Here is a 71,402-nt window from a genome sequence, read left to right as displayed (position 1 = left end):
TAGGGACAAGCCAGTATAGTTTGTAGCTGTGCTCATCTAAAGAACTGCAGCTCTTACACTAATGGGAAGAAGCAGATAGAGATAACTGGTCACTGACCCCAATTACTTCAGTTGCACTCCCCTTCCAGCAAGAAAAGTAAGCCTTGTTTTTAACAGAATCAATACAAATGAATAGAATCTGTCTTTAATGCTGGCTTTCATTTGATTAACTTTTAGCTCTTCTTATATATTATTTGCATCGCTAAAAACTAAAACAGCAAATTGTGTTGGATGGACAGATTAAATTGCTTCTTTTTCAAAATTGACTTTGACTCACACAGAGTTCCATGTTATAAAGGCTTTGTACAGCATCACAGAAAACAATAGTTATTTAGAGGAAATAACTCCAGTCCGTTATGTAGTACTCAATGATGATACACAAGAAACAATGGCAGAGAGACTGTCCAGCAGGTATTTGCTATGAAGTACACACACACACAAATCTATACTGTTCATTGCATTATGAAATTTTGAAATCTACCAGTTTTCACTCTATCTTTTTGCTCTGCCTCTCCATCAACTTCATCCGAACATGCCTGTGGCCTGCAATAAGCAGTGGGATGAAAACATCTATAATAAACAGCAAGAAAAATAATACCTAACACCAGACTAGTGACCAGAATAGTTAAGATACTCACAATGATAAAATCTATTCCCTTGATAATAGAAGGTTTCCAAAACATATACACAAGCAAAATACCTAGTGTTACAACAGTGTGAGTAGCATAATAAATAGAAATGCAATATTTTGTTTTTCTCCCCTTTATGTTAAAAAACGTAAAAATTAGAATTATTCCAACAACAGTTCTGTACAGATATTCCATCTTCATAGATTTGCAAAATGTCGTATGTTGTTTCAAAGTCCAGGTGAAGCCACAGATCCAAAGAAATATCAGCAGAATTACAGAACTTCTAACACTTAGTAGAGTGATCAGTGAAATGCTGAGTATCCAAGAAGTGATGGTAAGCAGTTTATAGAAGAGATACACTAACATGGGAAGCACATGAAATTCATCTTCATCAGGCAGAGATTTTCGTAATGATACCTGATAATCAACCGTTGAAATGGAGATACCACAAAAAGACATAAAAATGGCAGCATCTAAACAAAACACAAGGATGAATGTTAAACCTAAATAAAAGATAGTTATTTTACATTCTAATTTCTGCAAGAACTCTTAGACAAGTTCATGCTTTTTTAACAATTTCTTTATAGCATTTTATATTTCCTCCGTGCTCCTAAACAAGTCACTTTAATGTTAAGGCTCAGTTTAGTTACCTAAATCTAGGTATCTAATGCTGTTTGGGATGCCTATGTTATCCTGCCCGGCCTCTGGCCATTGATGGTTTTACTTAAGTTGTGTGTCATATTTGCCATCTCCATACGCAGATGACTTAGAAATTCCCAACATATTGTAAATAGCCCATAAAAACTTGAGTTTCAGCAATTTAGATTGAATCTGGGGTGTCTGTCATGTAGAAATCTATAACTAAGACTTGGCTCTTCACACGGTCATATTTAAGAAGAAGTTCATCTGAACATTTTGTCTGAGTACTTATTTACTCCATGGACTGCGAAGGAACACTAAACAGCAGTGCAGGTCTCTCCATTTGGTTAGATAAATTCCAACCCTGAGTAAGTCAATGTCTTGTCAATAATGCCACTAGTTTTAGAGCTGGACATGGTACAGCTCCTGTCTTGCTTCTGAGAGTTGAACCAGTATGCTGACACATCCTTAGTCGACACATCCTTAGTTGTTTTCTGACTCTGTCCCTCCATCTATAATGTGGATGATGGCAGTGACAGCTCACAGGGCTGCTCTAAATTCGTTACTTATTTCAAGATGCACAACTGGCAGTTTTAAAAGAAACTGTAAGCAAAAGCACACAAAACAAACTGCTCTGCAAATGATATACTAATTGTATTAAATAGATTATCTTCAAGTGGTATATTGTTATGTTTCTATTAGGTATTATGACTTGTTATAATGACATCTTCCTTCTCGTGGATTTAGCAGAATGAACCATCTACTAGACAGAAATTGTATTAATAAATGCAGAGTAAATACACAGTCGAGTGTATGTTTTCCAAGGTATGTTTAACATGTTACTCAATCACATGAGTTCTCTTTTTAGGTAAGATACTCAGCTTGTAAATTAAGGAGAAAGACTCACATTGACAGAAATTATTTTTGCCGTGTTCCAGGAGGATGTAAATCTGGACAAAAAGCTGTGGTGTAGTCTCAAGAAAAGTCTTGAATACTCTGAGCATGTTAATATCAGTCACTGCATCAATTACTTGTTTTTGAATGAAGTTGGGAGGGTCTGTTTCTGATGCACCTCCACCACTGTTTTGTTTAAACGCAGCTTGGCAGCCATACTTCAAAGCAAACCAATACCTGCAAAAAGGGAGACTTGATTAGACAGCATTTTTTAAAAGTGCAACTCAGCAAAATGGTATAGCCCAGCAATGATTTTTCCCACTTCATTCTCCATTCACATTTTATCTTTGAATGCAATCCAGCACCTTCTACTAAGATAAAATTTAGTCCAATATCTGTCTGGTACCAGTGATATCGGATAATCATTTATGACCAGTGATACTAATGCAATGTAAAAACTACTAGAACAGAATGAGATTTGCCTGAATAAAGATTACAAGCTTTATTTTGCTAGGTTCTTATTTTTTTAAAGTACTGTATTTCTGAATATTCCCTTAGCATCTCTTCTCAGTTTCTCTTTGAGATACCATTCACTTTCTTTTTACCCTTTTAAGGGTATTAGTAAATATCCAGCTGTGAACATCCACATCTATATAAATATAATATAGATCCATAAGCCCCAGATGTAATATCTGATGAACTGCAAACATTCAAAAGGCTTTTTAAAAAAATCACTACAGTATTATTTTCTAAATACTTAGGAAGACTTTCATTTTAGAAAATTACTTTTGAGACACATGGATTTCCTGGGATGACAGATTCTATTAATAATCTGAGTGGTTTTACATGAACAAGCCATTTGATTTGGCAAATGAGTGTATCGGAATGACTTTTAGAACAGATCTGGTTTATTTTCAATTAAGCCTAAATGAACATTTCCTCTGAAAGAACGGTAAATGCAAAAATATACGGAATTAGTTAGTCACAACTGCTGTGCATTCTGTGTGGTAAAGAACCATTTCTGTTCAGTATGCCTCTAATGTTATGCTTAGGAATAAAAAAACCCTGGCTCTTATTCCCATTTTCAAGATCTTTGCTTCAGGCCTGGAGGTGGACATAGCACCTTAGAGGGAACAGAACACTTACGTTTTAATCAAAAACTATTTTGATAGTTACAGGAGGAACCAGCTGTTGTACATGGTAATCTTTACAGCTTGGGAAAACAGGATGGTGGCTACAACGTGGTGTAGGACCAGAACTCCAGCTGCTGGAAATCATAGTATTTCTGCTGCTCCTAATAGACTCACACACAGAGACACACAGCCCTGGTGAATTATTTGAATCATTGCACTCTTGCTTCAGAAGCCAAGAGATGTAAGCAATGCTCTTCTCTATAATAGATTAAATGGGGAAATTCAAGAAGAAGGTGTTTTCACAGCTAAAGACATTTTTCCAGTTGAACTGTTCAGCAGCAAACAAAGATCGTTTGGAACTAGTTAGCAAATGAAAGCAGGGAGAAGTATTCTCGTAACTATGCATGTAAATCCTATCTTGAAGCAAAGCAAGGCTGGCGCTCTTCTGCTGGTTACTTGACTTTAAGTGGTGCCTAACACTGGCTGGACAGACTGTAGGTGAAACTGCGTAACTCTGCATCACCACAATAGGCACATCATTGCTAGTGTGGCGGCTTAAGCTTTGCAAGGCCTCAGACTTGCCAGGCTTGCTCTCTGTGAAATTTTCTTGACCTGTCTGTGACTTTGTATTGCTTGGGTTTTCTGCAGAAAATTTGGTGATTTCTTCCAATTGACCAGGTGGTTAATTTGTTTTACTTTTGTTCATTTTTGTCTGGTACAACCATAGTTTATATAGGTAACAGTAGCAAGCAGGTATTTTGTATTGAATGAGCTATTTATGACAGATATGATGACACAGGATGGAGAGATATAGTCTTGGTATGACAGCAGAAGTCCTGAGATGTGGAGACAGAAGATACAGTACGGAAGAGTACATGCACAGGATGATAAGGGATGGTTTGACACTGGAGACTCCACGGCTATAAACAACTCACCAAAAATCAGTTAGATAAATGCAGATGTGGAGCTGGATGAAACTACTTTTAGGGGTAACAAAAAGAACAACTAAGTTGTATCTAGCACGCATAAAAGGCACGATAGATACTAAGTTTGGATGTAACATGAAGCTGCAGAGAAATAAAGCAAAAGCAAAGTCTAAAAGCGTGCTAGCAAACATATAAAATAGACCCAAAGTGGATCATAAGAGTGAAGAAGAAGAACCATCAACATAAAGATCATGTTCCTCCCAGCAAGACTCCAGACAGTGGTAACACCCATAACCCCCATGCACACCAGAATTAGACTGCTGACCTTAAGACTCAGAGGAGCAGAGGAAAGGAGAGGAAAACATGAGGAAAAGGGACATGAACTATGAAATATGAGTGTTACAGTTTTAATCATGTTATTATTACTGACGCTTGTTATGTATAGAAGTATTCTTTCTTTTCCTGTAATAAATAGATCTAGACTAATAATGATTCTTGGAATCAACTGTTACAATTTCACTTATACTAATAAGTTCTTGGCTTTAAAAGTATATAAATCCTGTGTGTTTTCCCATAAACAGGATTTTGAGCATAACAGCGTTCAGACATCACTTTCAAGCCTGTTTCTGCCTATTCAGTTCCCAAATATCTTGAGCTTACAATATTCTTCTCCAATGAACCCCTTTTGACTATAACGGGCAGGCAAGGACAGCAACAGCAGCCCTTTTTTCAAGAAAACTCACTGTGATTCAGCCAACTTTTCTAGCATTATAAACATTGCTAAAGGCCTTTCCTCTCCACAGAAGGATTTAGTCATTTGGATTATGAAGATTACATCATTCATTCAGATCTATTTTCTTGAGAAATCAAGCAGAACAGCACAGACCATCGCATGGTTATCTTACACAGTTGTACAAGTCTGCTAGTGTGCAGGCTGAGCAAGGCAAGGTCCTGTGCCTTAGCTTGCTTCCTACTTCTATTCCTTAAGGCTGCATCTGAGATGATTTCAAGATTCACGCTGGAGTGCTGCAGGTTCCCAGTTCCCTGATCATCCGCAGGATCATAGGCAATGTGGACCCCATGAAACACACAGTTGCATTTCTTTTACATAGCAAACAGGGGGCAGCAGATCATTAGACACCTGGATCTCATAGGCTCATCTCCTCCCAGTATGACATTGGAGCACAGTGCCCTTCTGCTTACAAAGAGCACTCGGAAGAATTCCTTGCTCCTCCAGGCGTTAAAAGTGTAACACCTTCACCAGCATTAAGGACAAAATCCTTTGACTACAGGGGAGACAGTGTCACAGGTTCTTCCAGAGCTACAAATGAGACAACCAGGATTTTGCAGGTCCTGGGTTAAGTGCATGCTAGAAGAATCGTGACTTATTCCCTGGTATGTTGAAGCTTTTCCACCATACAAGTGAGAATTGCAACCTGGAAGCATCAGTAGTAGGTGTGGAGTAGTTTTGTTACTACTGAGGAGCCTGAGGGGAAGATCCTTTGCTCTTCTCTTTGCAGAGGTTCATAGACTGCAGCCCTGCCAGTCAGGCCATATGTTGATTCTGTGAGCTGGCTCTAGAGCCATTATTTACTCCCAAAGGAAACTGTTTTCTACTTTTCTGTTTTTGTATATTTATCTTACTGTTCTCTGCACAATTACTCATAAGCAAAGAGCTGAACTATTTGGCAAGGCATCTATAGCTTTTCCAGTTTATGAAACAATTAGTATTCCAAAACATCTGGTTATTGCATGCAAGATGTAAACATCTGGAAAGTTTGCAATGTTTGCAAGAAAAAAACAATTGGATAGACCAATCTGTTAGCTGCCCATGGACTCATTCACCAGAGCCTGTGCTTGTCCAAGCAGCAAGAAGTGGAAACCATCTGCATAAATTTTGAGCTACAGAGCTCACAGTTGAGAAGGCAGATGATCCATCTTAAACTGAAGGTGAAATGGATATGTCATAAATACAGACAAATGCGGGGTTACCACTTACTTTTTCTCCCTCTAAACTCCTTAAAGAGGATCACTTTTTTTATTAATCCAAGATACATAAGTTACTTGGAAGCCAACAGGACAAAAAAATCACAACTTCTTTACAACTGGAATTGTCATATAAGAATAGTAAAGAATTATCAGTGTTTCTAAATATCGTATTCACTTTGATGGGGAAAAAAAGAGGGTTTCTGCCCTTGTAGTGTTGCTCGATGGAGAATACAGATGATAAGACTTCCACTGGTTATAAACACTCATTGAAACACAGCTCCACTGTCTCTCTGTTCTTAAGATACTCCTACATTTTCATCATCATTTTGTAAAAGATGACGTTTGCTCCTGGTCTCCTGTGAAATTAGGAAGGCTTTGGCTCTGACTGGGAATTCACAGAGGTGACAGCTACTTGTTTTTGTTGCTTCACAGCCCTCGCATGTCACAGGCAAGCTGCCTTGGCAGTGCTTCCATGCCACCTGCTTCCCCTCAGATTTCCAGCGAGGACTTTCCACCACAATCCCAGTACTACACTACACGTCCCATCTCATCACACTACACTGACAAAGATTTGGGTGCCATTTAGAACTTCATGCAGGTAGGTTGTGAGACACCTGGCAACAATGATTGTCCTGTCTAAATTCTAAACATGCACAGTTTGCAGCATGGTATAAATCCTTAATCAAAGGCAAATTATTCTCTGCTGCATGTTAAACTTAATTCTCTAAGTATCAAACAGCTTGAATTAAATCCATGAAACTGATGCAACTAAATCAATACTTTGGTCTGTAAATTTGTATTAAGAAAATGTGATCATTATTATGTAACCTCTAACTTACTTAAAGTAGCATTACAAACCTTCCACTTTTAATTGACTTTCTGTATCCCAATGACTTGGTGTCTTAAATATCCTTCTACTTATTTTGTCCTGTGGAACTTCTTGTTATACACATAGATTGCTAGAGGCATGTTACCAGCTTCAGTCCTCATTTTTAATCAGTTCTTGGTTTGGATGTGATTTACCAGGTGTTAAGTGTGTACCAGTATAAACAGAACATTACCTATCTTGACTCTGAATTTTTCTCCTTGTCTTTTAAAAATGTGTAATGAAACCACCCCAGGTTCAGCAAAGTACTCACATTTACTCTGATGTCTCATGCATTTAGAATTCATCTTTACAAATATGCAAAAAAAAAATTTTTCGTCTGCTCCTGTTCAAAGATTCAGGGCATCTTGAGCCAAGCTTTAAGCATCAAGAGACACAACAGCAGCTGCCAATATCACAATGGCTGCTGTCTGTATGGCGTTCTATCCTGACAGCAAAAGTTATTAATTGCTAAAATTTAGTCTTCCGGAGGCATCCTTGACTGATGCTCCAAACTGCTCCATGTCAGTGGATTCCAGAATTCATATAGTGCCCAAGGGAAATGTCCCTTTTTTCGACATTCACTGACCGTGTTATTGTCTTAATGCTGACTGTGAAGCCACAGTCTGCTCTCAATTCTACCAACATCTGTGTGACTCATTTAAATGGGTCAGGCTGAAAATAATTTTAGTCAGCAAAACTAATATATATTTTACGAACTTAATTTTGTCTCCTTTCAGACAATAACATTTCATATGAAATATGATTACAGGTCTACATTCTTTCCATTAAAAGAAACTAAAGCCTTATTAGATATAAAATAATTTTAATTTCATTTTTGCTCTATTTTTAAAATATATATGTACATAATGTATACATTATGCATATGATTTCCATATTGATTTCTTAGCATTGCAGTGTGATAACATAACCAAGTATTCCCATTGTGCTGTGCCCTGTACAAACATAATTAAGTTCCCTGTCTCAAAGATGGAGCAAAAACTGTAAAAGACACAAGAAAGGGAGGAAGGGAAGAATGAAAGGAAGAAATTAAGGAAGACAATTTGGTAAGGTGTATTCACATCTTATAATTTCAGGCATCCAAAGGACGTATTTACTGACTAGGTCCCTCTTTTCCTCTGTAGTAAATGGAGAATATAGGTTCCTGCCCCAAATAACCTTCTGCAGAAACTCACCTTAACAAGTATGACCCAACTCTCAACAAAATCTGCTTTTATCCATTGACTGTAGAGATAAAACTGAGAGACTCATTGTCTAAATTAACTGGATAAATCAGATGACTAAGGAGGAAGACAGGAGGGAGTTGTATGTGGTTACATCTGAGAAAACACACATAATAGGAAGTGTGTAATAACTGATCACCAAGATACAAGCATAGATGTCAGCCTGCTGTTATCAATTTGTACTACACAGTATGCAGTATCACACTGCTGAATATTGCGGAGTGGCTGAAACATCTTTGTAATTTATACATACCAGCTTGGAAATTTTCCAAGTGTGAGTGTCTGTATAGGCGAAAATATCTTTTGTGCAATAGAGGACAAGTGACCAAGTTGACAATACTGTCAGTTCAAAAGGCAAAATTATGTTTACTAGATAATAAGCCACTCAGAGAAGATGGGACTAATTCTGGCAAGGAGGCTTTGAAAATTATAGAAACTCATTATAAGAGCTATTCATTGGAAAGGGTATGAGTTTAGGTAAACACAACAGTTTCATGGATTACCTTAGCGTTAAGGTAATCCATTAAGATTTGCCCATAAAAGCAGCATTTTGAATAGATACAAGCACTGAGTCAGGATTGCAGCATACAGAGTTGTAAATGTTCGGAGCTTGGATCTGAATTTCGAAAGTCTGTGTTTAAAGGCGAGGTCTTAGAAATAGGGACTAATCAGCAGGAAATTCTAGGGGCAACCCGAGAGTGTAAAACCGAGGCAAAGGTGAAAACAGAATAACAGTCCTGAACAGATTACAGAGAATGAGGTCACGATAGAGAAAGGGGAAAGAGGAAAGTTTTCAGTGAGACATTAAAAGAGCAGCTTCTGCCATTCTACACCATGGTTACTGGCTTAACATTTATCACCGTTTATCAGAGAGGTGATGGCTTTAATTTCCTTTGGAAGAAGCAAACTCAGAGGGGTAGGTTTGCAAGTCACAAGGAGAAGAATGGCACTCCCAGCCACACCTGAGGATGAAAAGCCTTGGGGACAGACCAAAAGGAGAGTGCCACAGTGAGCTCTGAGACATCCCCTCTGAAAGGTGGAACCTGGTAGAGACCCTGTGGCCAGGTCTTGGTGTGTCTCCCATGAACGAACCCGTGACCATGGATGTGGTTAGTGAAAAAGAAACCATCCAGAGAAATTGAAGAGAGATTTTCTTTTTCTTCAAAATGTAGTATTTCTAAGTTTTTCTAATATCTGACACTAGAAAAATTAAACCTCTCTATAAATACTCCTCTCTGAAGTATGAAACTTCAGGATTGTAAGAGGAGGAAGAGCGGGAAGGTAAAGCTGACAGACAAAAGGAAAAATAAGAGAGAGGCAAAAGTTACTTGTGACACTTAACAGCTTCGTCATTTTCCTTAATCCATGATAACATCAGGTGAATAGAACATGTGTGTGAGGGGAATTTTTATGTTGGCATAAATATATCTTTCATTGCTGGCCATAGGATAGCATAGGAAGTTAAAGGAGGCATTTTAAATAAGTATTGTATTAAATGCATCTGATAAGTATATTCACTCACGTTTCTTGCATGTTGCACACACAAAATAATTAAAATTCAGGACTTTTTGCCAACATCTTTCACTTCGGTTTTAAAATAGAAGTAAAATCTTGGCAAAATGATATCTAGAATGATAATGATAATTTTATAGCAAAGCCACCACAGAATGATAAGCATATGGTATCTTAAAATATTCCTGGAGATGTGCCTTTCAGCAAACAAAGGTTCCTGTCACCATTACCTCAGTCTTACAGGAAGTACTGCTGCAAGTATTCTTACTAACTATTCAACCATTCATTTCTCTCCTGAATCATAGTGTTTTTTCTACACATGGCTAGACTCTCAGGTTCAAACATTACCTCTTACTTCAGCTGTCTCACCTGCTTAGTGTAATCAAATGGATACTTAACATCACTTTAAAAACTTACAATTATCAGTTACAACAGTATTACTCTGTAATTAAATATGCCCTACCAAAAGGCTGATGAATCAAATAGAGTTAGGCTGTGAATGATAAAAATTATTACAGGTAAAACGAAAGAAGACCTACATTTCCATTAAAACATGACATAATTTACCCCGGCATAAGCAGACAAAAAGCCATTTGCCTACCTGGAGCAGTAATTGTTAAGGCCAGAAGTGGTCTTGTCCCTGAAGCCGTATTTCTTAACAAACTGTCTTAAAGAAATATGATTTCTTATTTTAAAATAAATTTTTAAATGTGCTTACCTTATAAAAATTCCACACTGAAAGAGATGAACTAGAAAAATCCATTTCAGCTTCCCAGTATCAGTACCTTCCCAATCATTTTTAAACCACTCATAACTGAATAACTGAGTTATTAATGATGAAAGACCTCTAAAACTCAATATTAATATACTCCAAGAATATTGTCCTTGACAGAAATATTTACTAGCTACCCAGAAGTCCACTCCAATGTCAACTACATAAATTACAATTCCACCAACTAAAAAAATAAAATTCCACTTAGTAAATTTCATCATGCATTAGACTGTCACTGTTGTCGTTCTCTCCTCACTTCATGTAAAGGAAAGTCCGAATTAGTCTAAATGCTTTCCTACAGTGGAATCTTTTTCCTGATGACATCACCTGCTCATAGTGCTTTATACAAAAGAAAGTTGAGCTACACATTCTTATTATGGCAAAGGGACTTGCATTTTTCTGTATTCTTGATTTAAATATTAATTAACGTCACTGATACACGTCTATTCTGGAAAAGATAAAGGTAAATTGTCTTTCTAACTGGTGAAGTCATTCTTCATTATTGGTCCCTAAAAAGAAGAAGAAATACGGAAGATTAGCAGTAACAATATTTTCTTTTAAAGCATCACACACCAATTCTCATGACAATTTAAACATGCAAGTACAAAATGCAGAATGTACTGAGATATCAGCCAACAATCAGCCCAAGAGAAGCTGCACCTCTGAACCTGCTCAGGACACACACTCTCCCAACTATAGTCGCTCTCCACTTACTAAGCAGCACATATGACCTAACCACATTGCCTACTGCAAATAGAACTAATTCACAGTCCCAACTACACTTACATTGACTAAAATTGCAAGGATTCTTGTGGCCTCTTTGTGTAGTCCTTAGACACCTTTCCTCTGTAGAACTGTGGCATTTGCCAGGTGAAACAGAAAAGCTATAAGGCAGTACACTCTCTCTGATTCATTTCCATTTCTGCAAAGCTATAAACATTAAAATTACAAAGTCCCTTATTTCATTTGCTTATCTGAGAAAAAGCTGCTGGCAGCAATCCCAAAGGATAGGATACAGGACACGTCAAAGAACCAGGTTTGGGCTGGTGCCACCACCAAGCAGCAGCAAAGAATACATGAGAAACAGCTGTGCCAGGGAACCCAGGGCAGGCTGTGCGGAGGCAGGTCTCCTTTGGATTTTTGTGAATTTAGGCATGCTGACACAGAGGAATGAAATTAAACAATCGGTTAATATCCTATGACCAAGGTAATGACTATTCTTTGCTTGTGTTGACTGGCCTAGTCTACGCTGTAACCTAAGTACAACTCCAGAAAAAGAGAACTTAAGCTCTTAATTTCCTAATGAAGACAAGTGGGAACGTAACAGTGTAAAAAGGTGCTGGGTGTCTAAACATTTTTTTCTTTTCTTTTCTTTTTTTTTAATTTACGCCTTAGCTATTTCTAGCCTCTTGCTTTATCTCATACTTAGGTTTCATGCCCTGGCCCTGAAGAGGTCAGAAAGATCAGGTAATCTTACAGCTGGGATAGCTGGAATCCTTTCCCCGTTCTTTCCTATCCTCTCCAAAAAAAATACCACTAATGTCTTTCAGATCACCAATGCAATTTATATCTAATTCACAGTCAGATTCAGGGAAGTGGACTTTGGTACAAAGTCCAGCATAAACTGAACTTCGTGTTTACAAATGTTTCATATCTGAAAACCTGCGTGCGAAACAACTTAATAGTTTACTACTAGGACTCACTCAAGAAAATTCCAAAGAACACTGTATTTACTCTATATAAGAACATCATGTCATTCTGCAACTTGAGGTACCACCTTTGTCAAACTGTATGCTCTTTTTTTGTGACAAGAACATTACACATGGTTTTTAGAACAGATTTTTTAAAAAATCCAAAACCCCAAGCAGGTTCACTATTTGTTTGTTGCAGGAAACCCAACTGCAAAAGTTAAGTCTATAACTGGATACAAACAGAAATTTCTTTGGATAGGCAATTCATGGCCAAAGTAGGCAGTATATCAAGGTTCATATTTAATGAGTGGTACTGTACTAGACACTTGAGTGACAAGAAGTAGCCTCTAATTTTGTGCCTGAACTGAATAAATAGGGTAACGGAATGTGTCTCTCTTTACAGCCTCCCTATTGTTTTATGTTTGGTCACTTCGCAAAGAGGAATTATCTCATTATCATATTACCCCTAAAAAGAATGAAAGTTTTACAGGCTATGTCCAGACTCCTCTAAAACAACAGCATGAAGAGTAGCTGTGAGCCAGCTGACTTCTACTTCTGACACAGGTACTGTTCAAACTGCCGCTATGCCGGCAATCTGCAGATGTGTCAGACATTGTGGTGGTATGGGAAACCATCAGGTAAGCTGAGATAAATGAGGAGCCACACATTTTCAAGCATGTCAGCTTGCTCACAGTCTCATAATTATCTTGAACAAGGAATCTAGGCTTGAAAAAGCCTTGGACTGGCCGGTAAGAGACAGGGTTTACACTTTGCTTATGGTAACCTAAAAAAAAAAAAATCTATCAGACACTCATGAATCTGTATTCCTGAATGTCCAATGTCTTAATTCCAAGCCCAAGCACAAATGCCTGCTCACAGGTACACATGAAATCTCCTTTGAAGATCTCAGTTCTTAATATCCCCTGTATTTTATGCATGATAGCACTCCAAAGAGCACCATGGTCTCATGTACCAGGTGGGGTAAAATTAGGTGCCACAAGAGAGAGTACCTTGTATCACTCAGAATTATATTGCCCATGGTCTTATGAAACATATGAGATGTAAAATGAAAAGAGCAAGAAGAGTAAAGTGTTTGTCAGCCAACATAAATATAATCCTGCTCTGAAAACTAACATACTTCTACAGAATCATTTTGTGCTAAAGCAGAAACAATAAAATGTGATTAGCAAGGCATTCCATTCTCACAATATCTTTAAAATGCTATTACAAAATGCAGACTTACCTTAATACTGGCCATGGATAGAGAATTTTCAGTTTTAAAAAAGATTTGTATGTAGATTTGCATATTCACAGGCTTCCCATCCCTACCCTTCCAAGACCTGAAAAAAACCCAAGAAAAGTTAAAGGGCTTACTGGTATAACACAAACTGAAACTAAAATCACATGGTAACCATGTGACACAGTTAATGATTTGCTACCTGTCAAGAACGGTCATTCTTATGAATATATTATAAAAATTCTATTCTAAAAATTCTGTTTAGAAGTCCAAGTCCATATTTACTACAAAGTTTAATATATTATAAAATTCCCTTCAATAAATTAATATCACACTTTATTCCATAAAAGTAAAAAAAAAAAAAAGGTACCATTTTTCCTCTGTACATTTATATATCTGTGTATGCATGTTCAAATTTAGACTGTAGTTTGTTAGATTGTTGAGCAAAAGCCAATAGATATTTATGGAAACATATACGTGTATATGTGTGCGTTTATATGTATATATTCATTTTTATATATATGTCGTGGTTTAACCCAAACTAGCAATACAACCACAACCACTCACCCACCCGCCTCCACTTCCCACCCCACGCCCCACAAACAGGGGAGAGAATGGAAAGGGAAGGGAGAAACTTAGATTGAGATAAACACACTTTAATAAAATAACAGAATACTAATACACTACTAGTGAATATATATATAAAATAGAAATAGAATATAGAATAAAAGATACTCAAGGCAATTCCTCACAAACTCTGTTCACACTGAGCAGCCAGTCCCAGGAAGCAGCACCTGGTCCCAACAGCCAAACCCGAAGAGAAAAAAGAGGAAAAAAAGCAGAAAGGCCCAGAGGCCTCTGCAAAATGGCAAAAGGCTGAACTAAACATCCCAAACTGAACTCCTCTGGCTTGGACAAGAAGAGCGAAGAAGAATGCATGAGAGAGAAAGCACCCAAGAGAGAGACCAGCAGATCCCAACTCTCCTAAAATATGAAGCATGAAGCTAATGAGATGGAATACTCTTATTGATCAGTCTGGATGTCAGTCAAGCTCTGCCCCATCCATGTCCCCCCTTCCTCGATGCCTCACACCTGTGGGCAGAGCACTCAGAATGCCCTTGACTCTCAGACCACCGCAATTAAAAATATTAACTCTGTGCTGGGGTGTTATCTCTCGTTCTCAAACTAACTCCAAATAATGACCATGCTAGCTATGAAAAAGAAAGGTTTCTAACTGCGTGAAGAAAATCAACTCATTTTCAGTCAAACCAGCACAATATTTATTTATTTGTATACGCATTTATACATCTCAAAGATTTATGAAAAAAGAACAATCTTTTTGGCTATATTGGAAAACTGCAGTACAATGCACTTTAACATATAAACAAAAAGCTTTTCTGTGAAATGATTCGTCAAGAGACTGCATGTGTCCAGCAAGTGATTAAAATTGTTTTCCTCTGGTAAAACTACAGGTGTTTGCAAGACCCTGCTCTGGGTGAGCTATCGGCACTCAACACACAATTTTTATGTGTGTTTAAAAGAGCTGCAGGGCACAAGGGACCGGTGTTGCGATTCAGCCTCTCTGACTGTGCGGCACAGGATGATGCCTGCCCCCAGCCTGAGCTTTTCTGGCTCTCAGGACAGGAGATGCAATCCTAGCAGCGTCTTCATAGCTAACATAGTATCAGTGCCTGCCTTTTCTTGTGCTCCTTCCTGCTTCCCCTTGTAGGTTGTAAACACCACAATCCTAAGCCACTCTCAAAGTGCTTGAAATACCATTCTTTTCATGGCATCACTTGAAGGACAGAATCAATGGATCAAGTTAACTTTCTAAAGCTAAAAATGCATCTGAATCCAAAGCATTACTGCAGAAATTCTGGTTCAATTGCACATGGCTCATTCTTGCAAGACAACACATTGGGAAAACACCTTAGGACATCAGTGAGCCAATGCATTATCCATAACAGCCTTCTGAACAGAGGCAGTAGAGACCTGTCTGCCTGTGCAGAATCATCTCGATGATGATTCAAAGATAACAGGTCTACTATGTGCAGGCCAAACAAGCTCTTCATTATGCTATGAGCATCATGAATGCACTAATTAAACATGTAGTTGTATACTGCTCCACAACAAAATCCCGGTGACTTCAGAAAAGAAGCAGCTCAGCAATCACAATGACACCTGTTCTGTCCTATAAAAGATCAAATAAATACAAGCACTCTGTAAGAATATAGTTTTGTGGACAATATTTCTTTCAATGTTGGAGTAAGCTACTGTGTGCTTTTGCACCAAATTGGATGTCTGACACCAGCATAAAACTATGTAATCTTTGCTAAAAAAACCCAAAAGTGATTCATCATGGCCATCCTGTCTTGCATTCTCCTGACCTGATTGTTCCACTTGCATAAAATCCACTGGGATGGATTGGACCACTGTTTCTTCCCAACTTTCACTTCACTGGGAAGTCAATGGTTGAGACTGCAGGAGTAGCTGCAGACAAGACTATGCCAGACTGTGTGTGGATCAGACTATCTACATTTAGCAGCTTTTCCCAAGACTACCCCTCTCCATGGATCTGGGGCAGATTGGAAAAACAAATGCGCTCCATGCCTATGTTTTACCAAAGATTTCCTCTAAATCCTAAAAGGTCTCTATCGAACTTACTCAATTATTAACATCATTCTTTTATGTATGCAAAATTTTGGTCATCTATGTTTTCCCTGAATGATAAAAACACACATAATTTAGCAGCAGGGCAACAAATACATTATATACAGAGTTTCATATATAGTTTTAAATTTTTATAGCTCCACTTCAGCTTTTTTAAATTTGTAAAGGCTTTGCAAGCTATTTGTCCAAATAGTGACTAAACTCCTACAGCTTTATACAAAGGCATCTTAAATGAGCCAAGTCACAAACTCATTGCTGTGACCTTTGTTATTATTAAAAAATGACAAAAACTCTGTAGCACAGAGAGAGAGACAAGATTTGTGTATCTGATTTTTGGACTGTAAAGCAAGCAGCTCACGAGCTAAATTACTGGCTGGATGATTTATTTGTTTACTAGTTAGGATTGCCATCAAAGAAAACACTTCTCTAAATTGTGACAAAACTCCTATGGTATTTGGTACACATCCTGCTTCCAAATGGAGTAGGAAGGACCTTTTTTCTTGAGTTTGATTACAGTTAACAGAACATTGGATATTTTATCTTTGAAATAGTCAACTTATTCCAGACGTCGGAAACTGAAGTCCTCACTAGGACTAGCATAGAAATAAGCAGAATGAAACTCTGACCTGAAAAACCACAGGATTTCTGAAGATTTTTTGTATAAGTCTCTCTTTACATTTGATACTTGAGCTTTGCTATCAATGAATGGTTTTGCCATCGGTATTAATGGAAGTTACAGAATAAGATGTATGGCTTGAGAGAGTGTATTGGCTGATGACTTCCCTTTGGTGTAACAGCTTCTTCTACTTTTTCATTAATTACTCCAAAATACTTGTACAAGCTGCCAGTAGTTTCCTACCACCGCTGCTACTTGGTATCCTGCTACAGCAGAAGCCTTGGTCACCTGTCCAATGAATCCAAAATTTGAACTCACATGGAGTATTTATGCTCTGAGCAGCATTAATAGAGAGATATTTAGGAGAATCTCACAAAGACACAGAGAAGCTGAGGTGGGAAGGCACTTCTGGAGGTCTCCTGGTCCAAACCTCCTGCTCAAGCAGGAGCAGGAATGTGTCTAGATGGCTTTTGAATATCTCCAAGGATGGAGACTCCACAGTCTCTCTGGGCAACCTGTGCCAGTGCTTGGTCACCCTCACAGTGAAAAAGTATTTCCTTATGTTCAGAGGAAACCTCCTGTATTTCAGTGTGTGTCCATTGCCCCTGGTCCTGTCACTGGGCACCACTGAGAAGAACCTGGCTCTATCCTGTTTGCACCCTCCCTTCAGGTATTTATATACATTGATGAGATCCCCCCAAGCTTTCGCTTCTCCAGGCTGGACAGTCCCAGCTCTTTCAGCCTTTCCTCATGAGACAGATGCCCCAGTCCCTTCATAATCCCCCTGAATCGTCTCCTACAAACCAGCTGATCTGGCTTTCTACATTTGCTACACAATGCTGCCTCTTAATACAGGAATCTTGTGGTCTACTAACCCTCTGTGAAATCTGCTTCACTTCTTTTTGATTTGTCTCTTTACTCATCTGTGTACCAGGTAACAAGCATAAAAATACAATAAGAAAATATCTGCAAGTACCAAGAAATAGCACCAAGAATTGTATTAAAATAACATGAAAACCTAACAACCAAAAATCCTCTGAACAAGATTTCATGTGCCTATGTCTATGAAGATAGATATCTCAAGAAATTTTCTATGTACTATTCAATCGATTCTGTCTAATTATCGCAAAATTACATGCTTATGCTTAGACTTATTAGGCTATTACACAGCCACAGTGGAGAGGCATTTATCTTCAACAATCATGCTTACACTGGGGAAGAAAACCAAGTGCCAGAACTCAAAGGCTTCTTGAGCACTAAAAATGCAGAGACCATGTAGGATTTCCAAAAATACCAAACTGCGTTTATCTCATAGTTGTAGAAAATTAATCCACCATCAAATATCACATGGTATATCAGGAACAATCACTTTAGGTTTCTTAAAACTCAGCTTTTTGCTTCTTTTTTTTTTAACTAGTGGTCTAACATGTCCTGTTAAGAATATTTTTCCCCTCAAAATTTTGTCTTCATAACATAAACCAGTCAGTAAACCAAAACAACTTGAGACTGTACAGTCATATTTGCTTGTACCACAGAAGGGAGTATAATAGCAAGACTTTCACTACGTGTCTATTAACCCTTTTATTATAAGAGAAATAACAAATTTTTAAAACTGATAGGCTTGTGCAGGCAACAAAAATGATCCTAGCAGAAAAAAACCCTGAGCTTCGCTCCCCAAAGGCACCCACTTCTGCCACCTACAGACGAAACAGATTCACAGCTCCTGCTAATAGGAAATGTATTCTACTACAAAACAGTAAAAGCAGTAATAAGGATTTCCCGGGGAACAAGTCTATAGTCCCGAAACACTTTTTCATTTAGAAGACAAAAAAAGTCTTGTCATGTTAAAAGCAACTGGCACCTTACTGTTTCTGAGTTATCAATCACATGTTAGACTCCAGGTAAATAATTTCAGAAATCTTCTCTAAACTTGCAGAATTATCTTAGTAATAGGAAACCACTGAAATATAAAAGTTGTACTTGCTTAAGTAGTGCCTTTTTCTAATGACACAGCAACTAAACTTTACCTAAGGCCTGAAAATGTGTTGAATATACAACCAAACAGGTTACACGCATGCTACAAAATCACCATAATAGGGTACCTCATGATTAGGTAAGTTCAGGTCTAGTCACAGTTTCTTATAAAACAATATACAAGAAAATGATATGGGAAGAGACTGGAATATTGTATATAGGGGTGTCTTGCTTACTTTAGCAGCATTCCTGCACACAAAAAGGCTTCTTTCCTTTAACCCTTTCTATTGTATTTAGTTCAAGCTTAGATGAGCTCGAAAATTTAAAAAAAAAAAAAAAGTAATGGTTTTACATATCAAATAACTAAAGCTTTGATTTGTCAGACAGATCAAAAAAATTGGCTTGAAGGTTTACGTATAGGGATAGCCAGTATCTGTACTGTGGCACTGTCTGTGGCTTTTGTGATGCCTGGCAATTAACAGCTGCAGCAATCAAAGTCCATGCCCAGGAGCAGATTTTTTTAATTGCTGCATAATACAGGCCTGCATAACATACTGCTGGCAAGCCTCTGGTGTGTGACAAAGCAAACTGTTTGGCAGAATAAGTGCCTGCAAGGTAATGCATACTGTTTGTGGAGCTGAAGGGTTAGCTAGTGCTTCCAGTGTACTAGCTGCAGCCAAATTAGCACTGATGAAACAGCCTAGAGGCAGGCACGCTGCTGGTCCCTGGACTGTGAAGATGCAGCACTGCTGTCTGACCAGGTAGCTGCAGGGCACCATTTGTTCCTGACCTTGGAGGCCAACTAAAAATCTGTAGTCGTGAGTCAACACTAGCAAGCGCAGCATGGTTAGGCAGGTGGCAGGGCCTATGTCAGAGCTGCCTCCCTGCCTTGTGCCATCCTCTGCCGCACACTGCCCAGGAAGCCAAACGCACCAGGTGGATCTGTGGCAGACTGGGAACCTGCAAGGGGGAAAAGTTAGAGGGGGAACACCAGTTTGTCATGCCTGGCAAGATGCAGGCCTTTGTTAGTATGCTGAAATCTTCAATAGCTCATCTCCTGGCAGGTGTTGCAGGTATGACTTGCCCACACTAGAGTTTAAGCAAACCAAAAAGTTTAAACTTTGAATTTTCATGAAGTTACAAAGTCATCTTGAAGCCATGGAGTTTTGTTTTTCAGTTCCATGCTCTAATCCAAGATGTTTGTATCTAATGAGTCTTTTGGAAGTTTGCCTCTCAAGATCATGTTTGGGGATTTCTGCCCTTGCAGAAGACAGTGGAAACCTGTTCTGTTTGCCCATGCAAATCCTAGAAACAGCCCCAGATGGAATATAAGTGTTGCAACTCTATTTTTACATAGTGAAAAACCATTTAGGCAAAAAAAAGAAACAGTATTTTTTGCTTTGCATTGCTATGATCACCTTATAAATTTACATGTATTTGTTACAAGTAATACATAGAGTCTTATGCAGGCATAAAACAATTAGATAATATTTGAAATTCTAATATTAGTGAAGTTGCCCACAGTAATATCACCTGCTTTAATTTCAGGTTAAATTATCTTTATTCTTCATATACAGCTACTTTAGGGAGAGGATAAATCTGCTGTAATTTCTCTACCAATGCCAGATGAAATGCAATTCATCAGGGTTTTCAGAGAGGACACTGCTAAGCCAAACAGGTGAATTTCAGCACCTTGCAGGGTCTAGAATGAATGCTGTTTGCAAACACAGTATTATTACTTGGATGACAGTGACAGAATTTCACAGAATCACAGAACAGCTGAGGTGGGAAGGGACCTCTGGAGGGCATCTGGTGCAACCCCCCTGCTCCAGCAGGGTCACCTGCAGCCAGCTGCCCAGGACCATGTCCAGATGGCTTTTGAATATGTCCGAGGATGGACACTCTGCCACCTCCCTGGATAAACCTGTGCCAGTGCTTGGTCACTCTCACAAGGAAAAAGTGTTTCCTGATGTTCAGGGGGAACATCCTGTGTTTCGGTTTGTGTCCATTGCTTCTGCTCCTGGTACTGGGCACTGTGATAGGACCAGAGGCAATGGCCTGTGACAGAGCCTGGCACAATCCTTTATGCATCCTCCTTTCAAATATTTATATACATTGATGAGATCCCTCTGAGCATTCTTTTTTCCAGGCTGGACAATCTCAGTTCTCTCAGCCTTTCTTCATAGAAGAGATGCTCCAGTCCTTTCATCACCTTAGGGGCCATTTGCTGGACTCTCTCCAGTATCTCCCCAATTTTCTTAAAAATGCTGAATCCTACATAGCTCCTATATGCCATATGGAAGGATATATAGCTCCTATATACGCTGTGAGCATGTTCTCAGATGGTTGACAGCCAGCTGAATATGAGCCAGCAGTGTGCCTCGGTGGCCAACAGCATCCTGGCTTGTATCAGGAATAGTGTGGCCAGCAGGACCAGAGGAGTGATCGTCCCCCTGTACTCGGCACTGGTGAGGCCTCACCTTGAATACTGTGTTCAGTTTTGGGCCCCTCACCATAAAGACATTGAAGTACTCGAGTGAGTGTAGAGGTGGGTGAGGAAGCTGGTGAGGGGTCTGGAGCACGAGTCTGATGAGGAGCAGCTGAGGGAACTGGGGCTGTTCAGCCTGGAGAAAAGGAGGCTGAGGGGAGACCTGATCGCTGTCTGCAACTACCTGAAAGGAGGTTGTAGCATGGAGGGTGTTGGTCTCTTCTCCCAGGTAGCAAGTGATAGGACAAGGCGAAATGGCCTCGTGTTGCACCAGGGGAGGTTTGGATTGGATATTAGGATAAATTTCTTCACGGAAAGCGTTGTCAGGCATTGGAATAGGCTGCCCAGGGAAGTGGTGGGGTCACCATCCCTGGAGGTGTTTAAAAGGCATTTAAATGAGGTTCTCAGTGACACGGTTTAGTGCTTCGGTTATGGTTCGACTCGATGATCCTGAGGGTCTCTTCCAACTGAAATGATTCTATGATTCCATGAATATACAGAAGAGGCAGCTGTCGCTACCATCGATTCCTCCCGACTCGAGGAAGAAGCCAGCAGAGCCGGGACCTGCCCCTCACCGAGCAGCAGCGAGGCACCGACCCCTCCAAGGAGAACATCGCCTTTGTTCCACTGAGTTACCGCAGTGTTCGTTCCTAGAGAACGAGTTTCCAGCCAAAACCCGCCGGTGCCCCGCGGTGGCCGCAGGCCGGAGGAGCCGCCCCACTGAGGGCGGCGGCCGAACCGCCTCACGGCCGCTCCGCCTCACGACCGGGCGGAAGGTCCCGGCGCCGGGAGGCGGAGCGGGGGGGTGGATAGTGGCTTCCGCCTTCGCTCCTCAGCGGTGGTGTGAGGGGAGCGGGGCTGCATTAGCGAAGTGGTGCTGCAGAGATGGTGTCGTTGCTGCCGCGCATCGAGCGGCTTTCGTCACGAGTAGTGCGGGTGTTGGGCTGCAACCCGGGGCCTATGACTCTGCAGGGCACCAACACCTACTTGGTGGGCACCGGGCCCAGGTAACGACCCCGCTCGGGGGCGGGGGAAGGGGCTGGGGAAAGGGTGGTGTCGGCCGCCGCCGCCCCCTCCCCGGCCCCTTCCCCTTCTCCCGCCCCGCTCGGAGCTTGTGCGCTGCCTCCGGCTCGGGAGCCGGCTACCGGGCTGTCCCGAAATTCCTTAATTAGGGTAAAAAATTGGAGAAAAAAAAAAAAAAATTACAGCATTAAGTTTTTGGGACGGGTGTCCGGAGGCGGCCTGGGCAGGTGGGGTGTGGAGTCTCGGCCGGGCGACTCTTGGGCTGAGGCGGGAATTCCGTGAGGGAAGCGGGGGGCGACTCGCCTCAGGCTCGCCGCTCCAGGCGGTACTAAACGGTAGATCCCGCAAAGGTGCGGACTAAATTTATTATTTAGCCCCCTTCGTAAATTGTTATGCCACGGGGGTAGAATATCATGGAGGGGAGAGATGGCGTCTGGAAAGTGGAGGCATCAGTTATTACGGCATTCAGGGGAGGTTTAGGTTGGATATCAGAAAACGTTTCTTCACGGAAAACAGCTGAGTATTGGAACAGGCTGCCCAGTGAAGTGCTTGTGTCATCATCCCTGGAGGTGTTTGAAAGACGCGTGGGTGAGGTTCTTAAGGACAAGGTTTAGAAGTGGACTTGGCAGCGTTAGGTTAACAGTTGGATTCCATTATCTTAAAGGTCTTTTCCAACCAAAATGATTCTATGATATCCATGCAATGTTGGGTTCTTTTTAAAACATGATTTAATTGTCAGATGAGCACTCCAAATTTGCACACTGTTTTTTTTTTCCCTCTCTTTTTTTTTGCCATGTGTAGAAGAGTCCTTATTGACACTGGGGAGCCAGCTACTTCTGAATATATTGGCTGTTTAAAGCAGGCGCTGTCAGAGTTCAACATCTCAATTCAAGAAATTTTAGTGACACACTGGCATCGTGATCATACTGGTGGAGTACCTGATATCTGCAAAGACATCCCAAATGGTAGGCCGGAGGTTTCAAATATTGCTGGAAGCGTTAGATACATGTCAAGAAAAAACTAAAAAACTTTTACTGAGTGCTTCTGTGCAAATCAGCTGGATTATTCTTCTGGAATCTCCATATAAACTACATGTAATTTCATTATACTGTGGCAGTGTGTAGAATGAGACCAATGAACTATCTAAATATTATAGTTGTAGTATTATGGTCTTTCTTCAATACCTGTGCATACCTTCATAGTGAATTCTTATTATGTGTGAATAATGAGAACCTAGATTACCATCAGCAGTTTACATGATATTCAGAGATGTGAGAAAAACTTTATACTTGTTCCTTTCTACCTTGACAGTAACAACAAATTGACTATTATTTTTGCTTGGGTAAAAACAACAAATAACTTAATATTGAAAAACGAACATGCATAACTTTGAGATTCCTTACAGCAGATCATTAGTAATTGCTGACAAATTTGTAGGCCTCAGATCATGAGGAGGAAGAGGGTACAGCAGTCTGCAGGTAAACTTTGATAAAAAAATGTGTATTTCATGTTGATAAACAGTAGGAGATATTTCTGCTTTAGTATCTGAGAAGAGAATAAGCAGTGTGAATCATGTGGTTCTTAGTGTCATTGGACTTCATCACAAGCTTTGTCACAGGCATTATCAGATTTTGTAAAGTTGCCAGGTGCTTGTCTGCAAAGGATCCTGGGCACTACTGAAAAAAACATTGGTGTCTTTGTGAGGATTTTGCTCTTGTCAGCCCATTAGCATGGTTGTAAAGACTAGCAAGGGTTATAAATACCTTTCTGGGTTGCTATCTATAGCTGTTCCAGCCAAAGCATTCACAATATATGTACAGTTCAGAATGACAGATGCTGAGAGAAATTGCAGGTCAAGAAGCCTCCATCCAGTGTTAGGCAAATATTGAATGGTGTATCTGTGAAACATAGTGCAGAACATGAGCACAGAAATCTTAGTGTTGTTGTAGAAACTTGGGAGGTTTTGCTTTCGATGAGTCAAGAAGAAACATTTGTAAAATATAATAATTACTTACATTTCTTTATTAATTTCACTTGTACTTTTTCGTCTTCAAAATTGCTGCTGGTACAGAGTACAGTATTGAGATTTGGTGTCTTTCACTACTCTGCGTTTGTGGCTCTGGAATAAGGGGGTTTATAAACATAGAGTTAGTATACAGAATTTCTTGCATCGAGTTTTGTATTCATACGGTGTAATAATTAATAGTACTTGTTGAAAAAGTAGCCTTTCTGTGGAATTAACTTTGTTAGTGACAAATTCAAAACATCATTTTCTTTGCTTTGTTTAAATAGACTGTGAATATCGCATCAGTAAGCTTCCTCGTGTCCCTCACCGTGAAGAAATAATAGAAGGAGGACATAAATATTTTTATCTTAAAGAGGGAGATGTGGTGCAGACAGAGGGAGCCACACTCAGGTAAACGCCAATTTCTGCAAGTTTGCTGGATCAACTTTTTCTTCAGAATTCTGACACATATATGTACCCTAACTTCTAATGACTTCTAATGAGTTCATACATCTAATCTTTCCAACGCCTATGCATGTAGACTTCCTATCATGATCCAGCAGGGCTTTGTACAAATAAATTGTTTTCATGAATGAGAATTGTCAGGAATTAGCCTTTGCTTTTCGTCCTCAGTAGAGAAATTAAGAACATTTCCCTTGAAAAATATTTCCTCCAGGAAAGCCAGATAGGATTTTACATACTTTCTCATCACTCTTGGGTATTGATACTTTTGAGGAAGTTTATGGTAGTCTGGATGGATTATTTAGCATGCCTTTCTTTTTACTTTAAAAGTATTTCCCAAGGAGACACTAAACCATTTAATACTTAAAATGTTAAATTTTAAACCTTGAACCCATCAGGTTCTTATAGGGTGCCAACATGGGAGGGCCTCTTCTGAGAGAGCATATTGCCTATCTTGTCAGAATGAATGAGTCAGAAACAGAAAGCCACTCTGTCTCACACAAACACACAATAAAAAGATCTGACCATTCTGTTTCCAGACTTCTTTCATTAACAAGGCATTACTCTAAGGGCAAATTTTGCCTGTTTTCCTCAGTTTAGATGTGAATTATCTGCCACTTGTAGAATGTGCCAGCTGGCTGATTGGAAGAAAAAACAGAGAAATAAAGTGTATATTTGACCAAAAGCATTTTATTTTGTTAGCGTTACAAAAACAAAACAAAACAAAAACAAACAAAAACCCCAAACCCCACAAACAAACAAAAAAGCAAACGTGGAGAGTATTATGTTGAATATTGAAGACCTATCACTACCCTAAGTGGCCCATGTTCGGACAAAATCAGTTTAGAGAGGGAAAACAACTTGTTAAATTTGAATCCAAGTAAGACGGCATGGCACATTTTGAAGTTTGGGATAATGCAGCCAGACTTTATGCTTGGTTAAAAGCAGGTATTCTCACCTGGTTAATTCAGTAAGTGCTTTAATGATGCTCTTAGATCCACCAGTGGTTCCAAAATAGCAGTATCTACATGTTAAATTGTAGTTAGCAACCTGCATGTTTGCAAGGTGTGCCAAGCTGTGTTGAGTTCTTTTTCCTTTGTTTTTCCGCATTAGTGGTTAAGCTTCCTGGTAAAGTTTAATCAGGAACTGGAGGATACCAGTTCCTACAAAGGCAAAATGCAAAACCGTCAGGTTGATTTTCCTGTTACCTCTGCAGCACGATGTCTGACCTGCTGTCTGCTGAGCTCAGTGTTCAGTAAGAGCTGGAAGTCGAGACGGTGCTTCTGGCCTCCCAGCCCTGCACTGAGGTGGCTGGGTGCTGTTTAGCGTTGGCCTGTATGCCCTGCTTGGCACCAGCTCTGGCAGCCCCTGATCTCTGCTTTGATGCATCTGTCGTTAACAAGAAGATTCTGATGGATTTTAGCAGCGATGGTGGTCTGAGCTGCATAATTTCAGTTTGAATCAGCCCCAGCAGGAGGCCACCTGCCTTTCAAAAATTGTAGTGAAAGGACACTGCAGCACAGCTCCTTAACGGTCCAGGTTACTAGAAACATATCAGTCATCCATTCACCCTTTGCTACGTTCTAATGCAGTACTCATTCAAGCTGTGGGATCCTAAATCCTTACCATTCAGATGTTTAATGACCTGCACGTAAAACAGTTAAAAGACCATGACTCCTCCTTGTATTTGACAGCTGCTCTCCACTGTGTCAGGGGGCTTTCAGGGAAAAATAAATTTCAGGGGACAAGAATTTTATCTGGGTTGGGTCTGGAAGTTGATAGTTAATTTCTAAAAGAACTGGCAACATCATCCTTACCCTCTTTTGCTAAGTGCAAGGTGTATGTGAAGGACTCCACACATTTCAATCCGGAAATAACATGTCAATTTTTCTTTTTTAAAGCTTCAGAGTAAAGCCCTCTACAACACAAATTCCACATGACTAGCCAGCTTTCTTAAAGCACTTTTATTATGATCTGTCATGTAAGTAAAAGCATGTTAGAGATGATCTGTGTTCTCTATGTCTATGAGAAAATGGAGTGCGATTTGACAAAGTGATACCCTGTTTATATTGATATTTCAGCCTTTTTTGGTCTACTTTTTTCTGGGGTTGTTTTTGTTGTGGGCTCCTTTGCAAGTATAGGATTTTATCATTATTTGTTTCTAGCTTCTGAAATGAAGCATGTATGCTGCATGAAAAACTTATGCTTTTTTCTTGTTGTTCTTTAAACAGAGTCTTATATACTCCTGGACACACTGATGATCATATGGCTTTACATCTAGAAGAAGAAAATGCTGTATTTTCTGGTGACTGTATTTTAGGGGAAGGAACAACAGTAATTGAAGACCTGTATGATTACATGAAAACTTTGAAAAGGTTGTTAGAAATGAAACTAGATTTAATATATCCAGGTAAGTGATTCTATTTTTAACTGCACTGTTTTACTATATAATTTTTAAATATCTCCTCTAAGAATCTGAGAACTCTTATTACCATCCAACACCACTACTAATGTAACAGTTCGAGTTTGTTACTTAATATATGGGCAGTGCTAAGCTAAGATGATTTTAAGGCATGCTGGTTTGCAAGACTTGAAAATTTCCCAGTGATAGATATTTTTCCTTCCTGAATTTCTCAACTTGAGGGTGAATGTTGTGCTTCTGTGCCCAGAGCCTACAGAGGCCAGAATCTTTCACTGTTGGAATTGTACATCAAATTTGGTTTTCTTTTATTACTCTATCCATGTGCCTTAATGTTATCCTTGAAGAAAAAATAATAGTTTGCATTCCCACATGCACTGCCAATGGTGAGTAACCTAGTAATGTTTTTTAAGAGATGTCTGTCCTTTGCAGCACAGTTTAATCACAAATTCATCTTGGAAAGCTGCAGAACTGTCAAATGGTTGTCTTGGTTAATGACTTATTTTAAATTTGAACAAGAGCCAAGAGGCCAAACATCATGTTCTAAAAATAAGTTGCCAATTCATTCGGTCTGTGACTTTGCTTTAATTTTTTTTCTCTATTATCTCCCCCAAACCTTAGGAATTATTTTACTTTTCATATAAGTCATATACCTATTTGACAAGACTGGATTTTAAGAATTCATTATGTAACTTAGTTTAAGCTCCTTATTTGCTTTTTCAGAGCTACATCTCAGGATTTTTTCTGACTTTTTCCGTTTCATCTTCTTCAACTTGGCATTCTGAGCAACAGTGTCTACATTCTCAGTTCTGCCTTCCTCCATTAGCAATCTATGTTTAGCCTACATAACCAAATCTCTTTTGTGTCAGTTCTTAAAATACGCTTCTTTTGAAGTAGGTGTTCTTTAAGTGCTTTAAAATCTAAGCATAAAAATGCTATTTAAGAAAAATATCATTATAGATATTCCAATGATATGGAGGCTGACATAGACAAAAATAGTGACTTGCTCATAGTTATTGACTTATCTACTGGTAAAACTAAGAATATTTTAGCCTCCAGAATCTCAATGTATTGATCAATCGAATGTTCCGCTTTTTTTCTTAAATGCTTACATAACACAGTCTGTTCCTCTAATTTAATTTCTGCCTTCCAAAACCCCATATATGCCAAATTCTGTTTGGTTTATCAGTTATATCTGTTGTATTTCACTCTCCTTAAAAATTATTTATCTAAATTACACATTCACCAAGGTTGAATGTTTGTCCTATTTATCTGCAACTGTTTGCTACACTGTTGTATGTCCGTGCTGTACTTGCAGTTAGGAAGCTAGTCAGGTATTACGCGTTCTCAGTGATGAGTATTAAGGCTGTTCAGCACTTTCTTTTTTTATCTGTGCATCACAAAATGTATGTGCAATTGTGTAAAAGATACATATTGCCCAATCAGAACGATTGTTTATACTATTGGTATGTACTACAGTAAAATGGTAACTATAGCAGAAGGTAGTTTGCTTTACCAGTACATTCTGTATAAGCTTAGTACTTTGATTTTATTGCAGTTTTAAGTCTTCATAATTCTTGAACTGTTTCTCTGTTCCGCATCCATGCTTTAGCACTCACATTGCGGCCTTAGAATTAGATGTAGGGCAGCAGGAATTTTTTTAACCAACTGACTGCTGGCTAAGCTTGAGTAGCTAAATTTTGCCAATCCTTCCCCTTCCGTATTTCTTTTTTAATTTAATGTGGAAATTACTTCAGGCAGGATACTCGTGACTGTCTATTTACAGCCAATGGTTGATGACAATCCTTGGGACAAGAAAAGGGCGTTTTAGTCAGCAGAGGGCTCCCTATCCTGTAATAATAAACAATAGAAAAAAATGGTACTGGAGTTAGGAATCTGTGCAAGATTTCATAAGCCAATTATTTTCTTCAATTTAATCCTTTATGCTTTAATTCACTTTAAAATAAAAGAATCTATATTTCTTCACAGAGCATTATGAGAATAAAAACTTACTGTTTCTGATTATCTGGGCTATACAGAGGTCTGAAAAAATATGAAGCTGTCTGATAGAAGTCTAAACTATTGGAAAGACAGTCATATTTTGAGAGATCTATTTTGCATGCTTAGAAACATTTTACATTTATGCAGATATTATTTTTTTTATTGGTGAAGTTAACTGTGTTACTGTCCCTGAAAAAATATGGGTCAGAAAGATCCATATTGAGATTTAGTTCCAAGCTTTCTGATATCATTTTAATGTATGTATATGCATACACAATGGCTATGGATCAGATGATATAATGGATATGAAATGCCTTTAACTTTTCAAAATGTGGGCTCCATTCCAGGAACTGGCATTTGTCTCGTAGTCTAAGTCAGTTAAATTCCTTGGAAAAGCAGGGACTGGTGTTAAGCCTGCCTTGTGATTCCCTGTGCAGGCCTTAATTTTGAATACTCTAATGTGACTTCTGTCATTAGAGAATGCAAGAGAATGAGAGCTACCCTTATAGTCTCTGCTCTGTACATCTTAATGTGTTTTTTCTAAATTTAAACTTTTGTTTTTATAAATCGCAACATATTTACAGAGATACTGTTTGTAACTTATTTTGTAAGGAACAATAGCTTCACATTAAATGTGTTTCAAATCATTAAATATATGTTCATATGACAATATAGTTTTATATTTACATGTTACATGTCATTTATAATACTATCTGTACACGAGGTAAGCTTCAATGTATATTTAGTAATTTCAAATCTGCTGAATTGAGTGTGTAAGTTGAGATATGCATAAATACTTTGACTTGCTGAAGTATATATTCCTTTGACACTTTTTTCTTTCACAGATATTCAAAACATGAAACCTTAGTTGCGCTTTTTCTATAAGCTGCCTGTTGTCAGACAAAATAAGTGCTAATTTAAAAAGCCTTACAACTAAAAACCTATTTAGTCAGTTAGGTCAAAAGTACAAGTAAAGAATATTATTTTTTTTTTAATAGAGAACCTCAAAATAAACTATCTGATTTGGATTATACCAAATTACTTCTAAAAGAAAGCTATTTTTTCCATAGTTTCTGTTCCATTCATTTTATAAATTACTTGGAGTTTAGACTGGCAGAGCTGGAAGTTGTGCTGCTACTTCAGGTGAGGTATACAGGCAAAGAAATAGGAAGCCTTGCTATAAAAAGCATGTGACAAATATTCATGCAAATAAATTTATCTACAGGTAAAACATTAAGTTTAATTTCTGTGCATGTAACTCTCATGTCTGAAAAATATTTTCATTTCGTCTGTCATTTTAGTATATCATGAGGCAGTATTTGATTTTTCCACAAAGGTTAGTGCTTTACCAATTAAGCCTTTTTCTAACTTGATTCAAAGACTTTTCAGAAAGTTGAACAATAAGTCCAGGAAAATGCCACAATAAGTCCAGGAAAAAATGTGTGTTTTGTTTATTAACTGTGATCCACATAGAGCCTTCCTTCTGCATTGCTTATTCCTACCCTGACATGTTCAGATTGGCTGATTTGTCTTCTTTTGATTTTTGTCATCATATTTATGAAAGTATTTTCCTAAGGGCATAAAGCAGAGTGTGTTAGTCAAAGATGTATCCTGGAAAATTTATCTGTCACAGTTAAAGATGTTACTTCAGTCACTTCTGTGTTTGCCAGATAGCCCCCAACAGGACAGTAGGACCTGAGTCCTTTGCCTCAGCCACTGCTGTTCAAAGACCAGTATCAGTTGAAGTCATCAGCATCCATGTCCTTTGGGGATAGAGAGGTGGGCAGAGATAGTATAATAATCTGAATTTCATCTTTCAAATCTGTTCAGCTGTTTTGAAATAGCCTAAAGTAGTCTTTCCTTGGTTTCCTTATTCCATCCGAAGTATTCCCTTTCCCCATTCAGACTTTTCAGATCCTAATTCTTCCTTTCCAACTTAATGCTTTCCAATTGCAGACTGTGATGGAGACATTCAAATTTAATTTTGACCTGTTTGTGTGCAAAAATAAATATACAGATTGTCTTACAATCTAACATAATGGATACTCTGACAGGGTGGTACATATAGGTGCTTCTCCCTTCCTATGACTTTTAAGTCTACCAGAGTATACATAAGAATGATTCAATTATTCAGTAGCACCTAATTTCAAATAGAAGTAATAGCGCTGTGGTACATGTGTTTTGATTTAGGTCATGGCCCAGTAGTACGTGATGCAGATGCTAGAATCCAAGGCTACATTTCTCACCGAATGGCACGTGAACAGCAAATTCTAAATGTTTTCCAGAAGAATGCTGGAAAATCATATACATCCTCTGAGCTTGTAAAGATAGTATACAAGGTAATTGTTGATTAAAAGTTTTTAGATGAAACTAAAGAAAATTGAGGCTATGTTCATAAAATTCTATGTAACAGTTTAAGAATTTGCATGAAGACCATGGTGGCTTTTTCAAAGAGGAAAATAAAAAAAAGAAGAAAATATTTCTGCTTGTTCAGAATTCATATATGACTTTGCATTTAAATTGTATGTTTGAACACTTTGCTGGAGTGGGGCCCAGATGATTCTTACAAACTTCTTATTTCACTATCTAGATGGTCTTAAGCACAGTTTCATAGGGCCAGGCAAAAATAAAGTTGTAGTGCTTGGTTCTAAGTAAAAAGTATGAGATGACTGTTAATTTTTGATTTGTCGAAGTGTATTTGGAGCCTCCTGAAAGATTAGTTAAAACTTCTAGTTCCTGATTTATTGGTCTGCAGGAGGGTACAGGTGAACTGCAGTTCCACAGAGATGGATATTGCGCTCAGAAGTGAGGAAGCTTGTGTGTGTCTTTAGACAGGCATAAGAGTCCTTTTTTGCTACTTCATCATTTTTCATGTACCCTCAGTAATCTCTATGTGTGGTATGGGGGTTACCCCCCTCACAAGTAGAGATAGAAGATACAGCATTTGCTTTGGAGGAAGATGTCCAAGTTGCCTATGGCTGTGGTTTGTGAACAGACCCGTAACAGCTTCACAACTCATTTTTCATGGTTCTGCTGAGCCTCAGTTTCCAATAGAATGACTGTGTCACATTGAACATTTTGTAATGCTGGTGAACAGTTACCTCTGGCTGTTCAGGTCCTGCAGTTTTCCTGCCTGAACAAGTATACAGCCATTCATATGTTTCTGTAAATCACAACCACTTGCCTTGTCACTACATAAGAATGTTTTAGTGCTAAAGCTTTATTATTAAAAAAAGAAGACATAACTTTTCAAGTCTTTTTGAAGATTTACAATTTATTGAGCTAGTTTTCTAGTGAAATTTTCTGCCAGACTCATGTTATTTGGAGAAGAACTTTTTAATTTTCAAAAGGAAGGCTTTACTTTTGGGAAGATAGTGCTGGAGAGGGGGATTTTGAGAAATGTTATTGGTTTTTATCTAGTGAGCATTGGAAAATTTTAAGAGATTTGTCCTCCTAAAGCTGTTGTATTTTTAAATTGTTTACTCATTTACAAATACTAATTGTTAAAGTCTATTTAAAGCCATGCAAATATTGTCGTGGAATAGAAGTAATAGGTATTGTGGAAAAATGCATCTTTAAATTTGTCTTTAAAAATGCTCAGCTACACTGACAACCCAGTGCAGACCAAGCTCAGAAGAGCACCTTAGTCTTAGTGTTGGCCAGAGTTTGCATAATACAAACACATAGTGCAAACAATGAGCAAAGTAAACAAAAATGTGTTGTTAGGCTACTAGTTTAAGTGGTGTAAAATTGATTTACTCATTTCAGTTTGTTGTCATTGTGTAACTAACTGAATGTTCAACATGGCAATTCAGAAGAAGAATGTCTATATTAATAAACCATGAGTTCCATATATTGAAAGAATAATTGGGAGTTATATAAACAAGTACAAAATGTATATTTGTGTTCCTTTTAGGAGATCCCTGAAAATTTACTTCTAGCAGCAGAAAATAACCTCCTAGTCCACTTAAAGAAGCTGGAGAAAGAAGGGAAAGTGTGTAAGTTGTGGGTGGAAGGAGGGTCATTTTCATTTTTATTTTCTATGTACTGTTCCTCATTGTATTTTAGTGCAGTTTCCTGGTGGCGGGGGGGGGAAAGGCAATTAGTTGCAGTAGCTGTCCTTCAGACAATTTGAAGTAGGTCCATGTACAAAAAGCCTATGGTTATACAGTATTTCAAAACTTCTAGAAAATATTTTATAAAGTATTTGTGACATACTTAGAGCATAGATTACTGCAATACATGTACCTTTAAATTTTTATTTAAAACACACCATGGAATACATTCCTAGTGCTAGTGTTTCTACCTTTCTGTATTTTCTGAAATTCATACCTAAATATGCATGTACATAGCATTTTATGGGATTACATTTGACATTTCTGCCTTTCCTAAATGCATATGGTTGTATATATGTGTTTTAAAGATGGTTAAAATCACACAGTGCAAATTTGTACAGTTTCTCATAAGTACAGTACTTAAGTAGAGCAACTATATTTAGTTTACTCTTTTTATATTTTGCCTTGACTTTTAGTGAACAAGGTGAAGTATTTCTGTAGTGGCATGCACATTTGGAAACATTATTCAGCCAAAAGCTAAGGAAAATATTTTTTTCTGTGTATTACATAACTGCACCCAGGACTGTCTATTTATAAGTAAATAATTACATGAATATTTAAAACTGTTTCAAATTTTCAGCGCTTACTAACCTGAAAAACAACATGAAATTAGTATATTTTTTCCAATTTGGACCTTCTTTTTATTTTAATGATAAATCAGCTACTAAGTACTAATTGTTTGAACAATTGAGACTTAATTTTTGTAATAATAATGACCTGGTTTTTATTCAAAAAAAATAGATTAGAGTCACATGAATACAGTCATTACTGAAGTTCAGAAAATGACATCTTTAAGCATATTACGTGCGAAACGCCATGGAAGCTGACCAGCATAATACTTACTGCACCAGCTTTTAAATGTAATTTGAATTCTTGGTTATTAACATACATTATTGACCTACACATTTCTCCAGTTTGGCTCCACAAAATTCCTCAGGGGTATCAGATCCTGTTGACTATTTATTCCTTCCCTTTCACTGCCGAAGTAGCTCAAGCCAACAGCATTTTCTGACAGGTATCTGTTCATAAAGTAGCAACTGCTTGACATTATTAGAAAGTTTAAATAACTAGAGGGGATACTCTGTTTACAATCCTGTTTACAGGATTGTTGTGACTCTTCCACTCCAGTTGGAGATCCTTGATTCAGCTGTGTGCTCGTGCTTTCCATAAAGCACAGCATGTGCCTTTTAAAGTTTATGTTTTGTGATCTTCCATTTGTGCTCACAGAGAACAAGGAAAGAAAACTCATCAGAATACTTGGGGTTTTTCTGTGATGATCTCTGCAATGTGGGAACAGTTGCTAAATTTTTAGATACAGCCTTAGACCCAGATCTGTGATAAACGCTTAACATCATAGGACCTTTGTCAGTTTTTCAGTTGAAATTAAGGACATCTGTTAAGGAAAATTGATTCTGTTGGTTCTGAGCAGGCAGCATACAAATGCTTGAATACTCCTGTTACTTGTTCACTTGGTTTTGATATTATGTACTTTCCACATAGTCTGAGTTCCAATATTTCAAGTTTTGTTCTCATTATGGCAGCCTTGAGTTGCAGTCATAACATTGTCTGCTTAATTTTCACAAAATATTTTTTCCAAAGAAACATGTCCGTATTGATAATGAATGTGACAGGCATATTACAATGTTACAAGAGAGTTACTTCATGCAAATTATGGCCATATGCTGTCTGGTGCAGTCATTAATTCACTGCTTCATTCTAAGGATTGCAACTTATGTTGCTACAAAGCTTATAACTTCAATTAGGAGTGATACTGCCTTTACAGATATGCTTTTCTCACTTAAAACAGAAAAAGAATGTCTTGTGTACATCAGCATGACACAATATGCACATGTAAGCTTTTTCCCATGTTTGAATATAAGCATCTTGGTCATTGTTTCACATTTTTAAAACAGCTGATTAAGAGAGAAAAATAATTTGACTGGTTTTGATTCAGCAGCACAGATTTTTTTTTTCTCTAAAGTTCATAAATTTCAGAAAATGCAACAAGTGCTGTGCTACCTCAAATTTCTTAATATCTAGGAATTTTAATATTCTGAACTTTAAATAACTGTAGGACTGTTAAACCCTTTTATTAATCATTCTTTATATTGCTGGGTTACATTGTGAAACAAGTAATGTTTGTCACCTTCCATTAAAACTCAGCACTGGCCTGAAGGAAAGTATTCCAATAGTTGTAATAAAAATGACATGTACAGACATATATATGCATGTACAGGTTACATTTGAGATAGACGCTATATATAAACATTAGACTAAGTGTTAGTTTGTGACTTATTTGTTCTTTTTTTTCTTGACAGTACATGAGGCAGCTCCCAACTTCAGATGGAGAAACAATCTATAAGTTACACAAGATTGCTCAAGAATATTTTTAATCTGCACAACTGCTGCATGAACAAATATAATGAGCTCATATGATAAGTAAAATAAAAACAAATTCTTTTTTTTTAAGTGGTAACACAATTTTAAAGCAATATTACAGTCAGTTAACTAATGCTTTTCATATTCTACTTTATGGGAATTTTAAAAATCACTTGATAACTACTGAGTTAATAAAATGGATTCAGTGTGAATAACTGAATGTTACCTCTGTTATAAAATACCCAATTTATCATTGGTGGCAGAAGACAAATAGCAAGGTCTTATACACTTAATATTGAAATATTATGAAGTAATATTAAAAACTTTAAAAGTCAGATATATAAAAAATCTAGTAAAAATAATAGAAAATATGTTATTCTAAACATTTTTTCATTTGCTTTTGCATTTCAAAAAGTGATTTTCTAGTAAGTTACCTGCACATTCTGAAAAACAAGTTATTTTTGTTAACAGATGTAAATACTGGGGTTTATATTTCTTTTTTAATTTAGCTGCCTGCACACATCTTTGCTGGTTGCTCACTGCAATAGTTTTTAACAAACATAATTCCAGACTTCACTGTTTTCTGGTTGGAAATACCATATCTATGGAATTAATTCAAAGAATTCATAAATGTTAACAAATCAATGTCAAAAATATGCACAGAGTTGGAGCAGACTCTTGAATTCTTTATCTTAACAGATTCTGCAAGAATGTGATTAAAAAGCAATAGGATATAAATCAGACAATTCCATGTCCTGTGCTGTGCTGCAGCAAACATGTGACGTTCTCAAAAAATGAGGGAAACTGCAGTTTAACCAGACTTGTCATTAATGATTGTATATGATGTTTCTGAAATAGTAAAAGCAGAGATTGCAGTTTTACTAAGATGTATATACATTATACATTAAAGGATATTTATATCAGCTATGACATGTTGTAAAAGTCCCAAGACTCCTTGTTGATTATGAGAGTATAAATCAGAAGTGTTTATTTAAAAATAGAATGGTAATGTAAGCTATATGCCATGTAAGTATAAAAATGGGGATTAGCCTATTTACATCTCTTGTTTTGAATACATTCATCTGTGCAGTATGCATTAAAAGTTAACAATAAAAACAGGAGAAGGGGCAACTTCTGTCTCATCAAGCTAGAACAGCAAACGACATTTGGTGCATTAACTTTCTGTACAGCTGGGGACAGAAACTGGAAGGAGCACAAACTGCGTTTCTAGCCTTCCTGCCAGTTAATTTTAAGATTCTGTCCTTCGGCATCATTTACTAGGCTGAAGACCTGGGAAAGAAGTGTGATGGTAGTTATAGCCTTTTTTGGGTTTTCTGTTTTGTTTCTTGCTAACTCGCTTATTTATACTTTGTTTAAAATGTAGTTCTTGGTTGTATCTTTAAGCCTGTTTGATAATGAATTAATTCAGGAAAGGTTCCCCAATAGGAAGCGCATTGTTCTCTTTGTGTCTGTTATTGCAGGTGCAATAATGCACTTACCACCAAATCCTCCCCAGCCGTGTTACCTGAAACTGCGTATTGGGTTTGCATGACGAGGTTTTGGTAGCAGGTGAGAAGACACTAGAAGCTTCCCCTATTTCAGACTGTCAGGAACTTCCTTCCTAAATGATGTGATCATTTCAAAGCCTAGTTTTTCAAAAACATCTGGAAAGAAACCTGGCAAACACAGAGCAGCAGCCCATTGGCAAGCAGCAGGCTGAGGCTGGCAGTCTCAGGTGGTTTAGGTCATCACACCTTGGCTAAAGAGCTGTAAGAAACATCAGGCAGCAGGAGAGAGAATTCCAGTAAAAAAAAAAGGTGCAGAAACAGTTCAGATGAGGCAACTGTTCAGATGAGGCCTTGTTTTCCATTTCGGTATAGCAGTTTACACGGTACTATCAGGACAAACACAAAAACCAAGTGGAAACCAAGGAGCTCTCTGCCTGTATGAGAAGACTCATAGCCAGGCGCTTGAGGCACTTGCTGATTATAGCTTGAGAAAAGGATGTCTTGTCCCAGTTAAGTCCTGTTTGTTATGTTCTATGGAGATGAAATGACCTGATTTAAGGCTGAGGTGGGAGGTAGATGCAAGACTACATTGTGAAAAGAATCCTAATTTTTATCCCAAACCAATGTACTTCACGGGTGCAGTATGTTACATTCGTGACTACACAGTATGCAATTATGGATGTACATTCACATTGTTATTGTTGAAATAATGTTCTGCTTACTTTAGAGTTACAAAATACTGGTGTGGCCAGGGGATTAAGAGATTTCTAAGATATAAAACGTCTTGGGACTGAAATATGAACGCTTATTTTTTTAAAACTTTTTTTTAATTAAAAAAAAATCTCCAGCTTTGAAGTGGAAAATTTCTGTAGCCTTTCCTGTATTTCTAAGTACCCCAGGTCATTTATAGATACCAAGGATCCCTGTCTCCTGATTTAATACATTAATACAAAACCTCTGAGCATCTTCACAGTTGATGAAGGTGTTTCATAGTTGAAAAAACTGGTCATATGCTAATCAGTCTGCTCCATATAGCAGGAAGAAACCAGCCTGTGGAAGACAGTTCATTATGTGGTGCACACTCTCAGTTCTGGCAAGGCAAAGCCACACTGAATAGTTGAATTTTAATCTCTTGTCCTGTATTCATTAGCTGCCGGCAGTAAAAGCTGTCCCGACAACACTAAACTTCAGCTGTAAACTAGTCCTTTTCTTGAACTTTCTTCTCCACATAGCCACTGGGAATATCAGTCAGCCAGAAGCTTTAATAAATAAAAGTAGCATGAATTTGCAGGGTTTGAAGGACAGCTCAGTTTGGCCTGGATGCTTTCTGCATCTGTTGATTTCTCAGACCACTTCATCTGTTTAAAACTGGTTGTTTTTTTAATCCACAAATAGCCTCCCTTTCAATGTCTCTTCCTTCTATATTTCCCGGGTAGCTTTTCTTCCCTTCTGCTTTCTTATCATTGGATTCCTTGTTACGGTTACTCGCATAACGTATGTATGTCAGGCTATACAGTGTAATGTCAGCAGACGGGTCGGTAGGAGCGGGCTGCCAGCACAGTGCAGGCTGTACCTTGCGGCTGCGCCTCAGCCGTGACCATAACGAGCCCAGTGAGCGCGGCTACCTAATTGCATCCTTGGGGTGCCCAGCTGCCGGGGGCCTGGCGACCACAAAACTTCGCCAGAGCTCCGGGGTACGAGAAAGACATCAAAGGTGAACCTGGCTGCCCGACTCTGCGGACGCAGCCCGCAGCGGGGCAGCCCGACTCTGCGGACGCAGCCCGCAGCGGGGCAGCCCGACTCTGCGGACGCAGCCCGCAGCGGGGCAGCCCGACTCTGCGGACGCAGCCCGCAGCGGGGCAGCCCGCTCCGACCGGCCGCTGCCCGGGAGGGCGCGGGCCCCGCGTAGCCTGGAGCGCAGCCGCCTCCTCCGCAGCCCGGCGGGACTCACGGCCGTTTTCTGTCACCGCTGCCTCAGCGGGAGAGGGAAGCTGAGCCGGTGCCCAAGGCGGGCTCCGCGCTACCGCCGACGTACGCACCACCGCTGCCTGAGCCGGCCCGGCACAGCGCGGCTCTGCTGACGGGCCCCGGCCCGCACCGCCACCCGGAGCGACCTCCCGCGGGCGGGGAGACGCCAGAGCCGCCGCCGTTGGTCGGTTTGAACTGCCGGGCGCTTCCCCCTCACCGCCCCCGGGGGCGGGGGGGGGGAGGCGGGGCAGGAAGTGCCCGCCGGCCGGCAGGGGCGCTGCAGGCGGCGGCCGGGGCTGCTTCTCGCGGCCGGGGCGGAGTGAAGCGGCCGGCGGTTGCCATTCCTCGGCTGCGCGGCCGCCTCCTCCCCCTCCGCCTCTTCCTGGCCGCGGCGAGAGGAGCTGTGCTGGCAGCGGGGAGGCGGCGGCCAGCTCCCTGCCCGCCATGGCGATCCGCAAGAAGAGCAACAAGAACCCGCCGGTGCTGAGCCACGAGTTCATCGTGCAGAACCATGCGGACATCGTGTCCTGCATGGCCATCATCTTCCTGCTGGGGCTCATGTTCGAGGTGAGGCGGCACTGGCGCCACCGCCCCGGGGGCTTCGTCCCGCTTCTCCCCTTTCCACCGGGGGTTCTCGGCGCTGGGGTCCCGATCCGCCGGGGGAGGGTGGGCGGTGGGTCGCTGCGGCTGCTGCTCCACCAGCTTGGGCACCTCCCGGCGCACCTGCCAGCCAGCCCACGCCCTTCCCGGGCCGCGCCGTCCCCGACCCTGCCGCCCTCGCTGTGCGTGGGGAGAGGAGCCGACCTCCCGCCCCGCCACACGGCCGGAGGAGCCAACGCGGGCGCCTTCCCCACGGCTCACGCTCCCGGGCCCGGCCCCTCGGGGAACGCCCTCTTCCCCGTCTCGGCCCTGAGAGGCGCAGCCCCTGGCTGCCGTCAGGACCGACCCTGCTCCACTGCCCGCCTGTGAGGGGAGGCCGTGCCCCAGCACCCTCCCGCAGCGCGGCGCCGCCGTGAGGGGACGGGGCGAGGGGAGGCGCGCTTCCTCCCGCGGCGGCGGCGGCGGGCAGTTCCTGCCGCCGGCGGGGTTACGTGGCACTCGGAGCGCGGCGGCCGGGGGAGGAGTGTGCGGCCGCACTCGCACCGCGGCGGGGGGGCGGGTGGGAGAGGCCCAGCCGTGACAGCCGATCCCCCGCTCTTTGTGTGCGCGGCCGCGCTGGGCCCCGCCGGCACTACGGCTCCCATCAGGCCGCGCGGCGGGAAGGGACACAAGCGGTGACGTGTACGTGCCGCTCGCCGTGTGGGGGGCGCACGCGTGGGCCCCTCTCCCTCCCCATCGTTGGCGCGGAGCGGGTTCTCCCAGCACACACCACCCGACGGAGCCAGGGGCCGCTCGTCTCCTCACGGGGCTCCCGGCGCTAAAAGCGGTTTGAGGAGCCGCTGGCCCGGGAGTCGCGGCTGGTGCCGAAGTTACCTCCGCCTCCCCCGTGTGAGATGGGGCCGGCGCGGCCGGGTCTGCCAGCCGCCCAGGGGAGCTCGGCCTCGGGCCTGGCTGAGGGCCGGCCCTGCTGCCTGGGGTGCCTGCAGGCCGCGCGCTATCGTTGGGCCCCCGTGTTGGATGCAGGTGGTCTGAAATCTGCCCTTTTGGCTCTTCTCAGTTGTCTTGTGAGAAAACTGGAAATGCAGTTTACCTGAGTGACTTCCTAAATGTTCTCAGTGGTGTCCCATCAAAATAAGACACTTCCATTTTCTTTTTGGTAAATGTTTCTGGCTTTTCGGCATTTTAGCCATTCGTTTAGAGTTGTGGGCCTTTTTTAGTACGTTGGTGGTTTTCAGAATAATTTCATCCAGCTGTTGATATTGCTCAGTACCAAAGGCCGGTCGAGTTAGGAAACACGTATGTCTATGGAAAGAAAAAACAAGGCAGACGAAGAAAGCTGTTAAGTTTGGGTGTACTATCAAAAATCCCCAAGACAGTCCTTATATGGTGGAATTCTGGCAATTTAGGTTAAAGAGATGGACTTAAACCATTACTTTTCATGTCTACTTCTGGCTTACTGTATTTACAGTGTTACTGGTATGGTTGGAAGTTTTGGGAGGAGTGGATGTGCTGAAGTCTTTTGTTTCTTTTTTTTTTTTTTTTTTTTGAGATCCAGGGTGTTTTCTACCCCAGCATATAGAGGAGCCATATGCTTTTGTTGGTACAGATGTGGTGTGGCTGAGAATCACAGAATCACAGAATGTTAGGGATTGGAAGGGACCTCGAAAGATCATCTAGTCCAATCCCCCTGCCAGAGCAGGAACACCTAGGTGAGGTTACACAGGAAGGCGTCCAGGTGGGTTTTGAATGTCTCCAGAGAAGGAGAATCCACAACCTCCCTGGGCAGCCTGTTCCAGTGTTCTGTCACCCTCACTGAGAAGAAGTTTCTTCTCAAATTTAAGTGGAACCTCTTGTGTTCCAGCTTGAAGCCATTACCCCTTGTCTTACTGTTGGTTGTCACCGAGAACAGCCTGGCTCCATCCTCGTGACACCCACCCTTTATATATTTATAAACATTGATGAGGGCACCCCTCAGTCTCCTCTTCTCCAAGCTAAAGAGACCCAGCTCCCTCAGCCTTTCCTCATAAGGGAGATGCTCCTCTCCCTTAATCATCTTTGTGGCCCTGCGCTGGACAAAGATTGTTGCAATTTTTTTAAACGCTTAGATACAGGTCTTGGAAATCACCTGCTGTGGTTAAAGTTGGTATGGTGAGGTGCTTATACTGCTTGACTTGTCCAGCTGATCGGGACTTGATTAATAGCTGACAGAGTCTTCAAAGGGCAGTTCAGAATTGACTGATGTTTCGAATTGTCCTCTGAAGGCTCCCTTGATGAATAGGGAGCCCTGGGCAACTTCACTAACACAGGCAAACTAGTTGGATTCCCTGAAATTACATGGAGTGAATGGTCTAACTGTGTGTTCGGGGATTCCTAAAAAAAAATCTAGGGCTTGTTTACAAAGTGCTAGTTTTAACAATAAATCTTATTTCTTGTGAATAATAACTGCTGGTAGTAACCTAATCATTATCTTCGCATACTCAAAAGTACTCTTCCAAGACTCATAAGGAGTTTGATCTTTTGTTTTTGTGATGGTGGTGTTGTTTCTTGTTGGTCCTATAAATGCAACAAGGATGCTAGATTTTTACAGCAATGAGAAATGATCAGATCGTAAATACTGTAAAGCATGGTTATTTTTCCCTCTCTGTTGAGACCTGTTGATTCCTGTTGGGATTCAACAAAGATGTGTTAAAGTTGAAAAACAATTTATTGACAGATGGGAACTTGAGGTCCTGCTTATTTATTGGGGTTTTTATGGTACAACCCCTACCACCCCACCCCCCAAAAAATGCCTTTAGAACAAACTTTTCCTCATCTCTCTTTTATTCATTCTGCTTTTTCTTATTGTCCGTTGTAAAGGAGCAGTACCACTACCGCTAAATTTCATTTATTTTGTTTTGTACTTTTTGCCAAAGGATGCCCAGGGTCGAAAGAATGCTAATTGTACTGAGTTGGTATGCAGCTGTCCTGAAATGGTTTTCCGTTGTCTGGGCCTTTTCTCTCATGTTCCAGATCACCCACAGATTTATGAATATGATACTGACCTTCAAATTTTGTCAAATTAAAAAGTCGTTTTAAGTTAAGTTTATTCTCAGCCATTGCTGCATGCATCATGGTCTAGAAATTACATTATATGTGTATTCTGTTAGTGTAATAATACGGTATGGACTGGAGAAAGAATTGCAGCAAGTGTTTTGTTTTAATGTTGTAGTTGCGACTGTTAGTCTTTTTTCGAGGATATTTCTTTCAGGAGATTGGGTTGATCAGTTTTATGGGAGGGGACAAACATGCTGGGGAAGAGTGCCAAAACAACGGGCAAATGTTTTCAGCTTAATGTAAGTTTATTTCTGTGAGAATTTGTAGCACTTTTGTTTTTTCTCTTTCAGATTACAGCAAAAGCAGCTGTCATCTTTGTTACACTTCAGTATAATGTTACCATTCCTGCCACAGGTATGTATGTCGCAGGAGCTTAGTTATGAGACAGTATACTCAGACATTATTAGTGTGCCGTACTTTCTAGACTGAGGGTACACAAATTTGTCAATTCGAATAGATAATAAGAAATTTTAAAGGACTTCACTTTATTTTTAGTAAAACTGCATTTTAATTAATTAGGTTGGGGTGATGTTTCTGTTCTGCTGGGTTCATCATTAGTGCTAAAACATCATCGGACTGGTAGATAAGTTCACATTAATTCTTACTCTGGTTTTGCAAGTGACAGTGTTTACTAGTCAAAGTGGGGAGATAGTTTAACATAATTTTACTGTCTCCTTTCAATGCATTTGGGTAAGCTTTTTAAGTGCACTCAAGTTTTCATTTTTATAGTACGTCTTTCCAGAATCAAATTTAGTATGTGATGTGACGGAGAAGATGACTGTAAACAATCTAGTGACCTAGGTTATGACAGCAGTGTAACTTGACTTCTGTTTGTTCAGCTGACTACAAACTCCTTCTGTCTGAAAGGTTTCACTTTGAGAGACAAACTTATTAGCCATTAAACTGTATTGGTGCCTAACAGCTAATTCTGTTTGTCTTTTAGAAGAACAATCTGCAGAAACAATCTCTCTCTATCACTATGGCATCAAAGACTTGGCTACAATTTTCTTCTACATGCTTGTAGCAATAATCATACATGCTATAATTCAGGAGTACATACTGGATGTAAGTACAAAATATTAATTCCTTTGATCGAGATAATTGTCAAGTTTTAATTAGACTTTAAGGCTATTAACTTGAAAGTAACCTTTTGCTTTAAAGCTTGTAACTGTTAAAACATGCATTGAAACTTTTAGCACAGTTAATAGATAAATGTTAAGCATATAAATAACAATGGACTTTTCTTTCAGAAAATTAACAGGAAAATGCACTTTTCGAAAACAAAGCATAGCAAGTTCAATGAGTCTGGGCAACTTAGTGCATTCTACCTTTTCTCCTGTGTTTGGGGAACAAGTATTCTTGTCTCTGTAAGTATGCTTTCTCTTCTCTTTGTATTCTGAGATTTCAAAAACTTCACTTATGATGATGATAAATGAGGTTTTGGCTTATTTTTCTGTTTTCAGCTGGTTTTAATATTAAAGCAGGAACAAGCTTAGGGATTCTGTGCAAGTTGTAGTCATAACTGAGTATGAAGTCCGCTAGCGTTACTGTTGTTCAGTCTGGTTTGATTTACTGTCAACTGAACAAGGGAAAACTTTTAAACTCTATAATAGTACTTAATTCTCTATTTTTTCTGTGTTGGCTTATTAGCGTAAAGTTAAGTGTTCAAAAACCATCATATGTAGCATTTCGGCAGCCTAGAGAACGGGTGTATGGACAGATTGCTGTAGGCTCAAGCGAGTGTGTGCTTTCGGTTGGCATGGTCTTTGCTAGTGGCTGGATGTGTATGAGCTTAGTTTAAAAAAAGGGAAAGAGTGTGATATATGTGTATATATATATTTTTTTTTCCCTTAACATAATGACCCCTGAAAAAACTTCCTTAGTTAAGCTCAAAACTTGTCAGCAGTTTACAAGGGAAGGCTTATGGCTGTATTAGTGATGCTAAAATAACCCCATCTCATAAGGATATTCTGTCTTGAATGAATGCTTGGTTTGTTTGGTTGCTTTTTATTTTCCTAAGCCAATACAGCTGTGTTTTGGTTTGGGGGTTTGGTGGGGTTTTTTGTTTGTTTGGCTGCTCTTTTTTTTTTTTCTGTAAAAGGAAATTCATTGATCTGCAGCTTTTACTTGTGTATGTAGATGCGTGCACGTTTATATGTAGACACACACGTATGTTAATTCATTATTTCTGACTAGGAAGTAGCATCTTTGAGCATTTATTGGGTTTTTTTGTTTGTTTTTTTAGGAGAACTATATATCAGATCCAACCTCTCTGTGGAGGGACTACCCGCACACTCTGATTCCGTAAGGCCTCTTCCTTAGAGGATTGCTGGGGAGAGGAGAGAGTGTTTTAAACTTAGGGTGTGTCACGTACAATCTGTGTAGAATAAGTAGTCTTTAAAACTATATTAGTCACCAGTGTATTTTCACTCATATTTATGGACGAACTTGATTCTCTGTCAATGTAGCATACAGAGTTTTCCTTCTGTAGACTAGTATTTAAATAATTAAGTTTGTGAAAGTTTTGTCTTAAAGATTTTGTTTTTAAAAAAACTTGCTTATGAGTTGGCTGGCAGGAAGGATCAATGTTTTTCTTTCTTTAGAGACAGTGATTAAATGTGTTCACTAGAAAGCTTCTGAAGTGTTTTGAGTTCATTAATAAAAAGTAATATTCTTCAATTCTTGCTATATTGTACAGGTTTCAAATGAAGTTTTTCTACATCTTACAGTTGGCATACTGGTTTCATGCTTTTCCAGAATTATACTTCCAGAAAACTAAAAAAGTAAGTTCAAAATGTAAATTGAAAGAACTCCAAGCAACCCAAACAGTGGAATAGTTAATTTCTTTTGGACTTCCAGAGTAATGTGTTACCCTAGATTTCCTACGCTGTTCTTATTTGTGTTACCCACTTTTCCTGGTGGAATTTTGGGTGCTCAGATGTCAGTGTGTGAGAAGGTAGGTTTTTTTCTTTTCAGTTAAATCCTGTATTTCTAATTGCAGTAAAATTGCTATATATCTGTTCTGTAAATAAAAATTCCTAGTGTTTCTTACCTACTAAAGTCATTTTCGCTTGAGCAAATGAATGTGAGATTTGATTTTCCAAGTCTTTTTTGTTTCTTGTAATTAGTAGTCTGAATAGTCTCATTGAAATCACAGTCGCTTCATGAATCATGATATAGGTGTAGAATATAAGCAGTGAATAATTTCGTAAATCCAGGGAACATTAAACTCTGGGATTTGATTTAAATACCACTGTCCTCAGCAGAAGTTCTGGTTAGTCACATTTTGAGATTTTTTTCAATGCTCAGTTTTTAACAGCATCCCTTCCCTCCCCTAAGAGTTTTCTCTGTTGGGGTTCTCAAAATTTTTGAGCTTACTGGAGACTTTTTGTAGCACCCTTTTTATCTTACTGGACCAATTTAAGTAGCCTTTTTGCATGTTTTTGCTAAGGCTTGTTTTTCACAAGCAGTTTACTTTTTGAAGTTTCTGTTTTAAACTGTTCAACATGGCTTCACCAAGGGGGCAAATCATGCTTGACTAATTCAGTGGGCTTCTACGGTGGAGTGACTGCCTCAGTGGATGAGGGAAGAGCTACTGATGTCAGGTACCAGAACTTCTGTCAAGGCTTTTGATATGGTCCCCCACAGCATTCTTACCTCTAAATTGGAGAGGGATGGATTCGATGGCGTCGTAGTTTAGCCCCAGCTGGCATCTAAAACCACATGCCGCTCGCTCATCCCTCCCTTCCCCTCAGTAGGATGGTTAATAACGTTATTCTCTGTATTTGCCAGAAACAGCGTGCTAGAATCTTGGATGATCTTGAAATTTTAAAATAGGTGCCAACACTCGGAAACCTTTTCATTCTGATTCACAGACTGTTACTTTATTTCTGTAGCAATGTGACAGAATCTGATGGGCAGCAAACATGCTGAACTGTAGCAAGTTATCTGATGATACAGTAATACATACCAAATAAGTATTGTGATAGCTAGTACAAATTCACAATAGTCATATCAAATAAAAGTGAGTCCTTTCAAAAAGCATCTTTTTGGTGTTTGATGCATTTTCTCATGATATGTGTAAGATACCAAATATTATTGGTAAGTAAGCAATGAGTTATGTGTGGAATTAAACAATCTAGGCTGAATAATTTGGTGCCAGAACAGGCCACATTAAGGTAGCTGGTAAACCAAGAAGAATTTTGAGGACTAGGGAGTAGTTTTTAATAATATATGACATTGCACAATAATGTATAACATTGCGTATGATGCATAATTACTTTTTTTTCTTCTTAATAGGAAGATATCTTTCGCCAGATTGTCTACATTGGACTTTATCTATTCCATATTGCGGGAGCCTATCTCCTGAAGTAAGCCAATTGTAAACTTTTGCTGGCTTCGTTCTCTGTCTTAAACATCTAACAAAATGTCTGAATGTTTGTTTTATTTGTTTTGATAGTCTGACCCATCTTGGACTTGTTCTTCTGGTATTGCATTACTTCGTTGAATTTCTTTTCCACATGTCCCGTCTTTTCTACTTCAGTGATGAAAGATACCAGAAAGGGTAAGTGGTCTTTATCTTTTAAATTAATGTAATTTCTGTCTCAAAGCCCTGTGCATTTAACTAACCAGAAACCAAAATTAGAAGGAAGCTCAAGCAGTGTTGCCTTAGAGGCCACTGTTCTCCAGAATAGTTTTAGTTTTTATATCGCTAAAACAACTATTTTTCTACTTTCTTTGTCTAAGTAAATGTTAGTAGCTGTATAAAATGAAATAAAATCTTGCACTATGTGCTAATACTTCAAAAAAGTTTGGTTGAGAAAAGAACAGCATAGGTTGCTTATACAGCTAGTTCTACAGGAACTAATAACATGCTTATGTTCTAAAGTAACGGAAAGCACTTTCTGTTGAGTTGAAATTAGTTTTCAGAACATATTTTTGTACTTCTGGTTTGTAAAAAGGGATTGTGAGGCAGGGCTCTTCTTGCTTTTTGTCTTCTATGACTACTAGAAATCCAAGACTAGTTTAGGATAAGTGCAAAATAATCAATTTAGGCAAGTTCTTAAATTTCAAACAAATTCACATGGTGAAGACTAAACATTTGCACTGTTAGTACTTGTATTGTGAATGGAAAATTTGTTTAGTGTTTTTTGGTGTTTTTCTTTGTAGATTTTCACTGTGGGCAGTTCTTTTTGTTTTGGGAAGGCTTCTCACCTTGATTCTCTCGGTCCTCACTTTTGGCTTTGGACTGGCAAGAGCAGAAGATCAGCAGCTGAATTTCAGTACTGGAAACTTTAATATCCTGGCTGTCAGGTACAGTAAACTTGGAACAGGTCTTAAGCAGGAGCTGTAAACCTGTGTTAAATACACAATATAGACGGTGTGGTATTAATGCCAGTAATTCTGAATGGTTAGGTGTTTTCATCCAGTCAATGGGATCAATAGGAATAGCTTACGTGACAAACTTGTAAGGCACAGTGAAATGAATTGAAGAATTTACAGTCTACAGCTGAGAAATCTAACTGCCTGCTCTCTCTTTTTTCTTTCTTTTTTTTTTTTTTCCAGAAGAAAACAGAATTAAAAGGAGTATATCCAATTACAGAGATTACTTTCAAATGTTTTGGAGTTAGTGAATTGAATTCTGGATATAGTTGCAGTGAGTTTATCTGTAGAGGTCAAGGCGTTATGCCCAGAGCATCTTTGTCCCTGGTTGAAGATTCCTGTCTCTTTCTCTGCATTTATTGTGGCTCCTATGCTGCTGTGTGTTAGGGAATAGAGAACTTCCCTAACATATGTGATGCAGAATGTTCAGCCAACCACCTGGCCTTTTTATTAATTAAACCCAGAAAAAGAAGTTATTGAAACATTGTCAATATCAGCACTACCCTGCAGAATTGCTACTCAGAACTGCAAGACTCTCTTAAACCATTTCCAGCTGTTACCACCTGGTATCTTGAGAGTAATACTGAGAAAGAAGAAAACAGGAAAGAAATCTAGTATTTCCCAGTTCTGATGGAGGGGCAAAGGCCTCAATCTCACTGTATACTTTAGATTTGTTCAGCTGTGCTAAGCTCAGTCGCCCTCTGTGAGCTGAGTCTTTCATGGCTTAGAAAATGGATGTTACTAGGAAGAGGCAGAGGAAGTCAGAAAAAAAACCCTAAACAAAACTGAACTATTACAAATTCATGTTGTCTAGAAAGAATCGATAATGTGTTTCAGGAAGCTGAGTAAAAATGCAGTTTATGACATACAAAAAACTATATGAGGTGGTGTTCTACTTTCCTTTTGCATTTGAATAGTGAGTTAAACTTGCTGATAAACCTTTACCTGTGTTTTGTTTCTAGAATCAGTGTTCTAGCCTCCATCTGCATGGCTCAAGCATTTATGATGTGGAAGTTCATTAATTTCCAGCTTCGGAGGTGGAGAGAGCATTCTTCGTCTCAGCCTCAGTCAATGAAAAAGAAGTTCGTATCAGCTAAAGGAAGGAGCTCCAGAAAAGAAAGAGGTTTGTATTTTAAGTTTTTTCTGTTACCTTGACTTCTCAAAACCAACTTTAGGTAATGGAGAGCCTTTTTTAATGTAATTGCTAAAGAAACATTTTATGTTTAACTTGCAAGTGAGATGACTCAGTTACAGAAACAGTATTGGTGAATATATAGTGGGGGGTTTTTTTAATTAAAAAAACCACGATATATTAATTGTTTGGGGGTTTTTTCATCTTCTAATTGACTGAATGAAGGAATTACCATTTCTTTAGTTAATGCAACATGAGATTTTAATTATCACTAATTATATTACTTGAGCAAAATGTATCATGCTTATGTTTTGTTCCCTTATAAAAAGGGAACAGACATATTTTTAGATCTGTTTTTGTAATCAATTACTTCTAAATTTTTCTTGCAGTGAATTTCAAGCTTGTTTTTTATTGCCACTAAATTCTGAGGTTTTAGGGCAAGGAGATGGTTTGATGATCCATCAAGTAAATATGTTTATGTTGGATTGTTTTTACTAAAAGTAGAATTTTTATACTTCTTTGGGCACATAATAACTACTTACTACTCTAAACCTGTGTAGAAGCATTTGGAAATTAACTAATCACTCAAAATTTGACTTCTCTATTATGTCATGCTCTTTTTATGAAAAGGGCATGAAAGACAAACTGAATGCTTTTTCTTCCTCCAACAAAAATTCTGTACTCCATTAAAAAAAAAATCCCCACACTTCCATATTTCTGTTGTACCAACAGTTAAACTTGTATGTATTTAATAGCTCGTTTGAATAACTTCTGCACTTTTTAAAAACTGCTTAAGTCATTTCAAAAGCTTATTTCAGCATGATCCTTTGCTAGCAGTCATGTTTTGCCAACCTGCCGCTTCTTGATATATCGAGCGTGAAGACCATTTGCACTGAGAACTGAGAGTCATGGTCAGAGATCAATTCAGTGATTTCCCACCCGCCCCCCCCACCCCCGTCTTTCTTACTTTATAGAGTATTTCTGTACATCCTTTTGATCATTTGTAATTATCACAACTTGGCTTTTGTGTGGTGTTGAGGTTTCTTGTTTTCATCAGAAAATTCAGTTGGACTCTTTTAACTGAGTGAAGGTAGTTTCTTTTATAGGTGTCCTGCATAATCAGACCTTCATGTTCATTGCATCTTCCTATGTTTTTGTGGAATTTAAGTCTTCTATGACAAATATTTCTAAAGCATAAACTTAACTGGCGTTTTAATGAGTGAGTCGAAAATGTAGTAGCTTTTAAAAATCTCTTAAACTATTTCATTCATGTAATTTGGTGAATTTGCTGTTTTTCACCCACGTTCAATGGAAACTCGCAGGTGGTAAAGGAATAGGGAAAGAGTCAGTTAATTGGAATTGTGGTTTAATTCACAAAATAATTGAGCTTTGCCTGTCTTAAAGACTGGGGAATTTTACAGCTTATTTTAAATGGAAAGAAAATAACTTTAAAATCCAGAAGGTTAGCGTTGTTACAGATTCTTCTGTTTTGAAGATTCCTGTAATGTTATCTGTTTAGAACACTTGCACAGGGTGCAGCAAGACAGTATTTTCGAAAGAGTATATGCAATTAAACTCTTTAAAACAGTCTTTTTTTCTTTGTTTGTGGTTAGATGGATTTTTGGGAGCCAGGACACAATAAAATGTTTTACTTTTAGACTATGCCAAAAGCAAGAAATGACAGTAGAAAAATCCTACTGGTGATGTAGGTGGGGTACCCAGGCACATGCTGATTCTTGTCCTTTGTTTTACTTTCACTTGTTTTGACTTATCTGCTTAAGAAAATATGATTTTGGTTAGCTGTCTTGGATCTAACTCATTGTAAGCCTCTTGATTTAAGCATAACACAAACTTCTTTAAAAGTATCCAAACACCACCTTGTATAGGCTTGAAGTGGTGGTGTCATTTACAACCAAATATGTTGGATAGACTTTGGCTGCTACTGTGTGACTAATTGGGCTCGTGTCTGGTTTATTCTCATGTTTCTGATTTTATTTTTTGTTTTAGTTGCTTGTTTGTATAAATGGGAGCATTTGGGTGTAGTGGGGGGGAGAAGGAGATCGAGAGTTGTTTTTTGTGGATTGGCCACACTCGGTGGTGAACTGCAACACATCTGCAGATGGGAAACATTGATTTAACCAGTTTTTTGTACAAAAAAAAACCCACAACAGTTGCAGTATCATTCTGACTTCAAGCAAGTCAGAGCAGAGATGTTAAGCAGCAAGCATTATAGCTGGCTGTGCACTCTGCTCTTCAGATCTGTTCTATAAATACAGTTGCTGTCAGGCAACATCTCTGCTTCCTTGGGTTGTGGTGACACTGAAAAAGGGGGATACTTTTAATTTACGATGGTATCATGTTGGTCTGTTTTACTAAAGTCATGTGCATTATAAATCCACAGATTGTGGGTCATTGTTCTGGGGGAAACTTGTGCTATCAAAATCGTAACTGTGGTACTTGAACAGATTCAAACTCTTGAGGTCTTTAAGTTGGCCCAAACATGAGATAGAAATGGGAACACATTCTTGCTTTGTATTCTTAGATAGGTGCCTGGTCTTGTGCTTGAACTCTTTCCATGTACACATACTCACCTCAAATCTAACTAGTGTTTTACTTCTGTCCATCTCACCTATGTAAATATCTTCATCAGAACATAAATTAATTCTGTATGTTAAAGTATATACTTTTAAAAGTGTGTGTATATGTATATTAAGATTTCTTATAGATATGAAAATCTTGTAAAGGTAAGCGAAGAAATGTAATTTTAGTGTAAATTTAAATACAAAATAGGTGAGATATACAATAAAGACCTATACCAGGGAACTGCATACGTACTGTGTGTCTCCAGAATTTCACAGGCCAGTCTCATCTACAGGTTGAGTATTTTACTTTTTAAGAGAATATCTTCTAAAATACTATAGCTGGTCATGATTTTAAGTCTAGATGTATATAATGCACACACTTCTGTGTCTGGCCATGTCAGGAAACTGGACTCAATCGTAGTAAACTTTAAATTTTGCACTGCGTAAAAACTTCATTATACTAGTGCATTAGGAATTATAATGATGAGGTTTAATGAAGAACATACATCAGAAAAGAAGTTAAAAGACTGTATGGGACCTACAAAAGTGTAATAAAATATAAAGCGTCTCATATTTCAAAAATGTTTTCTTCTTTTTTCTAGAAAATGGAATAAATGGAACAGTGACCTCAAATGGAGCAGACTCGCCTCGTAGCAGGAAGGATAAATCCTCGTAAAACTGGGTTTATTAAGTTAATTGACTAATGTCCCCAAAGAATCTGCTTTTTACACGGATGGCCCTTCAGCGCTAGAGATGTTATGGATTAAAGGAAATACAGTTCATGTTTTTTGATTATTGCTGTTGTTTTGAGAAACTTTTTTTAGAAGCCATTTTGACTAAGGAAAAAGGGTTTATCTGTCTTCAAATACTTGGGTGGGGGGGATACAACACTTTTTAAATAACATTGACACTTTTTTAAACATTTATTGTGATGAAATAACTTCACTTAATGAGGATCACTGTTGCAATGTATTATTTCCTTCCAGTTTTTGTAATCTTGGTAATACATACTGTTCTACCAACCTCAGTTTTTCCACGTTCTTCAAGAAGTATTGCAAAATTGAAGTAAAAACTCAATATGCATTTTGAGATACTCTGGCTTTTCAGTTAATTGCCTTGATTCAAATTTACAGTTCAAATTGGGATTCCGAGACCACACCAATAAACCTCTATTTTGTAGTTATTGGCTACAGAATTTCTGCTCTAAGAATTGCCCCATATCATTAAAACAAAGCTGAACTAATTGGAAATGTTGCAGAGTCTTATTGTTTGTTGGTTAGAAAACTGTTACAAAAAACAAAAAAACCTTTTTGAGATATAGCTTTAGCACTTGAAAAATAGAAGGGAGCGTGTATGGTCATAGAAAGAGTTGATTTGGGTAGCACTGTTTACTCCTGTGTTTTTGAAGTGTACGTATCTTGCAGAATTAGTGTGCGTTGGACCTTCTTTGAAAACTTGTCTGATTTTAGAGGGTGGCAGTTCTTACAGTGTGTTGTTGTGTTTGTTTTAGGAGGCATTTAAGGCTCCACAAAGAGGGAATTTATTAGATAAATGGGTCAAGTTATGAGAAACATTCCTTTATTCTATCTGCTTTGCTTTGTTTCACCGCTGTTAGGAAATAGCTTGATTTCTCCTATATATATTTTTATGAAAAAATATTTAAAAGCTACAGCTTCTTAAAACTGATTTATTGTGCCCTTTACTACAACTGGAAAAATCTTAATTTAAGAATTTTTCCATTATCTGTCTTTCATAATTGTATTCAATGTGAAGCTTTGTCCGGTTAATTTTCCAGTTTAAGATGCAGTTAATGTTTCCTCTGTACCATTTTGTAACGGGTATAATTCAACGCATTTCACTCGAGAATGAGTTAGAGATTTAATTCAGTCTTAAGAAGTTGCTAAATTAGTCTTGCAAGTTAAACCAAGTATTGGACTGCTTATTGATTGAGAGAGGTAATTATGAGCAATGAAGCTGATAAATAAAATAGTTTTAATTAAAAACTGTTACTATAGTTGAGTTTATACCCAAGAAAATAATAAATCTGCATTCTGTATCTTCTAGAGTTTGGTTGCTTAATATACAGAATAAATGTTTCTAGTACAAAATCTTTACTACTAGGAACTATCCATTCTGCAATTGTTGAGTCCTCTTTAGAGTTATTGCAGTATAACTTATTAGACATTTGGGCTAATTTTAATCACAGTTCTTGAGTACTTGCTTCACAGCTCCTGAGTGGACTTGACAGAACTGGACTTGCTTAGCTCAAGAACCCTGGGGCAGCACGCCTTGTAATACACCCAGGCTCCTCCAGTGGCAGTAGCTAAACCATGTCTTGATTTGAAGAAATAAAACTCAAGTGGTGAAACTGAATCTCTCTGATCTGGCCTCAAAACTGGAAAACCGGAACTGGGAAGTTTTGAGGGAATTGAATATCTGTTACATACTCACTGCACAAAATTGTGTTTCATGTCTGATGTTTCTAAAAAGACCTTCATAGATTCTGCGTGCCTTGCTCTCAATTTGAACCTTAAGCCAAAAGGGGCAAATTTTTTAAGTTTCTAGTCTGTTACTTTGACTGTAAATCAGTTTGCTTGTGATATCTGGTAGTACTGAGGTGGTCAAAATCACAAAGGGTGGAGGAACAAATTATGAAGGGAGCGTTTAAGGTACTTCTTGAGATCTTTAAGACCTATTGGAGTCCAAGGGTTTTAATAGTTGTTTCCCAAAGGCAAACTGTTTCTTGTAAACCTCATTCTTTGGCACAGTAGTCTTGAAATATAAACTTCTAAAAACTTCAAAAGAGTGAATTCTTGCCTGTTAATACTGGTGTTGCTTTTTGTCTCCTTTTGGCCTTACAGATGTTCTTGGCCTTTGGACTTTTAAAAAAGCACTTTCATTTCCACTATGGCTTAATCTTCATCCTTGCCTTATGGGAATTGTTGCTTTTTGCCTGGTAATAGAGAATAATTTCAGTTGTTCTAGAATTTGGATAGAGTACTGGAAGCCAGGGTCTCTTGTGTTATAACTAAAAATACTTATTTATAATTTTGGGTCAGGCAAAAGCAGTAACTTTTAATTTTCTACCGTGGGGTGGACACCCCCATTGATTTAGAGATTTCTATTTCCAGTTTGATATTGTTTTGACATAAGATTCTTCTTTGCCTGGATAACTTCATTTGAATTGCTTAAAACTGATTTTTCAAATGTTATTGCATTTTGGCTCTTTGTAATCTGGGATTCAGTAAGCTGGAAGAACATCAGTTGTCTAATCATGTTTTCTTCATTATGGAATGAGGAAAATTAGAAATGGAAATGACCAAAAAGCTAATTATTATATTCCTATGCCTAACAAAATTTTTATTAAGCTGTAGTAATTTATCCTGGTCAGTTACCAGGTCCCACCAAGAGGCGGCTTTGTCAACTTAGATGGATTTGAATTGAGTAATTCATAGAGGCTGTGAATAAGGTTTGGGTTTTGTTTAATTTTGTTTTGATTTTTGTTTTTTTTTTTTAATATATTAAACTTCTTCCTCCCTGGCCCATCTTGTCAGAACTTTTCAAGGCTTAAAATAGATTACTTCAAGGCTTTTCCCCCCCTTAAATGTATGTTTGGTTTATGTGCCAGAATTTACTATCAAAACCAGTGTTTTCCTTTTACTAAGTAATTATATGTGACTTCAAAGTACAAACAAGGAATGCACAGCAGCTGAAAATAATTTTCAGAGTTTTTGTTTTTATCTCAACACTTTCTCTTCTTGAGTGGTTGCGAAGATTGATTTCTCCTGTGTGAATTATTCATGAACTTGGCTCTTTGGAAATACTGCTTTGCAGGTGATCCCATCCCCAAATCTGGGAATGATCAAGGATTTGCTATGAAGAAAAAATGCATAGGTTATTTCTGCTGATGTTAGAATATGCTGAAAGTAAATTAGGTATGGTGGGATAATGCACTTAGAAAAATCAATAGTTATTGGTAAGCATTTGATATTTTTCCCGAATACCTTTTCATTTGAAAATTTTAGTTGTGTTCGTGGAGTTACGTTTCCCAGAATTGTAATAACCAGCGTGGTACTTTGGTACAAGTATTCAGACTTCTGTAAAAAGGGTTAACGCACATCTACAGTCCTTCTGCTCTTTGCAGATTTCTGATGAACTACACCTGAGGTAATTTTGTCAGAGGCAAAACTTCATATTAAAGAGAGCATTTTCACACTTATGCTAAGCTGAAAGTGATGTAGGTTGCTGCCGAAACTGGTGTTCTGTCCCTTGCTTTGTCTAGCCCAAGCCTTTCTGGTTGCATGGTGAGCTAGATCAGGGAGATGGTGCAGCTGAAAAACAGCTCGTTTACGTAGTTGTTTTTTCCGGCTGGATTAGTTGCCTGATAGTAATCCTGGAGGTACACAAGTATTTATGTACAAGCAAGAAGAAAAGGTGAGGGAAAAGGCCAATCAAGCTCTAAGGCAGCTACCACGTTCGACTGTGCCCTTGGTTGAAAATTATGCTCAATTACGAGTTGAAAGATCTCATTGAAAGCCTTTCCCTCATCAATACCAGAAGGGAGCTGGTCTCTCTGGTAGCTCCTACATGCCAAATATTTGGAGTCTTAATGGATTTTTCTCAGATACTGTGGAGGAAGGGGAGATACTTGATGTGCTTTGCTGTACTGAGATACATACCTTTTGTCCGACATAGTTTCGGGGTTTCCAAGCAGTGCAAGATGATACTGGTGGTGTAGAAATAGGAATTCTGGAAGTAAAGGTTCCCTTGGATTTTAAAAAAAAAAAGATTCCTTAACAGCCAGGAAACTACAGGCTTTTTGCTTTTTTGGTATGGGATGGTTTTTTTTCTCCACATGAACCCCTTATGCATTGAAATAGGTCTGGGTCTTCCAGTCTGTAGGCCTGTCTAGGTATGTGGAGGGGAAGCTTGTTTGTTTTCTCTAATTTTGTTTTCCTGTTTTCAAGAAGTTCACCAGCTGATTCCGAGGTCATACTTGGGTTTGGTTCCATTTGTGACTCAGCCCTTTAGGCCTGTCTTACAGAAGGTGGAGACTGGTAGCTTCAGTAGGCTCCCTATGCAGTGTTGGTCATTGCTGTCCTAATTGTTCTCTGTGGAAAATGTCAGTATTGAAGAGACTTGAACAGTAAGTAGGGACAGTCATGATATTTGTAACGTTGTCAGGCCGGTGAGAGCCTGCGTAGAGATCCTGCGTTCCAGGGAGCTGTGGTTTGGTGCCTGGAGGCTGTAGTAGTAGTCATCTTGTTACACGAATACTTGCGTTACCTCTTGAGCAGGGTGTTAAAATGTCCTACAAAATTAAGGCTTGGGGAAAATGTAGGAGATCCTTTAAAAAGAATAAGATGCTTCAAAGGACTGATGTGAGTTATCTGTTCATTGTGTTGTCAGTTCTGATGCTGTCTGTTGTGGATTATCCTTAGAGCACTGGATTTGTCCATGCTTGTGTTTTGGGGATTTATTTTTTTATATATATACTATAGGTTGTGGTGGTGGTGGATGTCTGGCAGGTATCCCCTCTTCTCATTGCTCCCTGAACTGCTCAGCTTAGGATCTGATAAGCCTAGTTCTGTACTCTTTAAGGAATTTGTTGTGCTCTTCAGAACTAAAATAGAAGCAGTGCCGGAGCGTTTCTGGATCAGACGTGCAAGAAATAAGCACATCGATGTGTCGGGTGTCATCAGAACCCACTTAATGGGAACCGAAACTCTTTCAGATTGAATACGTTACGGTACAGCTTGCGTTGCAATGTCGTGTGTGGATACATCTCACGCCCAGATAGCAAGTGCCTTTATGGGTGAAGCAGAACTGCTATTGTCATCTACAACTGTCAGTTGCCCTTGTGCAAATGCTGGTGAGGGGTGCTGGGATGCTGCTGCAGTCAGCCTCTTTCTGCCATTCAGAGAAGTTCTTTTGATGTTGACAAGACAAAAGGCAACAACTCTTATTTCAGGTTTAAAAAAAAAAAAAACACAAACATAAAACATGCTACCTAGTTTTGAATCCTTGCTCTTGATCTCCTTCTATGTCTCCTGTCACTTTTATTTTAGGTTTCCACAAATTATTTTTATCCAGCTCAAGGATGGCAAATCTGTGATGTGAGTGCCAGAAATGACAAGTCCTTTTTCTTCTTTTTGTGTTTGAAACTCTTTGCAGAATCAGAGCAGCTAAAGTGTAGCTTTATAATTTGATAGCTTTTCAGTATTCATTCTTGCTCCTTATTTATTGTGGTTAACATCAAAGGTCAGGCATTATCATGCAGCACAACACAGTTGTCACTTCATTCCATGCACAAGTGTTAGGCAATTTGATATACTGAAGTGAAAAAATGTATTAGTAAGCCTTGACTGGTTTAGCAGAAACTAGTACTCCTGGATGGTGGTGTATTTAGGAAACTGAGCACTTAAGATCTCTGAATCTCTAGACTGTAGCTTTGCTGTATAAAACTTGACAAATGATGGTCTAGAACCTGATCTTTGTGTCTTCTTTACGTTGGTTATAAATGTTGAAGAATATAACTTGTAATTAACTGGTAAAAATTCAGCCCATGGTGAGAAGAATACTGTAACGGGGCAGGAATTTCAGCTCTTAAACTCCAGACTAAAAGCCAAGCCAAAACTACCTTGTGTTCTCGCGCAGGTGATTCCTCCTTTTTGTTTCTTGATTAATCATTATCTTTGTTTTGGTTTAGATTGTAAGTTCTTCGTGACAAGGGTTGTCTTTTGTGTGTGTGCGTGTGTGTGCGCGCGTGTGTGTACCCAGGACAGTAAGGCCTGGAACTCCGGTCTGTGGAAGCTGTAATAAGCAATCACCTTGTTATTGTTTTCCTGGATATCATAATAAAGAGTATCAAATAAACACTGTGCTTGAATAGTCTGTTACAAAATTGGAGGCAGGCGAATTGCATCTGGTCCTGCCTACAGCCCAGCAGTTGTGGAGAGATACTGCTCAAGGACAAATGCAGTGTTCCGTTTGGGGATATTCACTTGAACTAGTGAACACAGAGCCAGGAAACCTCCTGTGGCTGAAGGGCAATGCTTTGTAACTCAAGCTGGAGATGGAGCTTGCACAAAATTACCAGGAATTCAAGATTGAGTTTCTTGCCTTCTGTTAACTTGAGAAGCTGCATTGGTCTGTCCTCTTGGGCAGGTGGGGTTTGTTTGCTGTAACGCTTCTGCAGTGTTTTGTATCCTTTGAGTAGCGCTTTGGAACTTGAGAGGGAAACCATGAACTCGGGGAGAGAATACCAAAAACTGCACTGGGCAGTGTCCAGTGTGGCCTGGGAGTTTACTACTCTAATCCAAGTATCTCCAGCCTCTTCAGCTAAGCAACTTTTAAAGCCTTCCTAGACTTCAGCTTCACTGATGTAGAAGAGTAAAATTTCATGCAGTCTGAGCATGAACCTCTACACTGATCCATTGGAGATCTAGGCCCGATAGTGGGGAACTAAGAACTGTCACCAGAGTTAGGGCAAGACTGTTTCTAGGAAGCTTTTGCCGTGAGTGTCACCTTCCCATCGGCTGGATTTGCTATATGGTGGAGGGGTTGACTACAGATCCCAGCATGTCTGTATTCATTTCACCTCAACATACATCAGATTGTTGCTTTTGAAGAACTATTGAATTACTTAATTGTTCTTAAAACCTGCATTCATAACTTGTAAATCCTCAAATTAACTGAAAGAAAATAAGTGAAAATTAGTCTTCCATGAAGACACATCTAGTTCTTGGTTTAGTCGTTAGATGACGTAGCTTAAACTGCAGCTTAAAAAGAAATTGTGTTAGAAAATCAATGGAAAACACAATTTTAAGAGACAGAGCTACCTTACTGGTGGCTATACCTGTCAGGTGACTAACTGAACCACAGCTGGTGAGCACAGGCAGATACTGGCACACAAGTGGCCTCTAGGAGAACTGTGACAAGTCCTGCCTGATCTTTCCCCTGCTCACAAAATCATCCTCTCGCGCCAGTGCCACTTCCAGAATAATCTAGCAAATACTGATGGGAAATGTAGAGTCTTGTGAGCCAAACCACTAGAGGCCACCACAGGCTGTGTCAGCTGTCCTTGGATTCAGGTTTCTGGTAGGCAGCAAAAATACATCCACAGGCCCATGTTTTTGCTGAGCTTTCTGCAAAAATTACTTGTTTGCTTTTAAGTAGCATCTCAGCTATAACTCAGAAAACAGAGCGTTGAATTAAGTTAGACACAACTCCTTGTAGTTTTGGATCTTGGTGGTGACGTGCTAATAAAACCCATGTTATATCCTACAGGGCTTGGAAGGTGTCCTTACTTGGCCGGAAGTTACTTCCTTGCTTCTGGTTGAGAGAGCAGGACGTAGACCTCCAGTGTCATAGCTTTATCTTCACCCAAAAGTGCGACATCTTAGATTAAAAGCAGCATTAAGAACGCAAAGTAAACCTCAGATTACATCTGCTGGCTGAGTTCAGTTTTTCAGGCACGTACGCAGTGCTGTGGCAGATGGGGATTTCTTAGCTTAATCCTTGGGGCGGGGAAGACTACAGAAACCTGCTTTCTGTATTTCCTATTTTTGATGCTTTCAAAGCAAAGTTATTGTTAGGGGAGCTTATAAAATTGTTTTCTGCACTGAAAAGAAATTTTGGCTTTTTATCTGCCAATCGGAAATCCTTATTTTGTGAGAGCATTGCTTGTGGACATCTCCATTTTGGAGCTGCAGGAGCCATATGAAAACCTCACCTGCAGCAATTAAAGCAACTTCTCAGAAAATATAAATTAAAATTTATAGTTTATAGGTTTTTGTCTTCAATAATGAGGAAATGTCATGTTCCTTTAGCATATGCCCCCTTTTATATAGAAGAGTTCTGAGGTGACAGTGGAAGACAGTGTGTGATACACTCATTTTTGTTGTTGATTTGGGGGTAATTTTACCCAATTCTGCCTAGGAAAAAAGAAAAAAAAAAATGCATTGGCTTTGGCTGTTCTGGGCCCTGGTAGGGTTGCTCTTGCTGCCAGAAAGCATTGCAGTGCGGGGTAATCTAGCTCTGGAAGAATTATAAGAAATATGGCTCTCCTTCAGGAACGTTTTGAGCCTTTGGTGGAGCCTGGGCAAAAGTTTCCTGGACATCTGGATTTGGGTAGTCCTGGTAAGAGACGGCAAACTAGCTGAATCATGTTACGAGCTGCGAATGTACTTTGATTTGTAATTCATTAAATTGCCGGCGACAGGTTAAGTGTCTGGCCTGGTCACCAGCTCAGTATTGCTACGCTGAACTCTGAGACAGACATCGTGGAAGAAGACGATTTGTGTGGCTCCACATCTGTGGAACTGCGTTTGAAATCGGGTCGCAAGCCTGGCAGTGCCGACACCGAGAAGGTGCGATGGCGAGCGCTCTCCTCTCGCTCTGACTGTCGCTGTGGAGGTGAACAGCCGCGCCGAGACCTGCAGGAACGCGGCAGGAGCCGGGAGCTGTGGTTGTGCTGGATGCAGTCGATTCCCTCAGGACTTGAATACATATCCTCATGTATGCCCTGCTTTGAGAACTTAGGAAATTCGAAATGGAAACCTAATTTATCATGATAGACACAGCTCAGCAGCACGGGGGATATTAGGAGCCTCTAACTGGATAGAGTATGCCCCACCCTGGAGAGAATGATGTAAATCATTGTAATTCTTGGCACTGGTATTTAAATTTTGTTCATAGCGTGCCATAAAAAAAGACTTTCAGACATTGTAAACTGTGTGTGCTGTCAAGAAATCTCTCAGAAGCTTTCTAGAGGAAAATTTTTTTAAAGGTGAAGGAAATGGTGGCGTAGTTTCTAGATGTGACATGAATGGTGCCACAGTTCTCTTGACCCTCTCTGCTCCTGCTCTCTCAATCTTCCCCTTCTCTGTCCCACAAGTCAGCGAAGTCATGAGAATGAGCTGCAGAGAAGGCTGAGAAAAACTATGGTTAACCTTGGAGGTTCCTCTTACTGGGGAGCCCGGCAGACTTCTTGTCTCCACAGCTGTAAGGCTCCTTTGCAAAGAGCTGCTGTCCTGGACAAGCCCAGAAAAGCACACGCTCCGGTCCCTGGCCTTCATGGCTCTTCAGGGAAGGGACACGAGACCGAGAGAAGCGTCATCCTGTTTCATCCACCCTGTTTCTGGCAGTCATCAGCTTAGGGACTTGTGAAGCATTTGGTTGCATCAAAACTTTTGCTGTTTTTTTTTTTTTTTTTTTTTTTTAATAGCCACCAATGGAAGTATTCTACATGCATTTATATAATCCCTCTTGAACCCATTTAAATACTTGGCATCCACAATGCTCAATAAGTTATACAGTTTAACTATGCCTTGTTTGGAAAAAGTATTTCCTTTGGTTTATGTTTTAAACCTGATGATTTCCTTGTGTGTGTCTCAAGTAGTGAATAATCATTCCCTCCTCATCTCTCTCAAACTACACATGATTTTATAGACCTCTCTGTTTTAAGCCTGAGGGTTCCCAGCCTACTTAGTGTTTTCTTGTGCAGAAACTGTTCTATACATCTGATTATCTATGCTTTTATACATCTTTCCTAGTTTACCTAAATGAATACTTCATCTTTGGGTTTACATTTTAAGTTTATCGGGAAGTAGTTCCTAACAGTTCATTCACTTTTAAATATGATTTTTTAAAAATTTTTAAACTTAATTTTTTCTGATATGTATTTCACATCATCTTTGCTGCTTTTGCTGCATGCATTTACATGTTAGTTGAGTTGCACAACTGTATTCCCAGAACAGGGAGATATTGAGATATTCGTTTTAGGACACTGATCAGTGATACAATAGTTTGTCACAGGGAAAATAAACAGTAACTTGCCAACACAGAAGTGAAAGGCTTTACCTTGAACACAGCCTGGCCTTCCTTGGCCGTGCTCACTCCGTAATGGCCTGTTGGTTCTGCCTGTCGTGTAATGCCCCTGCAGTGGTTGTTCTCTGCTGTTGTTATTGCTGATGCTATTAAAACATTTTTCAAATGATCCAGGAAAATGTTTTTAAGCAGTACCATTTGTATTGCAATTGTATCACATTCCTGATTTCTCTATAAGGGTAGCGAGAGCTGAACTTCATTCATTTAAGGCCAGAGAGAATCAAGTCAAAGGTATGTTATACCTTCATTTTAAGTTCCGCTCTCAGGTGAAGCCTCTCAGCCATGAGCTTTTATGTATATGCACATCTAGAACCTTAAGCTAATTGTACAAAATACAAACTCCTGAAAAGCAGACACTTGAATTATGAAAGTTAGGAAGAAGTCCTAAAGTGGTTGTTACACTTTATTCTGCAACATCTCAGTAGTGAACTCTGGGCTTTTCAAAGGCCCAGAATGATGAGGTCTTGAAAAAGGGTAGCACAACAAATTAACCCCTTTTGGCAAGAGCGCTGCTGGCCTGCCCTCGTTGCTGGGAGCAGCTTGGATTTCTGTCACTGGAGATCCGTTCTCAAAGGGCCGTAACTAATCACAAGACATAATTTTAGAAATAAAAGTCTTCAAGATAAAGCTACCTTACTAGTTGGTACAACAGTTTGTTTTGTCCTTTTCCCATTTTATTACTTATCTTTGTCCATGCTAATTTCATAAAATGCAAAGTTGTTCTCTTCCAATGAGGATCGAGCTTTTGGAGTTCAGAGCAGTGTGGTTGATCACCCCAGCATCAGCCTGCTAATACTTCTAAGGGTGGATTTAGATCTGGTATCAAACTGAGTTGCTGCACAGTACAGTTAAGAAGTTAACTTGAAGAACACGATGAGTTAAATTCTGTTTCTGAATTTATCTCAGCCTTTTTGTGAACCTTGGACTAGTCATTTTAAACTTTCTACCTGCTTATCTTCATGTAGTGGATCGTATTTAGCTCACGTAGATACTAGGACACTGACTTAAGAATCCGTGACCTACAAATATATTTTATCTGCTGTGACTTGCAGTTGCTGATTTAAAGAAAAATGGTAGCGTTTTGGGTTCTGCATGGCCATGTGATTCAGCTTCATGAGGAAGGTTGTCAAAAATCACCCATAACTTCAAGAGCAGATTTACATCTAACACTCAAGGCACACTGTGATGAAAACAACACACTGTGCTGTACTGTTTTTCCATACTTTCAACTCAGAATCCTTTGACCCAGATATCTGAATGACACTATGAGTTAAAATAGTATGCCTGCTCTAGAATAGCTAACAGCCCCAGGACTTGCATCTAAATGTGATAAAAGGTGATCCATGTATCAGACCAAGGAGAACTGGAGAAGCAATATGTTCTCATCTTACAGTGGAAGAACTGGAGCTGATGGCCTCTGTGCTACCACGGGGAACTGAGCCTGAATTGCCGTTCAATGTGTAAAGTGGTGGGACTCTTTGTTAAAATTCATCTGAAGTCAGAAAATATGTTGATATTTTTGTTCGTTTTCTAAAAAAAATGAACTAAAAAGAAGAACTGAAGAAAGACTAGGGTCTGAGAGGCCTTCCGATAACCCAGCCCTGGAGACTGGGGGGTGCCAATGTTTAGATGAGCTTGCAAGTGCCTACAAGAGAAAGAAGAACTTTGTTCTGGAAGCCACGTGCCTACGAGGGAGCTGCTGACTTCAACGCTCAGACTCCGAGGTACAGTACAGCCATTTATATTGCTCCAGAAGCGTCCCCAGAGACCTGAAAACTTTTTCAGGCTTGTTTTGGGGGTTTTTTTTCCCCTGCTCTGGCACACAATCCCTTTTCCATGCCTGCAGCTATGAGCAGCGTTTGTATTTGGGCCTGTAATTTGGTGCGGTTTGGGACTTCCAAGTTCTACAGCGCCCCTACGGTTTTGGCAGCAGCAGCGTTACTAAGTGGCTGAGCCTTTTGATCTCCATTCAGGCTGCAAATGAACATTTCATCTAACACCTCCATACCTGTGTTCCCCAGAACAATCGGACGCTTGATTGCCTCCTCCCTCCCTCCCTCCCAAACCAGAGTATGGCGAAGTAGCTCCACAATGGATGACTGTACTTCCAGCAGAGTCTGGAGGACTATAAATAGCCTTAAATAAATGTGTGTAAGGATCCAGCGTATTGTCTGAATGAGCTAAAATTAAATTGCTCTAATATTTGTGCATCAGTCTTCCTTTGCTGCAGGAAAATGAATTTCTTTCCAAAGTATTTAAGCTTGAATTATGGTTCCTTAATGATGAGGGAGAGTGGGGAGGCTGTTGGAGGGGAAACTCCTGTGGGCATGGGTCTAGTTTTCTTAAAAGAACAAGATCAGCTGCAGCCACTGCTGAGAAAAAAAAGCAGCTGCATTTTCCTGGAAAGCATGGACATAGGTAGTTACAGTTTGGTCCCAAAATATCACCTTTATGCTCTCTTTGTTTTTCTCTTTCAAGGACTTTTGCACCTTGAACACAACAAATGTTTGGAAAGAGATTTACAGAGGGTGGGGTGGAAAAAATCTCAGAGTGCACATTTGCTTTCTTGTCTGGGATTAAGTGACATTGTATGTCCTATGTTCGAAGTATTTTAATTCTTGGTCTCCAACAATTCTTTGCAACAAATAACAGTAGCTATGTATTTTAGATAAACGTGAAGGTTTCCCGATATCAGCTGGAAATACCTCAGTTACCTGTTACTCCTGTGAATAACCGTATTACTCCTTCTATATAATGAAATAATCGTTTCTTGTTTAAATAACTTACTATTGAGTTAAAAGAGAACAGAAATATAAGTAATTTCATACTCTTCTATTCTCATCTGCAGACTGCCATGTTTTGGGGGAGAATTTATTGTGCAATTATATTTCATATAAAAATTCTAATACACTTGGGGTTTTATATAAATTGTGATTTGTTAGCAATCAAGGCATAGAAAAAAAATCATTGTTCTGTTGATTAAATTGCAGCTTGGCTGGAAGTAGTACCATTTATTTTTATTTTTGTCTTTGGGGAACCTGTTTATTATGCAAATCTGCATAAAGAAGCGTCCACTGCATGGAGACAAAATTAGAGGCATCCTCTGTTTTGCTATCAAGTTTGGCTTCAGGCCATTAGAGTGCATTGGTACAGCTCTGTTAAACACCATTAATAACACATCTTGTATATATTTACACATGGTAAGGGACTGTGTCATTACACTGTATGTCGGACTTAAAGTGGCCATTCAGGTGAATTAAAAAATGAATTGTTGGGGTCTCTGGAGCCACTGGAGCTTTGAAATCCTCACTGAAAGTCTTGTATAGGATTCTGCACACCCTGGGAAGATATTTAAGGGTGTGTGTTTAATCCTGTGAAGGAATCCAGTAGTTTCACATCTCTAATTTCCAAGTTAGTCTGTGAGTTTAACTCTTTGTTATCTAGGGAGCAATAGTTCAGTTGGTGCTTGAATACGAAAAACCCTATCATTTACAGCTTCTTTTGTATGGAGTTGTAGACTTCTTCATATCAGATCCCTGGTAAGTTTTATTTTCTGGCTTTATCACCCTTTTGAGGGAGGTTTGGGGGTTTTTTTGGTAGCCTTTTACCACAGAGATACTAGATTGGATAATGCATCTCGAGTATGAACTCTGTGCATGGTGTATTATTATACTGTTGATTTTGCAAGTGTGAACATGTGCGTGACTGTGCATTGAGGTGCAAATTCAGGTGAAGAATTCTTTCTTCAAAGAATTCTCATGGAAAGATTTGAAGTACCACTAAGTTAGCAATAGTTAGTTTTAGCCACAAGAGGGAGCGATGTTTATCTCCACTGGGAACAGTGCTGTCACCAGAAAGGCTTAGCACGCACTTAGAAGCTTAAAAGTCTTTATTTTTCATCTTTATCACTGCTGTGTCTTCATTTTTCTATGGCTCTTGGCAAAGTACACAATAAAGAGAATGTTAGGTAAAAAGCATAAAACACAACATAGTTGATTACAAACCTCCAATTATGTCAACTTTCACCTGAAAATTGCAAAGTGGTTTCGAACAAGAGTGTAGCCACCAATCTCTGGTTAATTAGTGCCGAACCTACAGCCCGGGTGAGGTATCACTTATGTCAGAGGATTTCTCTAGCAGAGATGAAAAACGTAGCCACATCTCCTGATTCTCCTGATTCTCCAGAGCTATGCCTTTCTCTTCAATTCCCTTCTGCTCCCTTGAAGGCAGCAATTGGAAATATAATTTTATTTCATCATTTACTGAACAGCAAATGAGTTCAGAAAGCAAATGACTGTCTTTTGCTGCTGCAGACTGCTGGCGCATTTTTTCCTTTTTTTTTTTTTAACCCCTAAAATATTCTAGTTCATCTATTAAAAAGTGCAAGTCCTGTACACCAGCCACCTTTTTTGGGTGATTCCTGAGCTGGGATACAAACACCTGCAGAGGGGAAGCCAAAAGGACTAAGAAGAGAGTTTGGTTACCTCCACCAGCTACAGGCTAATGAACGTACCTCCAGTTGTACAACAGCAGTCATAAAACAAAGCAAAATGAGGGCGGCAGGTGGAAAGTGGTTAGTTGCTGTGGGGAGATGTTGGAGGTGTGAAGCCTGAAAGAGAAAATGCAAGAGCAGTATGGAAAGGAGGGGTGAGGAGCAAAGGGACTTGGCAGCTGGTCAGGGAACTGGTGAGGGTGAGGAGGAGAAGTCTTCTGCTGCTCAGCTCGAGGTCCCGTGGTAAGAACCTGGCACGGAGGGCTGATGTCCTTGGCTGCTGCAGGGAAGGAGGTGAGTCTCCAGAGAAGAAGAGGTCTAAGGGCTGGTTAGCCTGAAACTGGGAAGTGGCCTGAGGCCAGCCCTAAAAGTCCTCAGATCTTGCAGGTACGACCAAATGGCTGCTATACATATCCACGTGGTGGATACAGATCTGGGTTAGATGACCATCTGCTACCTCCTTATCTACTGCCTTAATAAAAAACTCTTGGTGATCTGGCAGCAGATAATGATGTGCTTTAACAGAAACCTCTTACTGTCATCATGTGCTCATCCCAGCTCCACCTCAAGAGTTTTCCAGGCACTTTCTTGGCTTACCAAATGAATAAGGCTTGAGTAAAGTTTAAAGGCGGTGTTACAAATGAAAGACACTGCCATTCTTGTGTTTTGTTTTTCTGTTTTTCTTTGCATGCCATTTTGCATTTTGGTTTCATGCAATGGCTCCTGCTTAGTTTGTTCGGGTTTTTTATCGTCGGTTTGGTTTTGGGTTTGGTTGGGTTTTGGGTTTTGTTTGTTTTGCTGTGGGTTTTTTTGTTTGTTTTGGTTTTTTTGTTTTTATTGTGTCTTCCTGTTGACTGCAGGCTAGAGAGCTGGTCTGTAATCCTTAGACATTGCTCTCTTAGTAGTAGCCTTGTCACTGTTCACAGGTTCTCTTCTCTGGCAAAAATGAGAAATGACATTTATTTGCAGCAGCATAGCTGCAGCAGCCCCTGCTGCCTGGTGCAGCCTCTGGACACCCAGCAGTGTCCTCTCCCTCCGGAGGAGTCAGTGTCTGGTTTTGAGGGGTAAAGGGAAGGGCCACAGGCAGCTTGGTCTAGGGGTTTTTCTTTTCTGTGTTCTACAAGTGCACCCAGAAATGCCACACACTCTTTCCAAGATTTCACAGGGGTTGTCTAACAAAACCGTGAGGGTCTGTTAGTGTAAAACCCAGTTTTCAGACAATAATAACATATCTGAATTTGTTGCTTGTGAGCTTGTGATGTTAAGGCAGTTCTTTTCCCGCTATAAGATAAACATAACATCTGAATTTTATGCTTTGGCCATGCCTAGGGTATGAAATGATGAGGAACAAATGCACCTATGGCAATGTTCTTGGGTTAAGGAAGGCTGTACATGGTCAATTAGGCTAGGGAACTCAGCAGAAGTTTTAAATATTTGCATATGATAGAACCAGCGGCTGTTAGAGGATTTTATTACAGAGTTTGATCTAAGCTATAATAGGAGCCTGAGACTGGAAAGAGAAAATTATCCTTCCCATGAACAAAGCTCTATGTGTGTATTTGACAGCCAACATGACCAAAAATGTAGAGCTCCCCAATGGGTGTATCCTGAAGAAGGCTTTTTTTGTAATACAACCACAAGGATGGTTTAGATCAGAAATACTGGGCAGCTTTGATCTGCTTTTCTTTACATAGATATAGTAAAGAAACTTGACCTAAATCAGAAAATCCTTTGTACAAAAGCTAGTTTTTATATCTATTTCTAGCTGGTTTACTGATTAACTATTTTCCCGTCTCATTTCTCATGGAAGTTTGGTTGCTTAAGAGATGCGTGTTTACTTCAGTAACAGATACACGGTTAGTTCAGTTGCCATTCTGTCTTTTACAATCCGTTTGTAGAAAACTGAATTATCGCGGTGGTTTGCATGCCTCAGAGACTTTTCTGAAGACATAGGTCCCCTCCAGCACCACTGGACCAGGGAAGCTGTGTCCTCGGTCATTTTGATATTGTTGCAGGCATCATAAAGCGGCTTCCAGTCTCATAGCAAAGGCAGTGGTGAGAAGAAGAAAAAGAGAATAGGAGCACATCTCCTTTCGCAGTCATGTCTGCTGTATGAATATGCTGATTTCTACAAAAAATAGAGGCAAGCTAGAGCTTTACTGTTTTTTTTTTTTCTATAAAAAACTAGCTTTGATTCACTAACATACCACTAGAAAGGTCCTGACAGCATCACTTGGAGAACGTGGAAAGGATTAATGCTGTTTTAGAAATGCTTTAGCAATTTAGGAAATGTTGCGGAGGGGAAACTCTTTATAGTGGAACAGTCAAGAAAAAGCCAGAAGAAGTCAGTGCTGAGGTACAGGTGCTGGTAACCAGAAGTTTGAATTTAGTTTGGGAAATAAAACATTGTAGGTGCAACATTATGGTCCCCCTGGAGAACAAATAAATAAAAATAAATAAATAATATCCCAAACCAACAACAAAAAAAGCCAAAGGGTAACAGGCAAGAGAGAGTTAGTTTCAGTACTCAAAGGAAATCCTGGTTCCCTTTTAGGGATGCTGAAGAAATGTCAGCATGATGAGAACAGTGCTTCCGTAGGGGGAGGAGGAATCTTGAAGTTCAGCTCTGCCAGTCCCATGATTTTAAGTGCTTCTGTTGTGCTCAGGCATCTCTGTTCTCTTGTTTTAGTGAGATGACACAATGAAGGAATAAAACCATATTTCATAATGTCGCTTCATGCTACTAAAATGCAGCTGTGATTTGCACAACCTTATTCCTGTTTGTAGTGTGTGGTCAGTCAATACTAATGAGACAACACAAACATAAAGCAAATAACAAGCCAATGTTCACCGAAATGCTTAGCAAAACAAATTCTTTGCATTTATAATTGTCTTTTTAATTCCAGTAGAGCTCAGGGAGTTTTAGTATCAGGAGGGTTATTTCACCGATGACTGAATCATAGCCACTTCTGCTTGAAAGAGCAGTATCAGTTTGACAACTCAGAGCTTTATTGCTCAACAGCTTCGAGCAGGAAGAGGAGCCGAGAGTCATCTTGGAAGAGGCTGAGGATGGCTTCCAAGGCTGGAGCCTGGCCAGGAGTCTGGGCTAGGTTGTCTTGCCGAGACGCCTCTGCCAAAACCTTTCCCTTCGCCCAAGGTCATCCAGCACCTCATGTTTTGGTCTCATTCTATAAATTCTGCCAGTTTTGTTGTTTTTTTTTTTTTAAAAAAAAACCCACTCTCTTGAAAACCTTTTTTAAAATACCAGTGATCTAAATATAGGACTTATGATGCAAAAGCAGGGATTTTTTTTTTTTTCCCCAGCTGCTAGGTACTTCTGGATATACTCATTTTAGACATGTTGTTCATATGTCAGTTGGATGCTTTGCCCACTTCATTATTTATCTGCTTTAATACTGTGACTATCCTAGCTGGTGTCCAGTTGCTGTTCAAAAGCACATGGAACAGAGTTGCCCTCAGCTCTAGTCCTAGGTGAGCAAAAGCTTATAGAAGTTTTATGATATTTGATAGTTTTGCCTGTTTTATTCTTGTTCCAGTCTTCCGTGTTCCCAAGTAAATAATCTTACATTGCATGGTTACATTAGTGGAACAAACAGCTGATGTGAAGCCTCATAAATGTCTGCATGGAGATTACACCTCTTCCACACATGAGGAACCTATAGTGTCTCAAAATCCAGCTTGCTCAGAGCAGCTCTGGGAACAAAGTCTTGTGTTTTCAAACTTCCTTCTTCCCCTTGTCTTTCCTTTTACTTCTGTTTCCTTCCCTGTTGGGTCCCGGTTTGGGTCCCCATAAAAGATTTTAGATTTGATGGGATTTATTACCTAGGATTCCAAGTGAATCAACATAGCTGTACAGCTTCAGATGGTTCTTGGGGGTTTTTGTGTGTTTGGGTTTTTTTGTTGTTGTTTGTTTATTTGTTTTGTAGTTTTCCAGTGTCTAAGGTTTCCCAGGTCTTGTAGTGCTCTAAATGCTGAAAAGTTTATTCTATACAGGGTAAAAGTCTACAAAAAA

At 39.4% G+C, this 71,402-nt stretch overlaps 3 protein-coding genes across 4 annotated transcripts; 2 read left to right on the top strand and 1 right to left on the bottom strand.

Annotated features, from left to right (window-relative positions):
• Nucleotides 1-491: 491 nt before the first annotated feature.
• Nucleotides 492-10,953, bottom strand: XKR9 (XK related 9). The gene is made up of 3 exons (XM_065630030.1): nt 10,589-10,953; nt 2,215-2,438; nt 492-1,141 (listed from the first exon to the last, which is right to left on the bottom strand). The coding sequence occupies exons 1-3, from the start codon at nt 10,861-10,863 to the stop codon at nt 492-494; spliced, it is 1,149 nt and encodes a 382-aa protein (XP_065486102.1). The 5' UTR covers nt 10,864-10,953.
• Nucleotides 10,954-22,112: 11,159 nt separating this feature from the next.
• LACTB2 (lactamase beta 2) lies at nt 22,113-36,033 on the top strand. 2 transcript variants are annotated; one of them, XM_065629127.1, is made up of 7 exons: nt 22,113-22,325; nt 23,143-23,306; nt 24,634-24,757; nt 27,040-27,218; nt 31,419-31,567; nt 33,145-33,222; nt 35,662-36,033. In XM_065629127.1, exons 1-7 carry the CDS (start codon nt 22,204-22,206, stop codon nt 35,734-35,736), a joined length of 891 nt encoding a protein of 296 aa, XP_065485199.1. In that variant the 5' UTR covers nt 22,113-22,203; the 3' UTR covers nt 35,737-36,033. The 2 variants fall into 2 exon arrangements, with proteins under 2 accessions (XP_065485199.1, XP_065485198.1); XM_065629126.1 differs by having other exon boundaries at nt 33,145-33,226; nt 35,662-36,030.
• Nucleotides 36,034-39,495: 3,462 nt separating this feature from the next.
• Nucleotides 39,496-58,847, top strand: TRAM1 (translocation associated membrane protein 1). The gene is made up of 11 exons (XM_065628970.1): nt 39,496-39,765; nt 43,182-43,245; nt 43,835-43,956; nt 44,142-44,258; nt 45,137-45,195; nt 45,590-45,674; nt 47,191-47,261; nt 47,351-47,455; nt 48,061-48,204; nt 49,236-49,396; nt 52,590-58,847. Exons 1-11 carry the CDS (start codon nt 39,643-39,645, stop codon nt 52,661-52,663), a joined length of 1,125 nt encoding a protein of 374 aa, XP_065485042.1. The 5' UTR covers nt 39,496-39,642; the 3' UTR covers nt 52,664-58,847.
• Nucleotides 58,848-71,402: the final 12,555 nt, after the last annotated feature.

The sequence above is a fragment of the Caloenas nicobarica genome, chromosome 2 (assembly GCF_036013445.1).
Source record: "Caloenas nicobarica isolate bCalNic1 chromosome 2, bCalNic1.hap1, whole genome shotgun sequence".
NCBI lineage: Eukaryota > Metazoa > Chordata > Aves > Columbiformes > Columbidae > Caloenas > Caloenas nicobarica.
The sequence above is the reverse complement of the archived record's forward strand: the minus strand, read 5'-3'. Positions and strand labels throughout refer to the sequence as shown.

Excerpts from the sequence above, each read along its gene's own strand:
- XKR9 (XM_065630030.1), bottom strand. The coding sequence starts at position 10,863 with ATGATGAAATTTACTAAGTGGAATTTTATTTTTTTAGTTGGTGGAATT. Across the intron at positions 2,439-10,588 it reads CAGTGTGGAATTTTTATAAG|GTATTGGTTTGCTTTGAAGT; the intron begins GTAAGCACATTT and ends CCCTTTTTGCAG. Across the intron at positions 1,142-2,214 it reads CAAAAATAATTTCTGTCAAT|ATGCTGCCATTTTTATGTCT; the intron begins GTGAGTCTTTCT and ends TGTTTTGTTTAG.
- LACTB2 (XM_065629127.1), top strand. The coding sequence starts at position 22,204 with ATGGTGTCGTTGCTGCCGCGCATCGAGCGGCTTTCGTCACGAGTAGTG. Across the intron at positions 22,326-23,142 it reads TTGGTGGGCACCGGGCCCAG|AAGAGTCCTTATTGACACTG; the intron begins GTAACGACCCCG and ends TGCCATGTGTAG. Across the intron at positions 27,219-31,418 it reads ACTAGATTTAATATATCCAG|GTCATGGCCCAGTAGTACGT; the intron begins GTAAGTGATTCT and ends GTTTTGATTTAG.
- TRAM1 (XM_065628970.1), top strand. The coding sequence starts at position 39,643 with ATGGCGATCCGCAAGAAGAGCAACAAGAACCCGCCGGTGCTGAGCCAC. Across the intron at positions 43,957-44,141 it reads TTCAGGAGTACATACTGGAT|AAAATTAACAGGAAAATGCA; the intron begins GTAAGTACAAAA and ends CTTTTCTTTCAG. Across the intron at positions 45,675-47,190 it reads ACTTCCAGAAAACTAAAAAA|GAAGATATCTTTCGCCAGAT; the intron begins GTAAGTTCAAAA and ends TCTTCTTAATAG.